Raw genomic sequence first — 72,089 nt, forward strand, 5'->3', positions numbered from 1 at the left:
ACTCTATTTTATTATAGGAAAAAAGAGTGAAAGCCTTAACGACTTATTGGATTTTTCATTTTCGTATATGATTTCTTCACTGTTTCATAAATTAGATTTGGGTTTTGTTGTTTCTGAAATCAGATTTGGGTGAGCTAATTCGAAATTTGTGTTTATTAGGTTTGTTTCAGAAATCTGATTTATTTCTTATTTATTGGATTTTAAATATGATTTCTCCAGTGTTTCTGAAATCAGATTTGGATGATTTCTTTATTGTTTTCTTCAAGTTTAATCTTTGAAATCAGATACTTCTCTACAGTTTCAGCAATCATATTTGTATATGATATTTCAAAAATAAGATTTTAAGATTTTGGTGAGTTAATTTTGAAATTTGTTTGTTCTCAATATTTGTTGTCAAAATATCATGTCTAAACTTGTGTGATATTATTTATGTGATTTGAAGTAGGAGCTTATATTTTTGACTTTGTTGATGGTGTCGGTTATGGTTATTTCCACGGAAAGAAGTATTTTAAAATTGAAGCTTTTGAAATCGTATCTTCGTAATACCTTGATTCAAGAGAGATTGAATAGATTACCAATTTTAAGTATCGAAAATGATTTTTTTACAAAATATTGATTATTGTAAAATAAGAGATGTTTTAGCAAAAAATACATGAAGATATTGTTTTAGGTGATTGTTGTAGGTTTTTGTTTGATCAAAAAGTTTACTGCATTTTTTATTTTATAAATCTTATATATATATATATATATATATATATATATATATATATATATATATATATATATATATATATGTTTTCTCTATCGTACTGGACATATATAAGTTCATAAATTTTTTATCTTGCCCTAGGTAGTAAAAAACAATGGACCAGCCATGCATACGTGAAATGAAAAATATGTCCTTCATTACTTCATTTTTATTTATTTATTTAGATTTGAAAAAATAGATATCATAAATCCACTCTTTCACTCTCTTTAAAAAGAGCATGCATACCTCCCTCCTTTTCTCTCTCTCTCTCTCTCTCTCTCTCTCTCTCTCATACAAAACACATATACAAAACTGCACTCTCTTTAAACGTCGACCAACGAAGAAACCACCACCAATTTCCCTCTCTTTCTCTCCCTCTCTCATACACAGAAACCACCACCACTACCAATAAAAACCTACCCATTTCTCTAATAAATCGACTTCATTCTCTTCCCTATCATTCTTTCTCACACTCTTAAACTTGATGTTTTCTTACCATAAACTATATATCAAAACTAAGGTAAACAAGAAAACAATGTTATCCCCTTGGTTCATCAACATTCGCCGCATACCATGATGATAATCAAAACTATCACCACCCAGTTCCTCATCTCTCATAAGCATAAACACAAACATGTATAGCACATTCTAATTTTTGTGCATATTTTTGTTTTCACAACTTAAAAAATGAAAGATCCAAACCCATTTCATAATCAACGAGAAAGGAGTGGCAGAACGCCAACCTTGTATATCCATTCTAGCCACCATAATCAGTCGCCATCTCCATTCTTCATTAGCCTCTACCCTTGGTTATTTCCATAACATAACGCCACCATAACAACCCCATGTTTTCAAACCGCAACACAAAATAATATGTAAGAAGGGGCTTTGGAAAACCATCGTCATCATACCACCACCACCACCTGTCAGATCTGCATTACCAAAAAATTCCTACCCCAATTGTCAGAGAAGACAACCGGTCAACCTCTTCTCCCCGAATCAAGAACAAACCTGGAACTACAACCAATATCAAAACATGCAAATCTTATCATGATAAAAAACTGTAACGCCTGTGTTTCCGGGCTTGCCATTTTTAGCAATGTAATAGTCTAGGTTAACCTTTGTAACCCGTTTTGAAATAATAAGAGTGTATTATTTGAGTAGTATGTGTTTTGTGCTTAATTGCTTAATTATGTGGTTTGATTAATTAAGAATAAAAATAAGCGTCAAAATTTAAGTGTAAAATAAACTTAATATCTTTGGATAATGTTGTAGTAGTTGAAACGAGGTTTCCGAATATATATAGAACGCCCAAATCTGACTTCGTATGAGAAAGCTATCATTTATCGAAGTTTCGGCTTTACGGTATGCAGCCTGAAATACTCGATTTGAGATCGAGCGGTTTTTAGCCGAAGCGTTCTAAACGAGGATCGAAGGTCTCCTTGTTGGTATCGAGGCGATAAAAAGTTAGGCGAGAACAGACGTCAAACGAAGAAGTTATGAATTTATAACGAAGTTTTCTGTCACGACCTATTAAAAATAAATAATAAAAATAAAGTCGAAATTAGCCGACGGAGTCTAAACGAAAGTCGTAGAGCGTAGTCTCACCTTCGCGTGGATATAAAGAATGTCGAAAACGGAGTTCGTATGAAGAAGATATGAATTTCCGAAGTTTATTAATTAATTTGTATTTATTTTTAATTGGAAAATCCGGCATTATCCGAAGGGGAGTCAGCGGTCCGATCCGAAGTACGCCCCGCGTCTTCCGAGGATGTCGACACTCGCAGCAAGTGGCTTCGGATGACGAACGCAGTGACGATTTCGGACCTGTACGTCCCGCGTATGTGCGAGGGCAGCCGAGAGTTTTGTTCATTTTCTCTCTTCTCTCTCCCGTTTTGCATCATTTTGCGTGCCAGAAATACCCCGAAGCCCCGGTATTATTCTCGATCCCCGAGGCAAGTCCTGAGATCCCGAAGATCCCGAGAAGTGCGGTTCCTGAGCCGAAGCTCTGCCCGCAAGAAGTTTGATTTTTGTAGAGATCTTCCAGATCTGCTGAGGATTACTACTTCTACAAGCCGTAGTGTTGTTTGATGGTCTTCTGATCAAGTGAGTGTATACTACTTTTCATAAACACGATAATAATACAAGTATGGTTCGAGTGTATTAAGTATATTATTGTTTATATGTGTGATTGTGTAGATACTTTCTTCTAACGCATGATTATGAAGTATTTTATACGAAATACGTATTATGTGTAGAATTTGTTATTATGTGTGTGAATGTATGTTCACCCTCTTCCATCTCATAGATCTGAATTGCTTTCTATGAAATACGTGTTACGTGGGTATGCCTCATCTGTTATGTGGAATATATATTGAATGAAAATGATATACAGGTTTCAAACTATGTATGAAAGTATATATTGTATCTACTAATATGTTGGGTAGAACATGGGTAGATAGTTGGTGGGTAATAAACAGATGATAGGCCTCGATGTTGTTGTTGTTGTTGATCTAGTTATTCAGCGGAGTATGAATAACGACCACGGACTCTTTCCAGACAGTCCAGTGGAACACTAGCAGGTTCATAACCTGTAGGTGTTGTGAACGATGTGTTCACCGGTGTACTCTATCCCCCTCATGGTTGCCTTTAGGATATCTATTGCTGAGGAAACCCCTTCGCAGTGATGTCCGTCCCGATGAAAATCCTAGATTAGGTCCCTTAAGATAGATGTTATTTTAGGGACGTAAAGTGAGGATAACGGGAATGGGTAATCGGGATAGTGATTGGTTAGTGAAATTAAATATAATTTATTTATTGTAGGTTGAAAACCCTATATGCTCACCAGGCTCCCAAGCCTGACCCACTCAGTTTTATTTGTATTACAGGTAGTGGCGCAAGGGCATAAGATGGTTGAATCATCAAGTTGTTTTGTTTACAAGTCTGTATATGTATATATTTGTTGAATGACTTGTAATGTTATCGTTTATGCTTTATGGTCTGTATCGGAACATGACATCCCAAGTTTTGATTATATAATGAAAATGCATCTCTTGATGAAATGCTTTGATAAATATTATTTTATCATGTTTTGTTTTGGGAACAAATTCCGCAACTCTTTCAAATCAAAAGGATTTACTCTGAAATTATTTAAAAGCATAAATGAAAATCGGTCTTTTCTAGCCGAGATTTTGGGGATGTCACAGTTGGTATCAGAGCATTAGTTTAAGCGAACTAGGAATTTGTAGGATTTCTAGACTTAAACTTAGAATGCTAAGTGGAATTGTGAGTTGTGTGTCTGTTGAATTTTAGACACGAGCACTAGTTTATTTTAGGAAAGTTGCCTAAAATGCTTTTATGTGCTAAATGTTATATGTTGCCATATATGATATTAATTGTTCGGATCTACGGTCTGTTGCCGACCGGATCTGAAAACCTTATGTGTGTAGGATTCTAAGCGTATGTCTACGGTATTAGAACTAGCATGTGAACGTTTCGGAGAAATAAGGATGATTTGAATATCTATCGTGAATGAGGATCTAATTTCACCTTATTCGGTGTGTAGATCAAAAATGGTGAGAACAAGGAGTGGACTTGGAAACGCGGATGAAAACAGGAATCAACCGCCAGTGATTGAGCAAATACCCGTTGTAGCAGCAACACCATAACCAATAACAATGGCTGCGGTGCAAGCCATGATTCGGGCTATGCTAGCCGAACAAAGGGAGGAGATGCGACAAATATTGCATGATGATAGGGATGAACCTATCATACCTATTGAGGAACCCGAATTGATCCTTGAGCAATCGGAGGAAGGGAACAATAGTCGCATTATGAGTCAAGTTGGGACTCAAGGAGAATGAAAGAACGATCTGGAAAGGAGAAACAACAAGGATGGGCGAATGTACAAGAACTTCTTGGCCGCCAAACCGCCAAGTCTTTCTGGAAGCCCAAAGCCTGTTGAGATAATGGATTGGATCTCCGAAATGGAGATGATATTTGAAAGTTGCGACTGTAGCAACAAACAGAAGACCGTCTTTGTGGTTAGACAACTGAAGACTGGAGTCTTGAGTTGGTGGAAGTTGTTGGCAGATACTATGCCATGAGGAGAAGCCCTGAAAATGTCATGGGAGGAGTTCTTGGAGCAACTAAGGGTGCAGTATTGTTCAGAAATAGATCTGATTGATCTGAACAATGAGTTCCAAAACTTGAAGAAGGGGAAGATGAGCATAGACGACTATGCTACTGCATTTACTGAGAAAATGAAGTTGTTTCCGTACCTAGTGCCAACGGAACTCTCCAAGATAGAGAGGTTTGCTAATGGATTGCCTGCCGACTTTGGTCCGACAGTCAAGATGGCAACTACTCTGAAAACGGCTGTTCGTGCAGTTAAGAATGTGGAGGCCCAGCAGAAGAAAAAGGGTCTGGAAAGGATAGATGTTGGTGAAAAGAGGAAGTTCGATGGAACTTCAGGGTCCAACAAGAAAAACAAGTTCTCGAAGTTTGGTTCGAGGGGAGGTGGAGGCGAAGCGAAATGGTGTGATAAATGTAAGAAGAAGCATCATGGAAGATGTGAGGTGGCGAACACATGCTACAAGTGTGGAAAGCCAGGGCACTATGCCAATGAATGTACCCTCACTAAGAAAGTTTGCTATGGTTGTGGTGAGGAGGGACACATGTCGAGGGACTGCCCGAAGAAGAAGGGGGCAGCTAGACCCAACATTCCACCAAAGCCAAAGGCGAGAGCATTCCAGATGACACTGGAAGCTGCTAAAGATGAAGCTGATGTCGCTTCAGGTACCTTTCTCGTTAACGAATTGCCTGCCCAAATTTTATTTGATTCTAGAGCCAACTACTCCTTTATATCGCATGAATTTGGTAGAAAGCTAGCTTTGCCTGTTGTTAGACTAGATGATGCCTTATTAGTCGAAGTTGCTAGTGGCAAGTTTGTACCTGTTAGCCATTGTATGAAAAACATCTTAATTGATCTGAATGGGAATAAGTTCCACGAGGAATTATTGCCTATAGAACTTAACGGTTTCGACATCGTATTGGGAATGGATTGGCTTAGCGCCAATGACGCCAAAATTTTATGCAAGAAGAAAATAGTCAAAGTAAACCCGCCTGGGAAGGATTCATTTATGGTGTATGGGGACAAACGCAGAGTGAAATCTGGAATCATTTCTCTAATGAAAGCCAGAAAGTGTTTGACCAAGGGATGTACATCATATCTAGCATTCGTGATTGATGCTAAGAAGGAAAAGAAGGTGATGCATAATATTCTAGTTGTGTGTGATTATCCGGAAGTATTTCCTGAAGATCTTCCTGGATTACCGCCTGGTCGACAAGTGGAATTCCGTATTGACTTGTTGCCAGGAACAACGTCAATTGCGAGAGCACCTTATCGATTAGCACCGACGGAGATGAAGGAGCTAATGATGCAACTTCAGGAGTTATTGGACAAAGGTTTCATTAGACCTAGTTCATCACCCTGGGGAGCTCTGGTGTTATTTGTAAAGAAGAAAGATGGAAGTATGAGAATGTGCATCGATTATAGAGAGCTGAACAAGGCAACAATAAAGAATAGATATCCGTTGCCAAGGATTGATGACATGTTTGATCAATTGCAAGGTTCGAGCTATTTCTCGAAGATCGATCTAAGGTCAGGATATCATCAGCTGAAAGTAAGAGAGCAGGATATAGAGAAGACTGCATTCAGAACTAGATATGGACACTACGAGTACTTGGTTATGTCGTTTGGACTAACCAATGCTCCTGCAGCATTCATGGATTTAATGAATAGGGTTTGTAATCCTTTCCTTGATAAATCTGTGATAGTGTTCATAGACGACATTCTGATTTATTCGAAAAGCCAAGAGGAGCATGGCAGACACTTGCGAGAAGTGTTGGAAGTTTTGAAGAAGGAGAAGCTGTATGCTAAGTTCTCCAAATGTGATTTTTGGATTCGTGAAGTCCAATTCTTGGGTCACGTGGTCAACCAAGAAGGGATAATGGTTGATCTAGCAAAGATTGAAGTTGTGACAAAGTGGGAGCAACCGAAGAGTCCCACGGAGATTCGAAGCTTTTTGGGATTAGCTGGATATTACCGAAGGTTTATCCAAGGTTTTTCTTCGATCGCTAGTCCATTGTCAGCTTTGACCCACAAAGGAGCTACTTATGCTTGGAGTGATAAGCATAAAGAAGCGTTCGAGAAGCTAAAGAAGAAGCTATGCGAGGCACCGATACTTTCTCTACCCGATGGATTTGAAGACTTTGCCGTTTATAGCGATGCGTCTGGGGTTGGATTGGGTTGTGTTTTGACCCAAGGAGAAAAGGTGATAGCATATGCGTCTCGACAGCTGAAAGAGCATGAAAAGAATTACCCGAGTCATGATTTGGAGTTGGCAGCGGTAGTTTTCGCTCTGAAAATATGGAGGCATTACCTCTATGGCACGAAGTGCAAACTTTTCACTGATCATAAGAGTCTCCAATATCTCTTTGGTCAGAAGGAATTGAATATGAGGCAACGACGCTGGCTGGAGTTACTTAAGGACTACGACTGCGAGATAATTTACCACCCCGGTAAAGCTACTGTTGTTGCTGATGCTCTCAGTCGGAAAGTCAATCTTGAAAGGAAAAGGCCAAGAGCGTTGAGAATTGAAGTTGTCTCGACTATTGTGGAAAGTATAAAGAAAGCTCAAGAGGAAGCTTCTGAAAAGAATGACCGAAAGGAGGAACGTTTGGGCAAAACGTTGGTGTTCGGTGTAAACAGTCACAGACTGAAGGTGTTCCAAGATCGGATTTGGGTACCTAAGTCCGGAGGAATTAGAGGTCTTTGATGGAAGAAGCTCACAAGACCATGTACTCGATTCATCCGGGTAGCACTAAAATGTATAGGGACCTGAAACCCTACTACTGGTGGCCGATGATGAAGCTTGATGTTGCAAAGTATGTGGCTGAGTGTGTGACTTGCGCGAGAGTAAAGACACAACATCAGAAACCGTACGGGAGTTTAGAACCTTTGCCTGTGCCAATGAGTAAGTGGGAAGACATTGCTATGGATTTTGTCACTAAACTGCCCAGAACAAAGAATGGTCACGACATGATTTGGGTGGTCGTTGATCGATTCACTAAGAGTGCGCATTTCATAGCGGCCAAGGAGAAATGGTCTATGGAAAAGCTTGCAAATTCTTACGTGAAGGAGATTGTGAGGCTTCACGGTGTTCCGTTAACGATTGTATCGGATCGTGATAGCCGTTTCACCTCGAGGTTTTGGAAAAGTCTGCAAGAGGAATTGGGTACCAAGTTATGTTTAAGTACAGCTTACCATCCGCAGACTGATGGTCAGAGCGAACAAACGATACAAACGCTTGAAGATATGCTGAGAGCATGTACTCTAGAATTCCTAGGTAACTGGGATGAACATTTACCTTTGGTAGAATTTTCCTACAATAATAGTTTCCACTCCAGCATTAAGATGGCACCTTACCAAGCTTTGTATGGACAGAAGTGTCATACGCCGTCTTGTTGGCTTGAGGCTGGTGAAAAGCAGTTTATGGGACCGGAGTTGGTTCATCAAACTGCTGAAAAGTTGAAAATAATTAGGGAAAGAATGTTAGCAGCTCAGGATCGTCAAAAGAGCTATGCTGACAATAAGCGAAGACCGATGACTTTTGAGGTTGGGGATTCGGTTTTGCTTAAAGTCTCACCGTGGAAGGGACTTATAAGATTTGGTAAAAGGGGAAAGTTGAGTCCAAGGTTTATTGGACCGTTTAAAGTTCTTCAGAGGATTGGGAACCAAGCTTACAAGCTCGAACTACCAGAAGAACTGAATGGAATTCATAACACTTTTCATGTGTGTTATTTGGGGAAGTTCATGGGAGAAGTTCCCGACATAATTCCAATTTCTGAATTGATAATTGATGAGAACAAAAGGTTGATTGAGGAACCAGAGGCAATTATTGACCGAAAGACTAAGAAATTGCGACGCAAGATGGTTGGGTTAGTGCTTGTCCGATGGAAACACACGAATGGGCCGAATCTCACCTGGGAGACGGAGAGTGACATGATGGGTCGCTATCTGCATTTGTTTGTTGATGTGTGATTCCGGGGACGAAATCATTCTAAGGTGGAGAGAATTGTAACGCCTGTGTTTCCGGGCTTGCCATTTTTAGCAATGTAATAGTCTAGGTTAACCTTTGACACCCGTTTTGAAATAATAAGAGTGTATTATTTGAGTAGTATGTGTTTTGTGCTTAATTTCTTAATTATGTGGTTTGATTAATTAAGAATAAAAATAAGCGTCAAAATTTAAGTGTAAAATAAACTTAATATCTTTGGATAATGTTGTAGTAGTTGAAACGAGGTTTCCGAATATATATAGAACGCCCAAATCTGACTTCGTATGAGAAAGTTATCATTTATCGAAGTTTCGGCTTTGTGGTATGCAGCCTGAAATACTCGATTTGAGATCGAGCGGTTTTTAGCCGAAGCATTCTAAACGAGGATCGAAGGTCTCGTTGTTGGTATCGAGGCGATAAAAAGTTAGGCGAGAACAGACGTCAAACGAAGAAGTTATGAATTTATAACGAAGTTTTCTGTCACGACCTATTAAAAATAAATAATAAAAATAAAGTTGAAATTAGCCGACGGAGTCTAAACGAAAGTTGTAGAGCGTAGTCTCACCTTCGCGTGGATATAAAGAACGTCTAAAACGGAGTTCGTATGAAGAAGATAGGAATTTCCGAAGTTTATTAATTAATTTGCATTTATTTTTAATTGGAAAATCCGACATTATCCGAAGGGGAGTCAGCGGTCCGATCCGAAGTACGCCCCGCGTACTCGTGTACGCCCCGCGTATTCCGAGGATGTCGACACTCGCAGTAAGTGGCTTCGGATGACGAACGCAGTGACGATTTCGGACATGTACGCCCCGTGTACGTGCGAGGCTCAGCCTCTATAAAAGACTTGCGAGGGCAGCCGAGAGTTTTGTTCATTTTCTCGCTTCTCTCTCCCGTTTTGCATCGTTTTGCGTGCCAGAAATACCCTGAAGCCCCGGTATTATTCTCGAGCCCCAAGGCAAGTCCCGAGATCCCGAAGATCCCGAGAAGTGCGGTTCCCGAGCCGAAGCTCTGCCCGCGAGAAGTTTGATTTTTGTAGATATCTTCCAGATCTGCTGAGGATTACTACTTCTACAAGCCGTAGTGTTGTTTGATCGTCTTCTGATCAATTGAGTGTATACTACTTTTCATAAACACGATAATATTACAAGTATGGTTCGAGTGTATTAAGTATATTGTTATTTATATGTGTGATTGTGTAGTTACTTTCTTCTAACACATGATTATGAAGTATTTTATACGAAATACGTGTTATGTGTAGAATTTGTTGTTATGTGTGTGAATGTATGTTCACCCTCTTCCATCTCATAGATCTGAATTGCTTTCTATGAAATACGTGTTACGTGGGTATGCCTCATCTGTTATGTGGAATATATATTGAATGAAAATGATATACAGGTTTCAAACTATGTATGAAAGTATATATTTTATCTACTAATATGTTGGGTAGAACATGGGTAGATAGTTGGTGGGTAATAAATAGATGAGAGGCCTCGATGTTGTTGTTGTTGTTGATCTAGTTATTCAGCGGAGTATGCATAACGACCACGGACTCTTTCTAGACAGTCCAGTGGAACGCTAGCAGGTTCATAACCTGTAGGTGTTGCGAACGATGTGTTCACCGGTGTACTCTATCCCCCTCATGGTTGCCTTTAGGATATCTATTGCTGAGGAAACCCCTTCGCAGTGATGTCCGTCCCGATGAAAATCCTAGATTAGGTCCCTTGAGATAGATGTTATTTTAGGGACGTAAAGTGAGGATAACAGGAATGGGTAATCGGGATAGTGATTGGTTGGTGAAATTAAATATAATTTATTTATTGTGGGTTGAAAACCCTATATGCTCACCAGGCTCCCAAGCCTGACCCACTCAGTTTTATTTGTATTACAGGTAGTGGCGCAAGGGCATAAGATGGTTGAATCATCAAGTTGTTTTGTTTACAAGTCTGTATATGTATATATTTGTTGAATGACTTGGAATGTTATCGTTTATGCTTTATGGTCTGTATCGGAACATGACATCCCAAGTTTTGATTATATAATGAAAATGCATCTCTTGATGAAATGCTTTGATAAATATTATTTTATCATGTCTTGTTTTGGGAACAAATTCCGCAACTCTTTCAAATCAAAAGGATTTACTCTGAAATTATTTAAAAGCGTAAATGAAAATCGGTCTTTTCTGGCCGAGATTTTGGGGATGTCACAAAAACCATCCCTCTCTAGATCAAAAAATCGAAAAAATCGGGCCCCATCAAGAAGGCATGACAAACGCTAGTGGTAGGGGAGATTGTTGACTGTGGTATTCTTGTTTATTGGTGGTGATAAACGTTAGAGTTACTAGAGCTCTTTCTTAGCCGGCGATGGGAAGGAAGGGGGATAAATCTGATGGGATAGAAGAGGCCTCTAGTGTGGGATAAGGGTGGAGATGATGAAGGTGGTTGGCAATGGATGGTGGTGGGGGAGAACGTTGATGGCAGGAGGAGGTGTTCTTATACTTTGTGTTTGTGTGTGTTTTTTAAAGAAGTGTTAGAGAGCGAGGGGGCCCTTATTTTATTTTTAATTAACTAAAAACATTATATATATATATATATATATATATATATATATATATATATATATATATATATATATATATATATATAAGGGGTTTAATAGTCTTTTTAAACTGACAGTGACCAAAAACAATTAAAAGATCAACATTTGGACCATGGATGCACCACCAAAACTATTTGGACTAAAACAAAAATTTTGTCAACCATATAGACAGGTTTTACAATTTTGTCTTTTATCTATCTTGATATTCATATAAAATAATAAAATACGATATATATATATATATATATATATATATATATATATATATATATATATATGAGAGAGAGAGAGAGAGCTAGGTTCAAATGTTTCTAGCAAGTATTGTGTTCCTAAATGTACCAATAACAAATTAGCAAAGAATTAACTACTTAATTAAATAAAAAAAGGTATTTTCGGTTTTTTGCACTTTCAATTAATGGTATCATTTAATAAAATCTCTACACTTAAGGAAACAAAATAAATACGTTTACCTAATATTTCTCTTATATCACATGATTGTTTTTCTTCTTCACCCCATTTTTAACACCCTAATTCTGATCTTGTGAGAAGAAGGAAGGTAGATCAAGAGGAGAAGAAGGAGATCCAAGATCTTTGTGGCATTTCAGAGTATAGTGAGGTATAACTCGACCCTTTTCTGTTTCTATGCTTTAATCCCCTTTGGAAAGCCATTAAAGCTATTCTTGAACCATTTCTTGGCTTGGTAGTAGCATAGAGGACTCATTGAGATGAATAGTCTTCGGATCTAGCTAGGTTTGAGTTCCAGAAGCTTAGATCTAGTACCTTTATGGAGCCATTTAGCATGAAAGCTCTAGATCTACTCTTATAGTGTGCTTTGAGCCTTAAAACCTTCATTTGATGTTATTTACACATAAAGTTGGAAACTTTACGTGTTACTCAAGCCCCAAGAACCCAGATCTATGAATGGAATGAATTGGTTTCAAGTAGAATCGAGTATATAGTGATTGCATGTATACGACTCGGCGAGTCGAGTCGCGAGTCCCCTGTTTTCCCCTTTTCGAGCTATGCCGAGTGGAACTAGTGAGTGAGAGCTGGACTCAGTGAGCTAGAGGTTTAGACTCACTCGTGGAAGAACTCGGCGAGTCAATGCCCTGACCCGGCGAGTCCAAGGCAATCTTCGAGACCCTTAGACAGAGATAGTGCGAGGCACCTAAAAGAAAATAATTATCCCCCAACCCAACTCCACCTCTCTCTCTCTCTCTCTCTCTCTCTCTCTCTCGGAAACGCAAAATGGGAGGGGACATACTTCTTAGTTCTTCATTCATCCTCCGTCTTCTTCTTCAACAAACTCACACTTGTATCTCCATAATTCCTTCTTAACTAACATCCTTTGAAAATTGCTTTCCAAAACCTAATCTTGATATGAATCGATTTCTGATGTGAACCTTAAACCTAAAATCGATTTCTGTATATGTAGGGCTAAGTTGATGAAATCCCTTTCATATCTTCATCTTAAACCAAAATTATATAGATAAATATTGTGATGATGTATTTAAAACCAAATTGTTTTGATATGGAAAAAGAATAAGATGATCGATATGTAGGAACAACAACAAGAATGAAGACGAAAAAAATACATTAAATCCAGAAATCGACATCAATCCACATTCAATGAATCCACACATATATGGGTTGCTCTGAAAAATGCTTTGAGGATACTTTAATGGGTAGTTAATGCTCCTCCACTACCAGAATCACCGAACCTTAGATCGGAAGTTGTTGATGTGTCGCCAGTGGTGCTTGTCGATTCTCAGGAGGTTGGAGATCCAGAGTGTATGTTCGGTAGTAAGAACAACTTGTCCTGGTGCTTTAAATCGCTTGATGGACAGATCTGAAGCAGAAATCCCTAACTGAAGAAAAAAGACGAAAACCCTAACCGAAGAACGAAGCCATCGTCGAGATTTGAAAAAAAAACCTCACTGAACAACATAGGCGATGAAAACACTACTGATGCCAACCTTCTTCCTTCGTTGACATAGCCACTTCCAGTTGGCGGCGTCGGAGGCTAGGGTTTTGCTAAGGGTTTTGTCGGCGATGAGAGAGATGGAGAAGACCCAGTTCATTACATATCTAAGGTTGGTGGTGTCGGATGCTAGTGTTTTTCCTACGAACATTACAGATCTTCACCTACCTTCACCATGAACACAAATTGCAGGCGGAGAAGACCCAATTCATCGGTTCTTCACTTTTTTTGGAGAATAAACTTTGTTATTTGACTTGCGTGAAGGGGAAAAAAGGGGACATATCTTGGTTCTTAAACAACTTCAAATCGATATCAATTTTGAGATTGAAAAACAATCCCATTCAATTTTTCCTTTTTTCTTTTCCTAATTGTCAGGTTGAATTTAGAAAGGGAAAAAGAAGTTGAAGAGAGGAAACGATGAATGACAAAACCATGGTGTGGAGAGAGAGAGAGAGAGAGAGAGAGAGAGAGAATTGGGGGATATTATTATTTTTTTCTTTTTATTTTTAAATTAAAATAGTATTTGAAAATTTTAAAAATATATATAAAAAGAAAGTAAAAGGGTATAACCATCTTTTCAAGTTTTTTTGGACAAAAAACACAGAAAAACCTTGATTTTGGACCTTCTATGTAAGTGAGAAACTTTTTGGACTCAATTCAAAGTTTTTTGAATACCATAGGGATCAATCTTGCAGTTTTATCTTAGAATGTCATATATTGACGGTGGTCTATACTTTTTGATATCTATGAATAGTATTGATTAAATTATAGTTTTTGTCCCTATAGTTAGCATAAATAGGCAATTTTGGCCTTACTTTGCAATTTTGACATTGATGGTCATTGTGTTTAGCAATTCCATCATGTTTAGTTCTTATCCTAGTTATAATCTAACAAAGTTTGTTAAATACAAGTTCTTTCTTTACCTTTTTCTTATTTTTGATAAAAGCATACAAATTATAGGACCATTTTTTATAACTCTTTACAAAACTCAAATAAAACTCTAAAACTATATTAGCAACCACCTTGTTTTTTCTCCGCAACCGCTAGACACTACAAGCTCCAGCCTCTTTAGTCACCATAACTACCTCTACCTTCCTATTGGCTACATCTCCGCCTTGGATCGCTCTAGCAAACACTAGGTGACACTCAACAATGGTCCTTACTTCCACCACCCCTATTTTCATCATTTCTCGCTTAGTCTAAAATCAATGATGTGATGATAGTGATATGGGTGGTGATGGTGATGCTTATTCTCGCTTGACTCTGAAATCACCGGAGAATAGCTGACTCTAAAAAATCCTACATCTAGATTGGAATCAGATCCAAAACCTATTTTTCTCTATCTTTCTTATCCTCCTCCTTCTCTCTTTCTTGTTCTGATTTGTTGGGGTTAGCTTGATACTAGTTAGGGTGGTGGTGGTGGTTTGGTTCCAATACTTTATTAGCCTTATTTTTAAGCATTTTTTCATATACATATTTATGTTGCTTTTCTTAGCGTTGGTATACAATATACTATGGTGGTAGCTTCTTAAATTTGGTATACAAAGTTTTAGTTAATTTTATTGTGGTTGGTTTCATACAATTAGTGGTATATAGTGGTATTTGTTGTTGATGTTCGTGGAAGTATTCAAGAGTGAAGCCATTAATTAATTTTATAATAATTTTCTAAAAAGCTTGTGAAAAAGAGCTATGGTTCCAAAGCTTGCAACCGACGTCATACTATAAAAAACGTTTTCTTAAATCATGTGTATTTATATATAATTATAAGTTATAATAAAAAAATATTAAGTAATAGTAGAAAACATATACACATATTTGCCTTGAGTTTGAGCATCTGCCTTTATAAAATCTTCAGCACCATGTTAGAAATTCAGGGTAATAAAGGCACTTGTGTTATGAACTATGCAGTTATCGCGGTAAAAAATTCAATAGCGGTCACAAGCCGCTATTTGAGATCGCGGTTATCGCGGTGGTATAGCGGTGATATAGCGGTTTTTTAATATTACTTATAATTTATAATTTTATATTATATTTATATAGAATTTATATATTTGAGTATTAATACTATAAGTCTATATAGAATTAATATCAGCAAACCTAAAAATTTATAAAAAAACACAACATAATATTCTATTATAGTAATATAGAAACTAGGTAGTGTCAAAGTGTCAAATAGAGTTTAACTGCATTGCATGGGTTCAATATCATATTACTAGGTCTTGGTTGATTTAAGGAGTTAAGTCCCAAGTCGTAGCATCATAGGTGTGAGTCGATTTACAAAAAACATTAATGAAGTCTGACCATAGCACCTCAAGTCTTCATGAGTACAGAAAAAGATGAGAAAGAGAGTTATTGGTAGACGTGGTTGGTTTGAATGCATTTAATTATGTTAGTTGTTCGGGATTTCTAAAATGAAATTGTAATGAGATCATTGAAACTAGCTTTTCATTTGACAAAGTAACCAAATGGCCCAAAATGTGAACGAAAATGGAATAGCGCCCGTAGCGCCGCTATAGCGGTTATTGAAATTGCGGTAAATAGCGGTGAATAGCGCCGCTAATAGCGGTACCGCGAAATGAAAACGCTAAACTGAAAATAGCGGTTCCCGACCTCCGCAAAACGCTATAGCGCCGCTATAGCACCGCTATAGCGCGCAATTGATAGCTTAGGTTATGAATTATTATTTAGTGTTATTGGATTCTCCATATTCCCCAATTGCTCTCCATAATTAGTGAACATTATAGCAAACATTATTATGAGTTTTATGAATGTAGTTATGCACCACTATAATGAGCATTTATATCATACATCACCTTTCATCTTCTTTGTCTAGTATAAATAGTGAATATTATGTATTGTAAAGTTTGATGATTTTCATCACAAGTATTGGAATAAAAGTTTTCTCTACTCTCATGTCTTTCTTTATTCTATAATCTATCTTGTTATTTGATCATATTTTATAACACGTTATCAGCACGACTCTACCATAGAGCTCTAACTCTTTATCGTTATTATTATTTTCAGGTATGTATTTTTTATAAGTTTACATGTACAATGCTTACAAATTATTTTATGAAATTTATTAACTAACAATTCTTGAACATACAAGTCTTTATTTTGAATAGTATTTTTACTAAGAAAAACTATGTTATGCTAGAGAAAATTTTTCTACTTTCCATGCCACCAACATGCTCCTGCAGCATTCTCTGAAGTGAATGCAATATAAAAAGAATATATTATGAATTAATCTCATTTCTTCTTGTGGCTGAATAAAACTATGTACTATTGATGAAAAATCATCAATCAATCCCAACCGGTTCTAGTGCATTCCCTGAAGTGAATGCAATATCATATAATCATAATAGTCATGGATATAATCGAGGTCGTGGAGGTTATTATATAAAAAATAACAAGATTACAAGCAACCACCAGAAGTTGGAAAATAGCAAAAATCCACATCCTAATGATAAAATTGTTCAAAGAAAAAAAAGAAAGTTGAAAATGTTTGTCACCGATGTGGAATGACCGTTCATTGGTCTTGTACATGCCGCTTACCAAAGCATTTTGTTGATCTTTATCAAACTTATCTAAAATCTAAAGAAAAATAATATATCAAAACAAATTTTATTCAAAGTGATATTCATGAAGATCAACCTGAAATGACACATTTGGATGTTGCCGATTTTCTTGTCTACCCAGAAGGGACAAGTGGTGATATGGATGGTGATTGAAGAATAATGTGTAGTTTTGTTTCATGTCATTTATTATGTTTTTATGTCATATTCATATTGTGAGAAATGATGCCATCACAATCTTATCAATGAAATAAAATATGAATTTATTTCTCTAAGTTGAATGTTTCTTATGTTTTATTTATATATTGAAAAGAACTATGGATATTTGCAAAAGAAATAATGAAGATATATTTCTTGTAGACACTGCAATAACACATAACATTTTTAATAATGAAAAGTATTTTGCTTACTTATCAATTAGAGAAGCAAATGATGCATTATTTTCCTCTAAATCACCAATATTGAAGGCTCCGGAAGAGCGAATATAGTATTACCACAAGTGACAATAATCACAATTGGTGATGCATTATTTTCATTAAAATCATCAAGAAATTTATTAAGTTTTAAGGATATTCGGTCTAACGAATATCATATTGAAACAACTAATGATGGTAATAAAAATTATCTCAACATTACATTGATTCATGCTACTGAAAATATTACAATGATTCATGCTATTGAAAATAAAAAAGGTATGATATTACCTTCATAGTTTGGCATGACCGGTTGGGCCATCTTGGATCAATTATGATATGTAGAATAAATGAAACTTCAAGTGGTCATTCCTTGAAAAACCAGAGGATTTTTCAAGATAATGAATTGTGTTGCATGCTCTCAAGGAAAATTAATTTCCAGTCCATCATTGAACAAAGTTAGGTATGAAAGTCTTAGTTTCTTACAAAGAATTCAAGATGATATATATGGACTAATTCATCCAACACCATGTGGACCATTTAGATATTTTATGGTTTTAATTGATGCGTGGTCACATGTGTGCTTGTTGTCTAGTCTTAATTTGGTTTTTGCAAGATTACTTGCATAAATAATTTGCCTAAGGGCACATTTTCCCGATTACCCAATTATGAAAATTTGACTTGACAATGTTGGAGAATTTACATCATAAGCTTCTAACGATTATTCCATGTCGATTAGGACAATTATTGAGTATCATGTTGCATATGTTCATACACAAAATGGTTTAGTTGAGTCGTTAATCAAACACTTTTAATTAATTGCAAGACCATTACTAATGTATTCTAAACTTACTATATTGACATGGGGCATGCAACTTTACATGCAACATCACTTATATGCATAATGACAACTAGTTATCATGAATTCTCCCCTATTCAACTGATTTGCGGTTCGTAACCAATTATTTACCATCCAAGGATGTTTGGATGTATAATTTATGTACCCATTTCTCCACCTCACTTCACAAAAATGGGTCCTCAAGAAGAATGTGAATTTATGTTGGATATGAATCTCCATCTATAGTAAAACATTTAAAATCATCAATTGGAGATTTATTTATAGCTATATTTGATGATTATTATTTTGATGAATCATATTTTCCAACATTAGGGGGAGAAATAAAGAAGCTGGAAAATAAAATCTCTTGAAAGGAATTGTCACTTTCAGTTTTAGATCCTCGTTCAAGTCAATGTGAACTTGAAACAAAACATATAATTCCTTTACAAAATATAGCAAATCAATTGCTAGAAGCATTTACTGACCCTAAGTGAGTAACAAAGTCTCATATACCAGCTATACTTACTCCAGTTAGAATTGATATCCCAGAAGGAAAAAAAAATACAACTGCAAATGAATCTTAGACACACCTGAAGCGTGGAGGATCAGCCGGTTCCAAAGATAAAAATCCTCGAAAATGAAATGAAGCAAATACAATTGATGGTCCAAAAGAGAAAACATAATCTCTTGAAAAGATTAATGAAGCTCTAGAAGAGCCCAATGACATAACAAAAGAAAATAAGGTACCTGAAAAAATGAAAATGATGAGATCTCAATAAATTATGTCATGACAGGAATAAGATGGAACTGAAATAAGATAGACGTCGACGATAATTTTTCATATCATGTTCTGCGCGTGATTATAAAGAAAATGAGGATCTTGAACCTAAATTTATTGAGAAATGTATGAATAGAAAATATTGGCCAAAATGGAAAGATGAAATAAATAAAAAGCTTAATTCTATTTCTCAACGAAAAGTTTTTGGACCTATAGTCCGTACACTAAATAGAGTAAGAATAGTGGGACACGAATCGGTATTTGTGCGCAAAAGAAACGAGAAAAATGAAGTTGTGAGATATAAAGCAATACTTGTTGCACAAGGTTTTACCCAAAGACCCGAAATCGATTATGAAGAAACGTATTCTCCGGTAGTTGATGCAATTACATTCAGTTATTTTATAAGTTTAACAACATATACAAAACTGGAGATGTGTCTAATGGATGTATTTACCACCTATTTATATGGTTCACTTGAAAATGATATTTATATGAAAATCCCAGAAGGGTTTAAGGTGCCAGAAGCACAAACTTCTAATTCCCGTGAAGTATATTTGGTAAAATTAAATAAATCTTTGTGTAGATTGAAATAATCTGGCCGTATGTGCTTCAATTGTTTTAGTACATTTCTATTGAAAGAGTGCTATAAAAATGATCCATTAAGCCCACGTGTATTCATAAAAAGATCCCGATAAGAATTTATCATAATTGATATTATTGTAGATGATTTGAACATAATTGGAACTCCTAGAGAATTGGAAAAGGTCACTTCTTGTTTGAAAGAAATTTTTTAAATGAATGATCTTGGTAAGATGAAATTCTATTTGGGTCTTCAAATTAAGTACACAAAAATGGAGTTTTTGTACATTAATATCTAGAAAAGGTGCTAACAAGATTTTATATGAATAACTCACATCCATGAGTAACCCGAAGGTGGTAAGGCACTTAGATGCCAAAAAGGACCAATTTTAGCATCATAAAAAACATGAAAATCTTCTTGTTCCCGAAGAACTATATATTAGTGTTATTGGTGCACTAATATATATTACTATTAATACAAAACCTGATAAATCTTTTGTCGTAAACTTATTTGCAAGATATAGTTCTTGTCCAACAAGAAGATACTGGAATACATTCAAACACATTCTTTGATATCTTCGAGGTACATTGGATATGAATTTATACTATTCAAATTCATAAAATGCGAAGTGCATTAGTTATGCAGATGATGGATATTTATCTGATCCACACAAAGCTCGATCCTAAAAGGGTTATTTATTCACTTGTGGAGGTAACTTAATTTCTTGTCATTTTGTTAAACAAACTTTGGTTGCTACATATTCTAACCATGCAGAGATTATATCAATTTATAAGGCAAGTCATGAATGTATTTGGTTAAGAAATTTAACTCAATACATTTGCAAGATATGTGGTCTAACTTCTAACAGGGATGTTCCAACCATACTATATAAAGATAATACAACTTGTATAGCTCCTTTCAAGGAATGATTTATCAAAGGAGACAGACCCAAACATATATCACCAAAGTTTTTTTTTTTTTTTTCAATCATGATCTTCAAAAAGAGTGTGGCATCAACATCTAGAAAATTCAATCCAGTAACAACTTTCTTGATTGGTTTACTAAAGCACTTCCTACATCGAGAATTGAAAAGATGGTACGAAACAATGCTACGCGGTGCTTCAAGAAAATCAAGTGATGTGCTAATCAGGGGAAGTTAGAAACATATTGTACTCTTTTCCTTAGCTATATTTTTCCCACTGGGTTTTCTTAGCAAGGTTTTTAACGAGGCAATTATTTCCAATATCTATTATTAATCATGTACTCTTTTTACTTAATAAAGGGTTTTTCCCATGAGGTTTTACCGATTAAGGTTTTAATGAGGCATGATACAATCGTCATTCAAGGGGGAGTGTTATGAATTATTATTTAGTGAATGACTATTGGATTCTCCATATTCCCCCATTACTCTCCATAATTAGTGAACATTATAGCAAACATTATTATGAGTTTTATGAGTGTAGTTATGCACCACTATAATGAGCATTCATATCATACATCACCTTTCATCTTCTTTGTCTAATATAAATAGTGAATACTATGTATTGTAAAGTTTGATGATTTTCATCACAAGTATTGACATAAAAGTTTTCTCTACTCTCATGTCGTTCTTTATTCTATAGTTTATCTTGTTATTTGATCATATTTTATAACAACTTGGATATTTTGAGAATTGTGATTTCACTATCAAATCAAAGTATTCGGTGGTACTCCTTAATCTTTGATTGGATAAGACTCATAAGAGAAAGAACAAAGAACGAGATCTATGAATTTCGTAAGTACCAGAAAAACTGACCAAAATTGGTTAAATGTCTCCTTTGTCTGAAAACTGTCATAAAACAGTTTGACAACAGTTAAAAAACTGTCATAAATCTGAGTTTTCTATAAGGATGAATACCAAGCCAAAAAAATGGGTCAAATATTCTAAATTTGGATTTTTGATGCATTTTCAATACAACAATATAATCCAAATAAAAAAATTGCGCGCTGACCTGGCAGCTCGATCCCAGCCCGGGACTCTGTCCTTGGACCCCGCTACCAAGGGCACTGCCCCTGGACCCCCGTTCGTTCAGGGGCTTCGCCCATAAATAACAGTCTACTTTTAATCTTGAATAAACTTAAATAAGTGTGCACTCCATACCTTTCTTACTTGTTTAATATTTATCAAGATCACTTTTGGTCAACAAAGTAATCCCATTACACTTAAATCACATTAGTGAAATAAATCACCAACACACCATTTGTTTACTTATCATTGTCATTGAACTTGTATCAAAACTGATGAAACAACAACAAATCATAAGAAATAAATTAGCACCATCAAACAATAAGCAATAAGTCGATTCCAATAACTAAAAAAATCATGATTAGTGATTTGCAATAATAACCAACAAGCAATACAAATGGATTTAGTGATTCATATCCGACATTTTTAATAAAAATGTTTATTGGTACGGGTTATTAACAAGTAAATGAATCACAAAGTATCAATCTATATAGTTTTAAGGGATTCACATCGAATTATGGTCAAAACTCAATCTATTGCAAGAGTTACATGTATTGTGATGGTGGTTTCTTAAAATCGGTATATAGATTTTAGTTAAACTATTAAGGCTTGTTTCTCACAATCGGTGGTAGGGGTGGTGTTGTTGTTGTAGGTGGTGGTGGTATTCAAGAGTGGTGTCATTATTTTTTTTAATGATAATGTTCTAAATTTTTTTTATGGCTGTAAGGCTTGTATCCAATGTCGTTTTAAATCATTTATATTTTTACATAATTATAAATTATAATAAAATTTTGATAATAATAGAAAATATAATACATATGTATATATAAAATGAAAAAGTATATATAGAAATTACCGTCTTAAAGAAAAACCATTGGTTTTGGGTCACGCTTCAAGTTACTTAACACCTTGATAATTAATCTAAAAACAAAAGAAAACAAGATCTAAAGAAGACAAAAATAAAAGTGTTTTCGTCGTTTCATATATACATTAAATAATGACCAATTTTGATTAAGACGCCAACCAAAAGAACTATTGGTTTCAAAATTGCATAACGAGGACCAAAACTGCATACTTTTGCAATTACAAAGACCAAAACTGTAACTTACTAAGGGACGAAGGAGTGGTTCTCTCCCAACCCACCGAACCCACTCTCACATCAATTTTTGTTTCTTTTTTTTCTTTATCTTTCCCAACCCACAACACACGGAAATCCTATCTTTTTGAACCCACTCAACCCATTCAATTAAAAAAAAAATACAAAACAACTAAGATACAAGTTTTAAAACACATGGTACAAGAGAAAATAAGAAAGAGAAAGTAGAGAGAGATGATGATGTCGGTTAGTGAAACCAATCAACCCACTCGTTGAAGCGGGAATGGTACCGCCAATAGCTCTATTGCTAATTAAGATTTTACATTTGATTGTTTTGTATTTTATTTTAATTGAGTGGGTTGAGTGAGTTCAAAAAGATAGAGTTTCCGTGTGTTGTAGGTTCGGAAAGATGAAAAAAAAATAAAAGAGAAAAAATGATGTGACAGTGGGTTCAGTGGGTTCGGAGGGAATGACTCCCTCCTCCCTAATAGATTTTCAAATACAATATTGTGAGAGATGAAGATAAAATAAATATAATAAATAATAAACCTAAATCGCTATTTTTTATTTTTTGAATCTAACATTATTTGTTTTCGGGACAACTTTAAAAATATTTTGTTGTATGTAATATTTGACCAAATAAGAAATTTTTGACCACTAATTAAATATGATTTTAAGAAGAAATCATAAGAGAAACTTGTATGGTAAGTTAAGTGTCATTAATGTCTCGGTCATACTTTTGTTGTAAGATAATATCACCGATTGACTAAACATGTATTTTAACAATATCTTTTGACCATTGATTTTAAACTATTCCTATAAAAGCAATATCAAAATTATCAATATCATCTTACAAGGACACATAGACAAATAGGATGACGGTACCAGCGATACAGAGGAGAGCACTATCCCGAGAATGAGCGGCTTGAGGGTTTGGCTTCACATGCGGGTTGAATAAACCGATTTCATCTCTCTCTTTATCCCTCTTTTCCTTTATACCAATTGCTTAAGGACTTGTATCATATATTCTTTTGTTTCTTTTAATCGAGTGTGTTTAGAAATATGTTTTTCCACCTGTTTTGGCACAACAATTCTTATGTAATATTTTCTTACACAAATGGTATGTGGTCCGTATGACAGTAGTGGCGGAGCCAGGATCAAAGTAAAGGGGTATCCCAATTTTTTTCCCGGGGTACTTGGGTTTCCCCGGTTCGGTTTTAAACCCAAATCTTAATCTAATCCTTAGCTAACCTCAAGTCTTGTTATATAAACATGAAGTTGAAGTCTATTTTCATACTTGAATCGATTTGGGACACAAAGTAGATATCAAATAAAGAATGAGGATAGCAGATTATATAATTGAGAAAAATGGCTGAGTTTATATGTGTTTAACAATGTGAGATAGAATAGCTGGGAAAATAAAATAAAAGTAAACAAAGAATATGAAAGTAGCAAGAATTGATCTTGAGACCTTTGCTTTAATAAACCAACGACTTAACCAGCAAATCATCTATTTGTTTGTGTTTATAAGTGGAGGGATACGTATATATACACTATACCGAATTTTTTTTGAGGGATACGTAAACAAAAATCACACTACCGAAAAAAATTTGAGGGGTATCCCAGGCTACCCCGGGATCCCCTTGGATCCGCCCCTATATGACAGTCACCGTTAGAGGCATGCAAATGACCGGTAAACTTCTAATATTTTTTTGTTATGTATAATATTCTAAAATCTATTAGTTATTTTAAGTACTAAAGATCCCAACACCAATCTCCATCTCATCCCACACCCATCTACGACCATCCCCTTCCATTTGTCATTTGTATTCTCTAGTTCCTTTCCAACCACCATCTCCGGTCTTTTTCTGTTTTTCTTCACGCCGTGTAAGGGATATAATAAATGATACCATTTTCCACAATTTTGTCTAAGTGAGGACGATGTTTACGATTTTTTGCAAAATGAAAGAATCGTAAACATCGTCCTCACTTAGAGGGTAGTGGAGGAGAAACATGGGCGAATGGATGTGGGGCACTAGTGTATAGTGGTGCAGCTAAGCTGACTGATGTCAGCGGTGATAGAGTTAGAGAGATGGGAAATTAAAAATACGACCATTGAGATGCGTTTGATGGTGGTGGGTGTGACTGAGATGGCATATAGGCCTTGTAACATGCATATTTCCATGTATTCTTCTTTGAAGCTCTCTTGTGTTAAGATTTGGGTTTTTGGAATTTGCCTCCCCATGACATGGTGTTTCGTTTGTCACAGTGTGGTCGTGCTTCATCACCATGTTGTGGTGATTAAATGAGACCACGCCGTGGTGATTAAATGAGACCACGACATGGCACCATTATTTGCACAAAACTCTACGTTTCAGGATTTAAACTCTATATAAAGGATATGAGGGTTAGGGTTTTGACCACCCTTAGCCTCCATCACTTCAAAAACACTCCCATCCTAACCCTAATGCATCTCTCTCCATTTTGAGTTTCATTTGGTGGTTTTTGATCCTTGAAGGAAGAAGGAAGGAATTGTTGAGCTAGAGATCAATAAGCATGCACCATCCCAACTGCTTTGAGCATTTCTTATTACAGAAGGAGCAAAAGATATTTAAATCATAGTTTGACTTTCTTCTGTGTATTGTACAACTATGTACAACTACTATCGTTTCCTTATTTATCTTCCTTTTCTTTCTCCTTTCATGTTGTACACCACTGATATATATTACATATCAATGAAAGGTAAAAATCATTCTTCTCCAAAATATCACTGTATACTTGATATGGTATCAGAGCCCTAATCAAGGCTCCATCAAGTTTATCGACCCTTCTTTTATCATCTTGTTTGTATCATCATAGTTGCTTCCATGGCAACAATTATCCCCTTAACAACTAATACCCCCTTCCCCATAAAACTAACCCCCATAAATTCTCCAGTTTGGAGGAAGCAAATTCTGTCAACACTCATTGGTCTCGATCGTGATCGATTAATCATAGATTTCACAAAACCACCAACCAAATATCTCAACAAAGAGTACACCAAACCAAACCCATACATTATCGTCTGGTACAGGCAAGATCAAATAATCATCGACGCCATCTTAGGCAGTTGCTCAGAAACTATACAAGCCACAATTTCTTCTGCAAAAACTGCCCTTAAAGCTTGGAATCAACTCAGTGTGAGCTATGCCAATGTCTCAAGAAGCCGTATTATATCTATAAAAACCAAACTCACCAAGAAGCCTAAAGGGGCTAGATCGATCACTGAATACCTTCATGAAATGAAAATCATTGCAGATGCATTAGCCCTAGCTCAAAGCTCGATTGACGATGAAGACCTTATCGTGAACATCCTGGCACAACTTCGCGATGAGTTCAATAGCATCACTGCTACAATCAAAGTCCGAGATAAGCCGATTTTGATACCCGAAACTATTCAACAAACTTGTCGATTTTGAACGAATGCTTAAAGAAACCAAAGCCATAACATCACCAGTTATATCAACAACCAACTTCCCTCAAAGGCATCCAAAAAAATTCTCAAATCAATCAAGTTCGAACCCCAAATCATATTGCCCCTCTCCTGGACATCAACAAAAGAAATCATTGAAAATTGAGCTATTCTCCCACTGGGAACATTCGACTTGGCAAATACAATCTATTTTGCAACTACTGTCACATACTAGGGCATGATACTAAGAGTGCAGGAAACTAGCTCGACTTCTCAGGGAAAGCAACATCACGGTTACATCCCCACTAGCTGCAGTAACCACAATTAATGCTACCACCTATCAACCTACATCTTCTTCGAACCCATGATGTTGATAGGGGCCTATAAACACATTACCTCAGATCACTCCTCACTACAGTCCTTTACAAAATATGGAGGACCGGATGAAATAGTCCTCTGTGATGGTAAGCGTCTCCCTATATCTCACACATGCGACACCAGATTACACACCCCCTCTCGCTCTCTTTCCTTACCTAACATTTTATATGTTCCTAAATTGCATAATAAACTAATTTATGTGGCCAAATTATGCAAAACCAACAAAGTATCGGTTGATTTTTTTCCTTCTCATTTTTTTGTTAAGGATCTACGCATGGGGGCACACCTCATGCAGGGTGAGAATGTTGACGATGTCTATTACGCACATCTAAAATCACCATCACAACTCAATTTCACCACCATTTTTTTTGCTCTTCACTGGCACCACAAGCTTAGCCATCCTTCAATAAAAGTCTTCAAATATCTAGCTCAAGGCGTATGCATTAGTTCAAAAGAATTATCTAGCTTTCATTTGCATTGTGATTCTTGTTCTATTAATAAGAGCCACAAATTACCCTTTGGTACTATTTCCTTTCATGCCACAAAACCATTAAAACCTGTTTATTTCGATTTATGGGGACCTGTTGCAAAAACTGTGGATGGTTATACATACTATGTTACTTGTGTTGATTATTACTAAAAATACGTATGGCTCTACCCTATGAAACACAAATCAGATGTATCCTAACTGTTTCCGCAATTTAAAACACTTGTTGAGAAATACTTTCACACCACCTTGATCTCCCTCTTTACCGACAATGGTGGAGAATGTCACACCCCAAAACCGGAACAGCGGAAACGTTTCGGGATGGAGGACGTCATGTCAAGTATCACAACATATGTAGTATAGTAATCAAAGTACAACAACCATTTCATTAATAGTAATAGTTTTACATGGTTTACATTACATAGAAACATCAAAGTAATACAAGAAATAATGTAAGTGCAGCTCGGTACTAAACGGTCTTCACCAAAAGCGCCTGAGATGTACTTGTCTATTGCTGACCTAAGAATACAAGTTGTTTTGAAAGCGAAAAATGCTGGTGAGTTCATAAGTCTTTAGTGTCATTTGTGTAAGTTCAAAATAACTTTATAAAAGTGGTATTTTAGAGTCTACAGTGGATTAGAGTCCTTTCCAGAAAATCCTATATTTTCTTAATTAAAAGTAGTCTTATACCAAGACCCGACTGAGTTATGTTGTGAAAAGAGATTTTCCCTTAAACACTATCATTACCAAAATACGGTGTTTGATTTTAAAGAAAGTAGGAGAATATCAGGGAAAATAACGTATGCCTCAGCAGTGAAGACTGCTGACTAAGGCAAAGAGATCATAGACTCCAGGAAAGTATCGAATGAACGACACGCCTCGCTCAGTCTAACAAAAGAGATACAAACCCCAGACGGTATCGAATGAATGATACTTCTAGCAAGATATAAAATAGAGAGACACAGACCCCAAACAAGATCAAATGAATGATACGTCTAGCAAGGTCTAAAAACAGTGGATACAGACCCCAGACAGTATCAACTGAATGATACGTCTAGCAAGGTCTAAAAACAAAGAGATACAGACCCCAGACAGTATCAATTGAATGATACGTCTAGCAAGGTCTAAAAACAAAGAGATACAGACTCCAGACAGGATCAAATGAATGATACGTCTAGTAAGGTCTAAAACAGTGGATACAGACCCCAGCCAATATCAATTGAATGATACGTCTAGCAAGGTCTAAAAACAGTGTAATTCCAGGTGTGTATATTCGAGGTGTGTATTTCCTAGGTGTGTAGTTCCAGCATACAATGTTAAGCATCGTTACCTTAAGGCCATGAATTATAAGGTAACCCCGAGATACTTGTAACCATACTGATAGACACTAGAGAACTCGACGCCCTGCAAGCGTCAAAATAAAGATGTGACATTTGTCACCCCTTGGCTTGGTAGGCCGTGGAATGTAGCTAGCAGTCAGGGTGCGGGGGTGTCAATCCCGTATAGATCTATACACACAATGTCCGCTCTCCCTACAAGAGACTCTGGTTACCAACTAGACAACGGAGAAGGCCGTGTCCTGAAGATGTATCCCGGATAGTGGATTCTGGTGTAAGTGTTGGACTAGCAGTAGAGACTCATAACTGAACTGATCGATGTAAACCCATATGTCTATACATGTATACATGATATATAATTAATGATCAAACGACCTTCAGATGGATATCCGATCCCACCAGACCACATCTCAATGAAGAAAAGGAAATAGGGCGAACTAGCCTTCCTAAGTCCTTTAATCATTATTTATATAACTATACATGTACATGCATACATTTAACTAAGTGGAAACGTATCGTGAAGTAGAAGTGTATCATGAAGTAGAAGTGTATCGTGAAGTAGAAGCGTATCGTGAAGTAGAAGCGTATCATGAAGTAGAAGCGTTAATAAGTGTAAGTGAAGTAGAAGCGTTATCAAGTATAAGTGAAGTAGAAGCATTGTCAAGTATAAGTGAAGTAGAAGCGTTATCAAGTATAAGTGTATCACGAAGTGGAAGTATAACGAAGCAGTAGTATCTAACCAAGTAGGAGTATGAAAACATGGAAGAAAACTTTGGGAAAACCTTTATACTTATAAAAATCATGACTTGGTATTCTTTTGTAAAACAAGTTTGAAAACCTTTAGAAATCCTTTGAAAGCCTTTCATAAACACATTTTGGTTATAACTTTGATAAAACAATATAAGTAAAGATTTGAACAAGTAAAGACATTTTTGAAAACCATTTATAGTATCATACTTGGTAAAACAGTTGACAGTGTAGTAAATCCTTGTGCATGCGTGTAACATCCCGAAACATCAAGAGTAGAGTTGAAGGGATAAAAGAGTAAGTTGTGAAAGAGTGACTCGGCGAGTCCATGGATGGACTCCGCGAGTACAGTCGCAACTGGGTCGCGTGCTAAGTAGCCGACTCGGCGAGTCAGTGAGGAGGACTCGGCGAGTAGGCGCTGATTGGAGAAAACCCTAATTCTCGGGGTTGAGCCCTATATAAAGAACATTATGTTTTCCTCCCAGCCTCTTTATCACCCCTAAAGCCCCAGAAAACCCTAAATCGCGGTGAAGCACCATTGTTGAGTGGATTGGAGCTTGGAGAAGTAATTGTTGAAGGAATTTTGGGAGATTGAAGGCTTGGAGCAAGGGGATTTGCTTGGATCCGAATTGCATTGCAGTTGGGGCATCTCTTGGAGGTAATATCTCGTTCTTGGGCTGTTGTTATGTTGTTTCTTCATTTTGGGGTTTGTGGGAACTTGTCTATGGATGAAATGGGAAGTCTAGAGGTTAGATCTGAGGTTGCTACCTCAGATCTGGAAGGGAGAAGAATCAAAGAGCATGAAAGTCCCTTTGTTGGAGTGTTTAGTGAAGCTTTCATGTCCCAAACCCTAGCCCAATGTGCAAATGGCCTAGATCTCTTTGGATTCACGTAAAGTTTGCCACTTTACGTGATTGATGAGTGGTAGGAGGCTAGATCTATGTTTTGGAGCAATTGCATGGCCTGGAATGCTTCTGAATGGATTCAGACCGGTGGTACTCGGCTAGTCACATGGGTGTACTCGACGAGTTGGATGAAGATGGCCTGGAACTCGGCGAGTTGTATGAACAACTCAGCGAGTAGGTTGATGATAGTCTTGGACTCGGCGAGTCTGTTATTGGACTCGGCGAGTCTTGTCGAAGAGTCCCGATATTCCCTAGTGAAGTCGAGAATCGGTGAGTCAAGGGATGACTCGGTGAGTTGTGTGCGAGTGGACTCAGAGTTGTTGGAATCGGCGAGTCTCGGAGTGACTCGGCGAGTTAGGTCGCGGATTGAGTGAAGTTCTGATTATAGAAACTCGGCGAGTCATAGAGTTGACTCGGCGAGTAGGGTCAGTCAGGGGTTGACTTTGACTGAGGACTTTGATTTTGACCAAGGGTTGACCGTTGACTTTTAGGGTTTGGTCAGCGATGTGGCCTTTGGGCCAAGATAGGGGTAAAATAGTCTTTTACCCTTAAGAGGGTGCATTGAGAGGATTGATTCTAGTCTCGAGAGTTATAGTCATGAGAGTTTTGCCTTACGTGTTAGGCGGTGGCGAGTTCGAGATCCGAGTATGGAGATATCTGCTTTTTGCTTGACAGGTGAGTCTTCTCGCTATACTTTACCTTGAGTAGGTAACCAGAGTTATGTGACAGAGTATTTGTATGCTATGTATGTTATGTGTTGTACTGCTTTATTTCTATGTGATTTATGCTGTGCATGTTTGCAGAGTTGGAACCGAAGGGTTCCTAGAGTTAGAACCGAAAGGTTCACAGAGTTAGAACCTGAGGGTTCACAGAGTTGCGGTGCACGGACCCATAGAGTTATAGCCTCGAGTGGCTTATATGTGTTATGTGTGTGGTATTTTGGGGAACTCACTAAGCTTCGTGCTTACAGTGTTTTGTGTTATGTTGTTTTCAGGTTTCTTTCAGTATCACGGTACGGCACTGGCTTGATTGTACACACCAGAGCAAGAGTCATATTTTGGAGGATCTTGGTTTTCTATGCAAGTGAAAATGGAGCTATGTTTTGTAATTTGATTATGAATGAGATTTTTAACAAGTGTTCTAAGAATAAAATGATTATTTAAAATGAAAATTTTGTCTTGAAATTTACGGTGTTACAAGTTGGTATCAGAGCCTTGGTTTGAGGGATTCGGATGCGCCTTTGGGTAATTCTGGACTCAAACTGAGGAAGTAAGAAAAGTTTTCAAAGAAATAATTTTCTAAAGCGAATAAGAGTTCAAAGAGAAAACGAGAAAGAGCAGTTTGTACAATCAGCCAGAGCCCGAACGGTGATTTCCCAAAATACCCTTACTTTTGTGTTATGAGATATTTATGATGCACTTTATGAGATATTATTGCATGCTAGAGACAGGCTAGGTATTCCATATATTAGGACTAGAGTGGCCTGATTTGTGATGCCTTAGCCTAGGAATTTCTGTGATATGAGATGTGCTTTTGAGTATGTGATGAGAGAGAATATTTGATTGGAATCCTTTAAGGGATTTGAGTAGAGGAGTAATATAGGGGAGATACCTAGATGAGTACTGTGGTACTTGGAGAAGGAATAGTTAGAGCCCGCGAGGGGAAGAGTTGTAGAGTTCGGTGGTACTTCCGAGGATGAGCAGAGCAAGCGGAGTTATCACCCAGAGTGAGTCATATATATTCTTCGATGCTCGAATGCTGCTTGCTTCGTGCTTTGTGGAACTCTCGATGATGGGAGTCAGCTACCAAGCGAATATGACGATATTCAGGAGGTAGATGGCTGGCATCATTAGGAGCTCTTCAGCAGCTGATGGCAGAGAAGTGTGGGAATCTGAGAAGAGCCTAGGGAGTAACCTTAGCCAGATGAGTGCACTGGCAGGGTAGAGAATTTCGCTGGGGAGCGAGCGCGCGATGGAATTGGTGAACAAGAAGGTCGAGCAGCTACTTAGGAGCCCCGGGATAGTCCGTGTGGAAAGTATGGGTAGATGTGGCAGGTAGTATGGGCCCGTACTAATGAAAGCAGAGGACCCATACTTGATACAAGGAGTATTCTGAAGATTCTAATGAGCGTATTAAGGAGTGATGTATGGTTCGAGTACCATACATCAGAGCAGATTGAGGAGTGATGTTATGGTTCGAGTACCATACATTGGAGCGGATTGAAGAGTGATGTTATGGTTGAGTACCATACATCGGACCAGATTGAGGAGTGATGATATGGTTGAGTACCATACATCGGAGCAGATTGAGGAGTGATGTTATGGTTCGAGTATCATACATCGGAGCAGATGGAGGAGTGATGCTATGGTTCGGGTACCATACACTGGAGCATATTGAGAAGAGATGTCATGGGATGAGTACCATGGTTCGTAGTGAATGATGCTTGTGATTCTCTGGTTATCCGGTCACGATTGATGAGGTAGAGATTGGACACTATGGGTTTTAGGCCTGTAGGCCATGATTGAGTTTGGAGAGGCGTCCCTCGAGAGGGAAGTCGAGAGCCTATCCGAGTATTTTGGTAAGGAGTTAGAGAGAGAGGAGAATTTCGGTCTGAGTTGAGAAATCAGTCGATAGAGGAGAGGTCACCTTCTATGTGAGTGGTGCTATTTATGTTCGTGTGCGAAACATGAGAGGCCTGATGTTTTAGTTTTGGGTTTGGGGGTAAACCCTGCAGGTCGTTATTGGTGATGATTTCTCCCAGAATATCAGGTAGCATGTGTGCCGCGAGGCAGTGATTTATCATGAGCAGATAGTCAGTTGGGACTGAGATAGTCAAGGACCACACTACACCTATTTGAGTATAGTAGGATGTATTATAGTGGTATCAGTGGGGAGTTCAGTCGAGTTTAGCAGTGCAGAGAGTTTTCTATCTATGTTGGGTGTTGAATATTGGAGTGGGTCCCTGTTCTTGGGATGATCCCGGTGTTGGAGCGATGTTTGATGAGTTGAGGTGAGGGGTACGATGATTTTGTGGTTCGGTCTATGAGCCAGGGATGTTATTGAGCAGTTGAGTTGTTTGGTGCTAGATTGGTACGAGATTTGGAACGACTAGAGACAGTCGTGGCGAGAAGTTCTTGAAGAGTTCATCTGAGGATCAAAGTTATGAGGTCGAATAATTTCCTTAAAGGGGATTATCGGGTGTTGTGTAGCACTTTCCAGGGGCAGGTGCGTTATTGCTGGTGGAAATAGTTCGTGAGGTTGTTGATGTGTCAGATAGTGATGGTTCGAACCCTAAGTGGGGGAGAACCGGGTGGTTTATTGAGAGAACCAGAGATTTGTGCAAGAGCGGTTAAGAGTTGGATGCAGAACCTGCGGCTTGAATTCATGAGATCAGGGTCATTGGTGATTAAGGAAAGGTACAGGGCGAGATAATGCATGTGATATATGCCTAAGAGAAGGATGGGTGTCTCCACGGCGGGTGGTCAATGATCAGGAATCTGATGGTGGTCAGAGTCGTCTCGAGTGGAAGGCTGGTAATGATGGTATGGGCAGTTGAGAACTTCTGGGTTGAGATATGGGTAGCCGATTATCGAGTAGCCAATTCCCGGGCTAGGATGTGTATTCTTGCTTGAATTTTGGAGTAGTAGTGGAAAGGGTTTCGAAGGATCATCAGTGTGTTCTCAAATATTAGCGCCTTCCTTGTATTCCAATTGAGTGTTTGGATGCATTGAAGTTGCGCATCGTGTGATATCAGAAATTAGTATGGGATTCAGAGGAAATGTATTGTCGTGAGTGTATGGTATTGGGAGTAAGGGAATCAGTGGTTGTGGCAGGATCTTGTGATGTTCTGTTGGGATATTCTGAGGTATCCAGGTATGATACCTTTATTTTAGAGTTACTCGTAAATCTTGAGTTGAAACGATTTGTGGTGTATCAGGTATCTACGGATCTAGTGGGAGCCCTTCGAGTATGGGCATCCAGGGAGATTATTAAGAGAATGGAACTTCGCAAGGGTGGGCATTTTGATATGTCGATTGCTTCCAGAGTCTGGAATGTGTATTCGAGCCGAGTATGGGTAGCTGCCTGTGATAGTCTGCGGAGCATGAGCTAGTGGAGTCAGAGGGTGTTGTGATACTGCGGGGAGCCGTAGTACTCACTAGTCAGAGAGTGTTGTGATACTGCGGGGAGCCGTAGTACTCACTAGTTAGAGAGTGTTGTGATACTGCGGGGAGCCGTAGTACTCACTAGTCAGAGAGTGTTGTGATACTGCGGGGAGCCGTAGTACTCACTAGTCAGAGGGTGTTGTGATACTGCGGGGAGCCATAGTACTCACTATTCAGAGGGTGTTGTGATACTGCGGGGAGACGTAGTACTCACTAGATGGCAAGAGAATGTGATGATGGAATGATCTCCGATCAGTGTATGATGTGGAAGAGTTTTGGGCTTGAGTATCCCTAGTATTGAGTTCTGGAGCCTGGGTGTTGAACCGGGGGCGAGACTGGGGTCACCGTCTCTGTCGGGAGATGCGGTAAGATGCGCAAGGGATATGCACAACAAAAACCAGAGACTAGAGTTTAGGCGATCCTCGGTTGGATTGTATTTTCTCGCATGAGGAAAAGAGAATTTTGTGACTTGCACGTCCCTGGGCCGGGATAGTGGTCACGGGGAGGAAGTTAGTGGGTTATTTGGATCATGATGATGTCTGAGGACACTTCAGAGCGAACGAGCGATTCAGACGCTCGAAGACATGCTTCAGGCATGTGTATTAGATCTCGGAGGGAGTTGCGGCACATATTTATCTTTGGTTGAGTTATCCTATATCAACAGCCATCATTAGTGCATTTGTATGCCACCCTTTGAGCTGTTGTATGGGAGGAGGTGTCGGTCCCTCATTTGTTGGGGAGAGGTAGCGCATGGACCCGAGGGCCCTTGCGAGCAGATCCAGAGCATGTGTGATACATGGAGTAGTGGCAAGGTTGGCTAGTGGTTTCCCTGGGTAAGGGAAGAGAAAGGTATGTAACCCTCGGGGGGGGGGGGGGGGGGGGGGAGTGTTGGTTCACAGAAGTGAAAGTAGTAGTGAGAGTGGATGATTTGGAGTATGGTGGTTGAACATTGTGTCTGTGACAGTGGTATGGAATGACATCATGTTGGGATGTCTGCTGAGGACGCGGAAGGGGTTCCGCGAGAGTAGGGCCAAGAGTCTCAGGATGAATGCAGGGAGGGAGTCGGGGACTCCCAGCTTGATTCTGATCAGGGTATTGGATATGTACTAGTGGTTCATCCTTGGGGGATGTTGGAGGATATCATCAGTGCATCGGGTTTTTCCCAACCCGAGGGTACTGGGCAAGTTCAACATGCGTATGTGATTGCAAGAGGAGAACTCATGGGAGTTGCTCTGAGATTGAAGAGTGGGTCTTTCTGTCAGCACGGAATGGATAAAGTGGAATTAGGATTGGGGATCCGATGGTTCATGGCTTTCTAGCCCTTATGGGTCGAGCGATTGTTGAGATTTGGAGTAGTGATACATCTCGGGTAATCCTCGATTGTTGAGTTTGATTATTAGAGGGTACAGCCGGTGCCCGGTTTGAGACGGTGGTCAGGACACCGCAAGGAAAGGGGAAGTGAGTTCGAGTTTGATGGTTATGCTTGGAGGAACCTGGTCCAGTTAGGGCCAGGTGGTGCGTCATGGGAATATTTTGGAGTCGAGTTGCCATAGGCTTCGAGGACGAAGCCTAATTTAAGTGGGGGAGAATTGTAACATCCCGAAACATCAAGAGTAGAGTTGAAGGGCTAAAAGAGTAAGTTGTGAAAGAGTGACTCGGCGAGTCCATGGATGGACTCGGCGAGTACAGTCGCGACTGGGTCGCGTGCTAAGTAGCCGAATCGGCGAGTCAGTGAGGAGGACTCGGCGAGTAGGCGCGGATTGGAGAAAACCCTAATTCTCGGGGTTGAGCCCTATATAAAGAACATTATGTTTTCCTCCCAGCCTCTTTATCACCCCTAAAGCCCTAGAAAACCCTAAATCGCGGTGAAGCACCATTGTTGAGTGGATTGGAGCTTGGAGAAGTAATTGTTGAAGGAATTTTGGGAGATTGAAGGCTTGGAGCAAGGGGATCTGCTTGGATCCGAATTGCATTGCAGTTGGGGCATCTCTTGGAGGTAATATCTCGTTCTTGGGCTGTTGTTATGTTGTTTCTTCATTTTGGGGTTTGTGGGAACTTGTCTATGGATGAAATGGGAAGTATAGAGGTTAGATCTGAGGTTGCTACCTCAGATCTGGAAGGGAGAAGAATCAGAGAGCATGAAAGTCCATGTGTTGGAGTGTTTAGTGAAGCTTTCATGTCCCAAACCCTAGCCCAGTGTGCAAATGGCCTAGATCTCTTTGGATTCACTTAAAGTTTGCCACTTTACGTGATTGATGAGTGGTAGGAGGCTAGATCTATGTTTTGGAGCAATTGCATGGCCTGGAATGCTTCGGAATGGATTCAGACCGGTGGTACTCGGCGAGTCACATGGGTGTACTCGACGAGTTGGATGAAGATGGCCTGGAACTCGGCGAGTTGTATGAACAACTCGGCGAGTAGGTTGATGATAGTCTTGGACTCGGTGAGTCTGTTCTTGGACTCGGCGAGTCTTGTCGAAGAGTCCCGATATTCCCTACTGAAGTCGAGAATCGGTGAGTTGTGTGCGAGTGGACTCAGAGTTGTTGGACTCGACGAGTCTCGGAGTGACTCGGCGAGTTAGGTCGCGGATTGAGTGAAGTTCTGATTATAGAAACTCGGCGAGTCATAGAGTTGACTCGGCGAGTAGGGTCAGTCAGGGGTTGACTTTGACTGAGGACTTTGATTTTGACCAAGGGTTGACCGTTGACTTTTAGGGTTTGGTCAGCGATGTGGCCTTTGGGCCAAGATAGGGGTAAAATAGTCTTTTACCCTTAAGAGGGTGCATTGAGAGGATTGATTCTAGTCTCGAGAGTTATAGTCATGAGAGTTTTGCCTTACGTGTTAGGCGGTGGCGAGTTCGAGATCCGAGTATGGAGATATCTGCTTTTTGCTTGACAGGTGAGTCTTCTCGCTATACTTTACCTTGAGTAGGTAACCAGAGTTATGTGACAGAGTATTTGTATGCTATGTATGTTATGTGTTGTACTGCTTTATTTCTATGTGATTTATGCTGTGCATGTTTGCAGAGTTGGAACCGAAGGGTTCCTAGAGTTAGAACCGAAAGGTTCACAGAGTTAGAACCTGAGGGTTCACAGAGTTGCGGTGCACGGACCCATAGAGTTATAGCCTCGAGTGGCTTATATGTGTTATGTGTGTGGTATTTTGGGGAACTCACTAAGCTTCGTGCTTACAGTGTTTTGTGTTATGTTGTTTTCAGGTTTCTTTCAGTATCACGGTACGGCACTGGCTTGATTGTACACACCAGAGCAAGAGTCATATTTTGGAGGATCTTGGTTTTCTATGCAAGTGAAAATGGAGCTATGTTTTGTAATTTGATTATGAATGAGATTTTTAACAAGTGTTCTAAGAATAAAATGATTATTTAAAATGAAAATTTTGTCTTGAAATTTACGGTGTTACAAGTTGGTATCAGAGCCTTGGTTTGAGGGATTCGGATGCGCCTTTGGGTAATTCTGGACTCAAACTGAGGAAGTAAGAAAAGTTTTCAAAGAAATAATTTTCTAAAGCGAATAAGAGTTCAAAGAGAAAACGAGAAAGAGCAGTGTGTACAATCAGCCAGAGCCCGAACGGTGATTTCCCAAAATACCCTTACTTTTGTGTTATGAGATATTTATGATGCACGTTATGAGATATTATTGCATGCTAGAGACAGGCTAGGTATTCCATATATTAGGACTAGAGTGGCCTGATTTGTGATGCCTTAGCCTAGGAATTTCTGTGATATGAGATGTGCTTTTGAGTATGTGATGAGAGAGAATATTTGATTGGAATCCTTTAAGGGATTTGAGTAGAGGAGTAATATAGGGGAGATACCTAGATGAGTACTGTGGTACTTGGAGAAGGAATAGTTAGAGCCCGCGAGGGGAAGAGTTGTAGAGTTCGGTGGTACTTCCGAGGATGAGCAGAGCAAGCGGAGTTATCACCCAGAGTGAGTCATATATATTCTTCGATGCTCGAATGCTGCTTGCTTCGTGCTTTGTGGAACTCTCGATGATGGGAGTCAGCTACCAAGCGAATATGACGATATTCAGGAGGTAGATGGCTGGCATCATTAGGAGCTCTTCAGCAGCTGATGGCAGAGAAGTGTGGGAATCTGAGAAGAGCCTAGGGAGTAACCTTAGCCAGATGAGTGCACTGGCAGGGTAGAGAATTTCGCTGGGGAGCGAGCGCGCGATGGAATTGGTGAACAAGAAGGTCGAGCAGCTACTTAGGAGCCCCGGGATAGTCCGTGTGGAAAGTATGGGTAGATGTGGCAGGTAGTATGGGCCCGTACTAATGAAAGCAGAGGACCCATACTTGATACAAGGAGTATTCTGAAGATTCTAATGAGCGTATTAAGGAGTGATGTATGGTTCGAGTACCATACATCAGAGCAGATTGAGGAGTGATGTTATGGTTCGAGTACCATACATTGGAGCGGATTGAAGAGTGATGTTATGGTTGAGTACCATACATCGGACCAGATTGAGGAGTGATGATATGGTTGAGTACCATACATCGGAGCAGATTGAGGAGTGATGTTATGGTTCGAGTATCATACATCGGAGCAGATGGAGGAGTGATGCTATGGTTCGGGTACCATACACTGGAGCATATTGAGAAGAGATGTCATGGGATGAGTACCATGGTTCGTAGTGAATGATGCTTGTGATTCTCTGGTTATCCGGTCACGATTGATGAGGTAGAGATTGGACACTATGGGTTTTAGGCCTGTAGGCCATGATTGAGTTTGGAGAGGCGTCCCTCGAGAGGGAAGTCGAGAGCCTATCCGAGTATTTTGGTAAGGAGTTAGAGAGAGAGGAGAATTTCGGTCTGAGTTGAGCAATCAGTCGATAGAGGAGAGGTCACCTTCTATGTGAGTGGTGCTATTTATGTTCGTGTGCGAAACATGAGAGGCCTGATGTTTTAGTTTTGGGTTTGGGGGTAAACCCTGCAGGTCGTTATTGGTGATGATTTCTCCCAGAATATCAGGTAGCATGTGTGCCGCGAGGCAGTGATTTATCATGAGCAGATAGTCAGTTGGGACTGAGATAGTCAAGGACCACACTACACCTATTTGAGTATAGTAGGATGTATTATAGTGGTATCAGTGGGGAGTTCAGTCGAGTTTAGCAGTGCAGAGAGTTTTCTATCTATGTTGGGTGTTGAATATTGGAGTGGGTCCCTGTTCTTGGGATGATCCCGGTGTTGGAGCGATGTTTGATGAGTTGAGGTGAGGGGTACGATGATTTTGTGGTTCGGTCTATGAGCCAGGGATGTTATTGAGCAGTTGAGTTGTTTGGTGCTAGATTGGTACGAGATTTGGAACGACTAGAGACAGTCGTGGCGAGAAGTTCTTGAAGAGTTCATCTGAGGATCAAAGTTATGAGGTCGAATAATTTCCTTAAAGGGGATTATCGGGTGTTGTGTAGCACTTTCCAGGGGCAGGTGCGTTATTGCTGGTGGAAATAGTTCGTGAGGTTGTTGATGTGTCAGATAGTGATGGTTCGAACCCTAAGTGGGGGAGAACCGGGTGGTTTATTGAGAGAACCAGAGATTTGTGCAAGAGCGGTTAAGAGTTGGATGCAGAACCTGCGGCTTGAATTCATGAGATCAGGGTCATTGGTGATTAAGGAAAGGTACAGGGCGAGATAATGCATGTGATATATGCCTAAGAGAAGGATGGGTGTCTCCACGGCGGGTGGTCAATGATCAGGAATCTGATGGTGGTCAGAGTCGTCTCGAGTGGAAGGCTGGTAATGATGGTATGGGCAGTTGAGAACTTCTGGGTTGAGATATGGGTAGCCGATTATCGAGTAGCCAATTCCCGGGCTAGGATGTGTATTCTTGCTTGAATTTTGGAGTAGTAGTGGAAAGGGTTTCGAAGGATCATCAGTGTGTTCTCAAATATTAGCGCCTTCCTTGTATTCCAATTGAGTGTTTGGATGCATTGAAGTTGCGCATCGTGTGATATCAGAAATTAGTATGGGATTCAGAGGAAATGTATTGTCGTGAGTGTATGGTATTGGGAGTAAGGGAATCAGTGGTTGTGGCAGGATCTTGTGATGTTCTGTTGGGATATTCTGAGGTATCCAGGTATGATACCTTTATTTTAGAGTTACTCGTAAATCTTGAGTTGAAACGATTTGTGGTGTATCAGGTATCTACGGATCTAGTGGGAGCCCTTCGAGTATGGGCATCCAGGGAGATTATTAAGAGAATGGAACTTCGCAAGGGTGGGCATTTTGATATGTCGATTGCTTCCAGAGTCTGGAATGTGTATTCGAGCCGAGTATGGGTAGCTGCCTGTGATAGTCTGCGGAGCATGAGCTAGTGGAGTCAGAGGGTGTTGTGATACTGCGGGGAGCCGTAGTACTCACTAGTCAGAGAGTGTTGTGATACTGCGGGGAGCCGTAGTACTCACTAGTTAGAGAGTGTTGTGATACTGCGGGGAGCCGTAGTACTCACTAGTCAGAGAGTGTTGTGATACTGCGGGGAGCCGTAGTACTCACTAGTCAGAGGGTGTTGTGATACTGCGGGGAGCCATAGTACTCACTATTCAGAGGGTGTTGTGATACTGCGGGGAGACGTAGTACTCACTAGATTGCAAGAGAATGTGATGATGGAATGATCTCCGATCAGTGTATGATGTGGAAGAGTTTTGGGCTTGAGTATCCCTAGTATTGAGTTCTGGAGCCTGGGTGTTGAACCGGGGGCGAGACTGGGGTCACCGTCTCTGTCGGGAGATGCGGTAAGATGCGCAAGGGATATGCACAACAAAAACCAGAGACTAGAGTTTAGGCGATCCTCGGTTGGATTGTATTTTCTCGCATGAGGAAAAGAGAATTTTGTGACTTGCACGTCCCTGGGCCGGGATAGTGGTCACGGGGAGGAAGTTAGTGGGTTATTTGGATCATGATGATGTCTGAGGACACTTCAGAGCGAACGAGCGATTCAGACGCTCGAAGACATGCTTCAGGCATGTGTATTAGATCTCGGAGGGAGTTGCGGCACATATTTATCTTTGGTTGAGTTATCCTATATCAACAGCCATCATTAGTGCATTTGTATGCCACCCTTTGAGCTGTTGTATGGGAGGAGGTGTCGGTCCCTCATTTGTTGGGGAGAGGTAGCGCATGGACCCGAGGGCCCTTGCGAGCAGATCCAGAGCATGTGTGATACATGGAGTAGTGGCAAGGTTGGCTAGTGGTTTCCCTGGGTAAGGGAAGAGAAAGGTATGTAACCCTCGGGGGGGGGGGGAGTGTTGGTTCACAGAAGTGAAAGTAGTAGTGAGAGTGGATGATTTGGAGTATGGTGGTTGAACATTGTGTCTGTGACAGTGGTATGGAATGACATCATGTTGGGATGTCTGCTGAGGACGCGGAAGGGGTTCCGCGAGAGTAGGGCCAAGAGTCTCAGGATGAATGCAGGGAGGGAGTCGGGGACTCCCAGCTTGATTCTGATCAGGGTATTGGATATGTACTAGTGGTTCATCCTTGGGGGATGTTGGAGGATATCATCAGTGCATCGGGTTTTTCCCAACCCGAGGGTACTGGGCAAGTTCAACATGCGTATGTGATTGCAAGAGGAGAACTCATGGGAGTTGCTCTGAGATTGAAGAGTGGGTCTTTCTGTCAGCACGGAATGGATAAAGTGGAATTAGGATTGGGGATCCGATGGTTCATGGCTTTCTAGCCCTTATGGGTCGAGCGATTGTTGAGATTTGGAGTAGTGATACATCTCGGGTAATCCTCGATTGTTGAGTTTGATTATTAGAGGGTACAGCCGGTGCCCGGTTTGAGACGGTGGTCAGGACACCGCAAGGAAAGGGGAAGTGAGTTCGAGTTTGATGGTTATGCTTGGAGGAACCTGGTCCAGTTAGGGCCAGGTGGTGCGTCATGGGAATATTTTGGAGTCGAGTTGCCATAGGCTTCGAGGACGAAGCCTAATTTAAGTGGGGGAGAATTGTAACATCCCGAAACATCAAGAGTAGAGTTGAAGGGCTAAAAGAGTAAGTTGTGAAAGAGTGACTCGGCGAGTCCATGGATGGACTCGGCGAGTACAGTCGCGACTGGGTCGCGTGCTAAGTAGCCGAATCGGCGAGTCAGTGAGGAGGACTCGGCGAGTAGGCGCGGATTGGAGAAAACCCTAATTCTCGGGGTTGAGCCCTATATAAAGAACATTATGTTTTCCTCCCAGCCTCTTTATCACCCCTAAAGCCCTAGAAAACCCTAAATCGCGGTGAAGCACCATTGTTGAGTGGATTGGAGCTTGGAGAAGTAATTGTTGAAGGAATTTTGGGAGATTGAAGGCTTGGAGCAAGGGGATCTGCTTGGATCCGAATTGCATTGCAGTTGGGGCATCTCTTGGAGGTAATATCTCGTTCTTGGGCTGTTGTTATGTTGTTTCTTCATTTTGGGGTTTGTGGGAACTTGTCTATGGATGAAATGGGAAGTATAGAGGTTAGATCTGAGGTTGCTACCTCAGATCTGGAAGGGAGAAGAATCAGAGAGCATGAAAGTCCATGTGTTGGAGTGTTTAGTGAAGCTTTCATGTCCCAAACCCTAGCCCAGTGTGCAAATGGCCTAGATCTCTTTGGATTCACGTAAAGTTTGCCACTTTACGTGATTGATGAGTGGTAGGAGGCTAGATCTATGTTTTGGAGCAATTGCATGGCCTGGAATGCTTCGGAATGGATTCAGACCGGTGGTACTCGGCGAGTCACATGGGTGTACTCGACGAGTTGGATGAAGATGGCCTGGAACTCGGCGAGTTGTATGAACAACTCGGCGAGTAGGTTGATGATAGTCTTGGACTCGGTGAGTCTGTTCTTGGACTCGGCGAGTCTTGTCGAAGAGTCCCGATATTCCCTACTGAAGTCGAGAATCGGTGAGTTGTGTGCGAGTGGACTCAGAGTTGTTGGACTCGACGAGTCTCGGAGTGACTCGGCGAGTTAGGTCGCGGATTGAGTGAAGTTCTGATTATAGAAACTCGGCGAGTCATAGAGTTGACTCGGCGAGTAGGGTCAGTCAGGGGTTGACTTTGACTGAGGACTTTGATTTTGACCAAGGGTTGACCGTTGACTTTTAGGGTTTGGTCAGCGATGTGGCCTTTGGGCCAAGATAGGGGTAAAATAGTCTTTTACCCTTAAGAGGGTGCATTGAGAGGATTGATTCTAGTCTCGAGAGTTATAGTCATGAGAGTTTTGCCTTACGTGTTAGGCGGTGGCGAGTTCGAGATCCGAGTATGGAGATATCTGCTTTTTGCTTGACAGGTGAGTCTTCTCGCTATACTTTACCTTGAGTAGGTAACCAGAGTTATGTGACAGAGTATTTGTATGCTATGTATGTTATGTGTTGTACTGCTTTATTTCTATGTGATTTATGCTGTGCATGTTTGCAGAGTTGGAACCGAAGGGTTCCTAGAGTTAGAACCGAAAGGTTCACAGAGTTAGAACCTGAGGGTTCACAGAGTTGCGGTGCACGGACCCATAGAGTTATAGCCTCGAGTGGCTTATATGTGTTATGTGTGTGGTATTTTGGGGAACTCACTAAGCTTCGTGCTTACAGTGTTTTGTGTTATGTTGTTTTCAGGTTTCTTTCAGTATCACGGTACGGCACTGGCTTGATTGTACACACCAGAGCAAGAGTCATATTTTGGAGGATCTTGGTTTTCTATGCAAGTGAAAATGGAGCTATGTTTTGTAATTTGATTATGAATGAGATTTTTAACAAGTGTTCTAAGAATAAAATGATTATTTAAAATGAAAATTTTGTCTTGAAATTTACGGTGTTACAAGTTGGTATCAGAGCCTTGGTTTGAGGGATTCGGATGCGCCTTTGGGTAATTCTGGACTCAAACTGAGGAAGTAAGAAAAGTTTTCAAAGAAATAATTTTCTAAAGCGAATAAGAGTTCAAAGAGAAAACGAGAAAGAGCAGTTTGTACAATCAGCCAGAGCCCGAACGGTGATTTCCCAAAATACCCTTACTTTTGTGTTATGAGATATTTATGATGCACTTTATGAGATATTATTGCATGCTAGAGACAGGCTAGGTATTCCATATATTAGGACTAGAGTGGCCTGATTTGTGATGCCTTAGCCTAGGAATTTCTGTGATATGAGATGTGCTTTTGAGTATGTGATGAGAGAGAATATTTGATTGGAATCCTTTAAGGGATTTGAGTAGAGGAGTAATATAGGGGAGATACCTAGATGAGTACTGTGGTACTTGGAGAAGGAATAGTTAGAGCCCGCGAGGGGAAGAGTTGTAGAGTTCGGTGGTACTTCCGAGGATGAGCAGAGCAAGCGGAGTTATCACCCAGAGTGAGTCATATATATTCTTCGATGCTCGAATGCTGCTTGCTTCGTGCTTTGTGGAACTCTCGATGATGGGAGTCAGCTACCAAGCGAATATGACGATATTCAGGAGGTAGATGGCTGGCATCATTAGGAGCTCTTCAGCAGCTGATGGCAGAGAAGTGTGGGAATCTGAGAAGAGCCTAGGGAGTAACCTTAGCCAGATGAGTGCACTGGCAGGGTAGAGAATTTCGCTGGGGAGCGAGCGCGCGATGGAATTGGTGAACAAGAAGGTCGAGCAGCTACTTAGGAGCCCCGGGATAGTCCGTGTGGAAAGTATGGGTAGATGTGGCAGGTAGTATGGGCCCGTACTAATGAAAGCAGAGGACCCATACTTGATACAAGGAGTATTCTGAAGATTCTAATGAGCGTATTAAGGAGTGATGTATGGTTCGAGTACCATACATCAGAGCAGATTGAGGAGTGATGTTATGGTTCGAGTACCATACATTGGAGCGGATTGAAGAGTGATGTTATGGTTGAGTACCATACATCGGACCAGATTGAGGAGTGATGATATGGTTGAGTACCATACATCGGAGCAGATTGAGGAGTGATGTTATGGTTCGAGTATCATACATCGGAGCAGATGGAGGAGTGATGCTATGGTTCGGGTACCATACACTGGAGCATATTGAGAAGAGATGTCATGGGATGAGTACCATGGTTCGTAGTGAATGATGCTTGTGATTCTCTGGTTATCCGGTCACGATTGATGAGGTAGAGATTGGACACTATGGGTTTTAGGCCTGTAGGCCATGATTGAGTTTGGAGAGGCGTCCCTCGAGAGGGAAGTCGAGAGCCTATCCGAGTATTTTGGTAAGGAGTTAGAGAGAGAGGAGAATTTCGGTCTGAGTTGAGCAATCAGTCGATAGAGGAGAGGTCACCTTCTATGTGAGTGGTGCTATTTATGTTCGTGTGCGAAACATGAGAGGCCTGATGTTTTAGTTTTGGGTTTGGGGGTAAACCCTGCAGGTCGTTATTGGTGATGATTTCTCCCAGAATATCAGGTAGCATGTGTGCCGCGAGGCAGTGATTTATCATGAGCAGATAGTCAGTTGGGACTGAGATAGTCAAGGACCACACTACACCTATTTGAGTATAGTAGGATGTATTATAGTGGTATCAGTGGGGAGTTCAGTCGAGTTTAGCAGTGCAGAGAGTTTTCTATCTATGTTGGGTGTTGAATATTGGAGTGGGTCCCTGTTCTTAGGATGATCCCGGTGTTGGAGCGATGTATGATGAGTTGAGGTGAGGGGTACGATGATTTTGTGGTTCGGTCTATGAGCCAGGGATGTTATTGAGCAGTTGAGTTGTTTGGTGGTAGATTGGTACGAGATTTGGAACGACTAGAGACAGTCGTGGCGAGAAGTTCTTGAAGAGTTCATCTGAGGATCAAAGTTATGAGGTCGAATAATTTCCATAAAGGGGATTATTGGGTGTTGTGTAGCACTTTCCAGAGGCAGGTGCGTTATTGCTGGTGGAAATAGTTCGTGAGGTTGTTGATGTGTCAGATAGTGATGGTTCGAACCCTAAGTGGGGGAGAACCGGGTGGTTTATTGAGAGAACCAGAGATTTGTGCAAGAGCGGTTAAGAGTTGGATGCAGAACCTGCGGCTTGAATTCATGAGATCAGGGTCATTGGTGATTAAGGAAAGGTACAGGGCGAGATAATGCATGTGATATATGCCTAAGAGAAGGATGGGTGTCTCCACGGCGGGTGGTCAATGATCAGGAATCTGATGGTGGTCAGAGTCGTCTCGAGTGGAAGGCTCGTAATGATGGTATGGGCAGTTGAGAACTTCTGGGTTGAGATATGGGTAGCCGATTATTGAGTAGCCAATTCCCGGGATAGGATGTGTATTCTTGCTTGAATTTTGGAGTAGTAGTGGAAAGGGTTTCGGAGGATCATCAGTGTGTTCTGAAAGGTTAGCGCCTTCCTTGTATTCCAATTGAGTGTTTGGATGCACTGAAGTTGCGCATCGTGTGATATCAGAAATTAGTATGGGATTCAGAGGAAATGTATTGTCGTGAGTGTATGGTATCGGGAGTAAGGGAATCAGTGGTTGTGGCAGGATCTTGTGATGTTCTGTTGGGATATTCTGAGGTATCCAGGTATGATACCTTTATTTCGGAGTTACTCATAAATCTTGAGTTGAAACGATTTGTGGTGTATCAGGTATCTACGGATCTAGTGGGAGCCCTTCGAGTATGGGCATCCAGGGAGATTATTAAGAGAATGGAACTTCGCAAGGGTGGGCATTTTGATATGTCGATTGCTTCCAGAGTCTGGAATGTGTATTCGAGCCGAGTATGGGTAGCTGCCTGTGATAGTCTGCGGAGCATGAGCTAGTGGAGTCAGAGGGTGTTGTGATACTGCGGGGAGCCGTAGTACTCACTAGTCAGAGAGTGTTGTGATACTGTGGGGAGCCGTAGTACTCACTATTCAGAGAGTGTTGTGATACTGCGGGGAGCCGTAGTACTCACTAGTCAGAGAGTGTTGTGATACTGCGGGGAGCCGTAGTGCTCACTAGTCAGAGGGTGTTGTGATACTGCGGGGAGCCGTAGTACTCACTATTCAGATGGTGTTGTGATACTGCGGGGAGCCGTTGTACTCACTAGATGGCAAGAGAATGTGATGATGGAATGATCTTCGATCAGTGTATGATGTGGAAGAGTTTTGGGCTTGAGTATCCCTAGTATTGAGTTCTGGAGCCTGGGTGTTGAACCGGGGGCGAGACTGGGGTCACCGTCTCTGTCGGGATATGCGGTAAGATGCGCAAGGGATATGCACAATAGAAACCAGAGATTAGAGTTTAGGCGATCCTCGGTTGGATTGTATTTTCTCGCATGAGGAAAAGAGAATTTTGTGACTTGCGCGTCCCTGGGCCGGGATAGTGGTCACGGGGAGGAAGTTAGTGGGTTATTTGGATCATGATGATGTCTGAGGACACTTCAGAGCGAACGAGCGATTCAGACGCTCGAAGACATGCTTCGGGCATGTGTATTAGATCTCGGAGGGAGTTGTGGCACGTATTTATCTTTGGTTGAGTTATCCTATATCAACAGCCATCATTAGTTCATTTGTATGCCACCCTTTGAGCTGTTGTATGGGAGGAGGTGTCGGACCCTCATTTGTTGGGGAGAGGTAGCGCATGGACCCGAGGGCCCTTGCGAGTAGATCCAGAGCATGTGTGATACATGGAGTAGTGGCAAGGTTGGCTAGTGGTTTCCCTGGGTAAGGGAAGAGAAAGGTATGTACCCCTCGAGGGGGAGTGTTGGTTCACGGAAGTGAAAGTAGTAGTGAGAGTGGATGATTTGGAGTATGGTGGTTGAACATTGTGTCTGTGACAGTGGTATGGAATGACATCATGTTGGGATGTCTGTTGAGGACGCGGAAGGGGTTCCGCGAGAGTAGGGCCAAGAGTCTCAAGATGAATGCAGGGAGGGAGTCGGGGACTCCCAGCTTGATTCTGATCAGGGTATTGGATATGTACTAGTGGTTCATCCTGGGGGGATGTTGGAGGATATCATCAGTGCATCGGGTTTTTCCCAACCCGAGGGTACTGGGAAAGTTCAGCATGCGTATTTGATTGCAAGAGGAGAACTCATGGGAGTTGCTCTGAGATTGAAGAGTGGGTCTTTCTGTCAGCACGAAATGGATAAAGTGGGATTAGGATTGGGGATCCCATGGTTCATGGCTTTCTAGCCCTTATGGGTCGAGCGATTGTTGAGATTTGGAGTAGTGATACATCTCGGGTAATCCTCGATTGTTGAGTGTGATTATTAGAGGGTACAGCCGGTGCCCGGTTTGAGACGGTGGTCAGGACACCGCAAGGAAAGGGGAAGTGAATTCGAGTTCGATGGTTATGCTTGGAGGAACCTGGTCCGGTTAGGGCCAGGTGGCGCGTCATGGGAATATTTTGGAGTCGAGTTGCCATAGGCTTCGAGGACGAAGCCTAATTTAAGTGGGGGAGAATTGTAACATCCCGAAACATCAAGAGTAGAGTTGAAGGGCTAAAAGAGTAAGTTGTGAAAGAGTGACTCGGCGAGTCCATGGATGGACTCGGCGAGTACAGTCGCGACTGGGTCGCGTGCTAAGTAGCCGACTCGGCGAGTCAGTGAGGAGGACTCGGCGAGTAGGCGCTGATTGGAGAAAACCCTAATTCTCGGGGTTGAGCCCTATATAAAGAACATTATGTTTTCCTCCCAGCCTCTTTATCACCCCTAAAGCCCCAGAAAACCCTAAATCGCGGTGAAGCACCATTGTTGAGTGGATTGGAGCTTGGAGAAGTAATTGTTAAAGGAATTTTGGGAGATTGAAGGCTTGGAGCAAGGGGCTTTTCTTGGATCCGAATTGCATTGCAGTTGGGGCATCTCTTGGAGGTAATATCTCGTTCTTGGGCTGTTGTTATGTTGTTTCTTCATTTTGGGGTTTGTGGGAACTTGTCTATGGATGAAATGGGAAGTCTAGAGGTTAGATCTGAGGTTGCTACCTCAGATCTGGAAGGGAGAAGAATCAGAGAGCATGAAAGTCCCTGTGTTGGAGTGTTTAGTGAAGCTTTCATGTCCCAAACCCTAGCCCAATGTGCAAATGGCCTAGATCTCTTTGGATTCACGTAAAGTTTGCCACTTTACGTGATGGATGAGTGGTAGGAGGCTAGATCTATGTTTTGGAGCAATTGCATGGCCTGGAATGCTTCTGAATGGATTCAGACCGGTGGTACTCGGCGAGTCACATGGGTGTACTCGACGAGTTGGATGAAGATGGCCTGGAACTCGGCGAGTTGTATGGACAACTCGGCGAGTAGGTTGATGATAGTCTTGGACTCGGCGAGTCTGTTCTTGGACTCGGCGAGTCTTGTCGAAGAGTCCCGATATTCCCTAGTGAAGTCGAGAATCGGTGAGTCAAGGGATGACTCGGTGAGTTGTGTGTGAGTGGACTCAGAGTTGTTGGACTCGGCGAGTCTCGGAGTGACTCAGCGAGTTAGGTCGCGGATTGAGTGAAGTTCTGATTATAGAAACTCGGCGAGTCATAGAGTTGACTCGGCGAGTAGGGTCAGTCAGGGGTTGACTTTGACTGAGGACTTTGATTTTGACCAAGGGTTGACCGTTGACTTTTAGGGTTTGGTCAGCGATGTGGCCTTTGGGCCATGATAGGGGTAAAATAGTCTTTTACCCTTAAGAGGGTGCATTGAGAGGATTGATTCTAGTCTCGAGAGTTATAGTCATGAGAGTTTTGCCTTACATGTTAGGCGGTGGCGAGTTCGAGATCCGAGTATGGAGATATCTGCTTTTTGCTTGACAGGTGAGTCTTCTCACTATACTTTACCTTGAGTAGGTAACCAGAGTTATGTGATAGAGTATATGTATGCTATGTATGTTATGTGTTGTACTGCATTATTTCTATGTGATTTATGCTGTGCATGTTTGCAGAGTTGGAACCGAAGGGTTCCTAGAGTTAGAACCGGAAGGTTCACAGAGTTAGAACCTGAGGGTTCATAGAGTTTGGGTGCACGGACCCATAGAGTTATAGCCTCGAGTGGCTTATATGTGTTATGTGTGTGGTATTTTGGGGAACTCACTAAGCTTCGTGCTTACAGTGTTTTGTGTTATGTTGTTTTCAGGTTCTTTCAGTATCATGGTACGGCACCGGCTTGATTGTACACACCAGAGCAAGAGTCATATTTTGGAGGATCCTGGTTTTCTATCCAAGTGAAAATGGAGCTATGTTTTGTAATTTGATTATGAATGAGATTTTTAACAAGTGTTCTAAGAATAAAATGATTATTTAAAATGAAAATTTTGTCTTGAAATTTACGGTGTTACAATGCGGGTTATCAATCACATGTGATTGATATGATAACTGGCATGTTTAACTTGTATCCTCCCGTAAAAACATGTAAAAACATTTAAAAGGTTAATTCGGGGGTATGAACTCACCTGATGTAAGTGGATCCGGCGAACGTGCCGGTTGGGTGCTCGGTGTCAAGTAAAGACTTGAACACACTTAGTGACCTATTAACATATGATGACATATGTTTACAAGTAATTAGTGACTTAAACTCTTATTTAAACATATAGACATTCTATTGTGATTAAAGGTCTTATGGTTGAGTGCTAGAAGGTTAATGAGTTGTATGGAAGGAGTGTATGACCTCACTTTGGAGTTTACTCTCCTAAAACTCACTTTAAGTGAGTTCACGGTTGGGAGGCCACATCCCCCATGAGTTTACGACCGTAAACTCATGGGAGGAGTGTTTTTGATTGCTTTCAAGTCTCATGTGGATTTAGAAGTAGTTCTAGGGAATTATGCAAGGCTATGGGGGTGTTTAAGGGTCCAAGAGTATACTCCCTTGGAGTTTACGGCCCGAAGGCCACTCCTTGGGAGTTTATGGCCGTAAACCCTAGGGTTTATGGTAGTAAACTCTTGTACACCCCATTCCTTGATTTCTAGGCCTTTGGTTTAATTCTAACGAATTCTAGTAACGGTTATAAGGCTTTTAGGGGGCTTAAACTATCATTTGGCATGATTTAGGGGAGTTTACGGTCTAAGCATATGCTTGGGCCATAAACTCTATTTTACCCCTCAAATGTTTGTGTTTAATTGATCCAAACCCGAAATGGCAAGTCCCTAATCCATATCTTAAGCCTAGGGGTGGTTTGGAAGTGTTTTTGGACATGTTTTGCATGGTTAGAGGGTGTTTACGGCCTAAGCATGTGCTTGGGCCGTAAACCCTCTTTTATGCCCTAAAAATTGTTTTTTTTGAGGTTCAAACACTTCTAGGTTAATTCCACAACTAGTTTCTAAGCTCAAATGAAGGAAAAGTGGGACTTTTGGCAACATTTTAGGTGTTTACGGCCTAAGGAGGTTCTTAGGCCGTGAACTCCTTTTTGATGGCCATTTTGTGTGATTTTGAGCTATTGCAACAAGAAATGATGTTTAGAACAAGTTAGGGTAGAAGATCTTACGTTTTGGAGGCGGAAACTTGCGGTTTTGAGTCGAAAACGAGCTAGAGAGAGAGAGAGAGAGTAGAGAGAGGAAATGGGTTTAGGGTGGTAAAAGAGTTCTAGGGAGTGTTCAACTCCCTATATATAAGTCTTGGGTGTTGCACCCGGCATACGACTACCCGATACTAAAGCTTAACGAGGTTTAAACTTTTTACCCGGGTTAAATGGTCGTACTAAAAATAACATTTTCCAAATAAATGGAAATGAAATTTACTAGTTTTATTTATTTTGATACGACCATAACAACTTAAAATATAATTGAATAAATTAACATTTATTTATTTGACGGCCCCAAATTAACAGAACTTTTATAAAATGACATATTCCGTTAGCGGAAACGGGTTAATATAACGGAATAAACTTTGGGTTGTCACATCATCCCCCCGTTAAGGGAATTTTGTCCCGAAATTCAGGTTTAGGCAAGGAAGTAGGTATGAATGACCGAGTAATGAGATGAGGGTACTTCCTATTCGGTTTGCCTTGCACCCCCAAGTGGTCTCTGGCCTATGTCTGTCATCCAAACAAACCTTCACCTATGGGATGCGGATTCCGTCTCGTGTAGTTAACGCCTTCCTACAGGTATGTTTACGAAGTTAGGGTTCTCAATGGTTTCTATCAAGATGAGTGGGATACAAAGTGTGACATCGGGCAAGCACTTGTTAAGTATAAGAAGTGGATCGACCTGGGGTGAAGCTTGTGGAATATCCGAAAGTAGTAGTGGTCTGACGAAGGTTGGATCAATCTCCGTAAGGAGTCTCGAATGGTCCTAAGCTCTCGGACGGGTAGAGCTTTTCAGTACATAGAACATAGTGTACTTCTATGGCGAGATCATCACTGGCGTGATTCGCCATTCCGAAGTTCCAAACGTTCTCTCTCATACTGGAAGTGTAGTCCTTCAGATTGGTTCTTAAAAGTTCAGGTTGTCCTTGGATTCATGTTCCTATTGTTTGGCTTTCAAAGGTTTTCTGGATCATCGGATGGATTGTGTGTCTACGGGTATATGTTTGCTGTAGAGTGTCTATCTCAATATTGTGCAAAATGAACTTGCACTTCTAATTCTTGAGATATTTTTAACGGAAACCCTCAGGGTCGGGGAGATAGGGTTTCACCAGACGAGTGTTGGACTATCTCGGGAGGTGGTTCTACTATTTCTATGCGAGATAGTATTCGTGGAACACCTAATAGTCCAGTGAATCTCTAAGACGTTGGTTGATTTCAGTGCGGAAAGCGTGTGCCTTTGTATAACCTGTCACACCCCCGAACCAGACGGCGGAAACGTCCGACGGCTGTTGTGACTCAATTGAATACCATCACAGTGAATATACATGAAACATAACATCATTCATCACCATGCATTGAAATAGTACAACCGGTAGTGTTTACATTTAGTACATTGTTTCATAACATTACATTCCCAAAAAGTAGATTGTTCGATACTAGTTAAGCAAACAACAAGACATCACTGAGTACATTTTCCCTTCGATTTACCTGTTAGCTGAGAATACAAGTATTTTGAAAAACGTCAACATATGAAATGTTGGTGAGTTCATAAGTAATGTTTGAAACATAATGTTTTGTATTGTTTTGAAAACCACCAGAAAATCCGATATTTTCTGAAAAGAGTATCGTGTAAAAAGTGTGAAGATCCGTAAGTATGCTTGTTTGTTTCTATAATTGTAAAAAAAAATTGTTAGACTTGGTATGCATCTTGTAGGTGTATGAATTGAAAACCCTAGGAAAACCCGATGTTTTCCTAATACTTTGAATTACGCGTTTTGTATTTTATTATACCGTTGTGCCGTGTGTATTCGATAATTCCAGGTGACATTGGATTAATTATGGATTGTGAATTGTTATAAACACGCATTAATGAAAACGACTAGTTTACAACTATACAAACGATCCCTTAGGCGTCGTCCGTACTATTCACTTAATCCAACCACCCTGACTTCCCATAGCCCCACAACCGAGGAGAAAAGAGGAAACGTACCGGTAACGACTGCGAGATCCTGAATTGCTTCCCACTGACCCATGGACAGCACCCTTCTCGTTCCTCCATTCCCGGGATTGTTTTTGTTAGGGCAATCTCGGCGGAAATGCCCAATCCTCCCACACCTATAGCAGGTGTGGCTAGGCCCTGCATTGTTGCCGCCGGTGTAATGTTGTTGTTGTTGCGAGTGTTGTTGTTGTTGTTGTTGTTGTTGTTGTTGTTGTTGGTTCTGAGGAGGGTAAGTCCTGCAGTATCTCACCGTGTGTCCCCTCCGATTGCAACTGGTGCACTGCAACTCCTTGCATTCTCCATTATGATGGAAACCGCACTTGTAGCACTTGGGAAGATTACCAGAATAAGGTCTAGGAGCATTTGGGGCAGCTAAGGCTAGACATTTGATGTAGCTGGAACCTACGCGGTGGCAGCATTAACCGCCACTGTCTGCTGCTTCTTGGAAGTCTGGGGGCCTTGGCGCCCCTTCCTTTTGTTGTTCTTCCCTTTCTTGCCATCACTTTCCTTCTTGGTCTTAGTCTCCATTGGCTTCTCACCCTTCTTGTTGTTGTGGTCATACAACTTCTTCGCCAATCTTTTAGCACTGTCGAAGGTTTCGGGATTTGCAGCTATCACATTTCCCTGGATAGGAGAGGTTAGTCCCCAGATGAATCGCTCAATCTTCTTTCCTTCCGAGGTGATCATGCCCAGACATAACAGAGATAGTTCACTAAATCTCGATATGTAGGCGTCGATATCCGCATTCCGCACAGTGAGGTTCCACAGCTCTTGCTCCATTTTCTGAATCTCACCTCGTGAGCAGTATTTAGCCATCAACATTTCTTTCACTTCCGACCACGGCATGGAGTTGGCTACAGGGAGTGTCATGGCTTCCACGTGTCCGTTCCACCAAGTGAGCGCTTGGTCGACAAAAGTGCATGCAACAAACTTTACTTTCATCTCTTCAGGACAATCGCATATCTCGAATACCGATTCCACCTTCTCGATCCATCGCTTTAGAGTGATCACCCCTCCAGTGCCGTTAAAGGTTCGTGGTTTGGCGTTTGTGAAGTCCTTGTAGGTACATGTTTTGGTGGGTCCTTGATTCATTCCGTTGTTCGAACTCTCGGCCTCTTGCCCGTTGACTCCTCCATTGTTCCCTTGGTGAATCTGTGCCATAGCTGCGGTGACCGCAACAGATACGACTGCTTGGAATGCAGTGGAGTCAACTTCGGGTGGGGTTGGTCCAGGGTTTCCGCGAGTAGGTCGGCGAGGCATCTTTCTGTCATGAAACAGAAAGATGTTGAGTGTACGTGGCTTCCGTGTGGTTGTGATCCTACTGACTAGGTGTATGGCACGAACTTAAACACTTCTACCATTTAGCATACAATCATAGATTCTCAACACATAGCAATTTGTAATGTCATAATAAAATACGCAAAAGTTCACTAATATTATCCGCATTTGGTACATGAAAATTTTGCTCGTAGGAGCATACATGAGTGACACTAGTTCGATAGCATAACGGCTCTATGAGTAGTGTAGTCACTTAAACATAGAGTCGGGGTACATAGCATAGTTCCTAATGACCTAGTAAGATAAGTCTATCCCTAACCGCGATGAGCTGTGTCCGGGGGTGGTGCTGAGGATGTGGATGCTCCCTGAAGACGAGCCACCTGTCGTTCTGCGTCCTGGAGTCGAGACTCCCACCTCACATGCCTCATATGGAACTCTCGAAGGACGTCTCGTGTCTCCTGCTCTGCACGCTCGACCCTAGTCCACAGTTGGCGTACCTGGTCGGCGGTGCTCTGAGCAAGGTCGCCAGTGTTCCGTAACCGTCTCACCATGACCGGGAGGGCTCGATCGGCCGGTCCTCTGTCCCTAAGGTCAAAGAACTTGCGTGACATGCCAAACGGGGGTCGCTGTCCCTGCTGTCTGCTCCATCTCCAAAGATCAATACCCCAGGGAGGTGTAGGACCAGTAGGGCCCACACGGTAAGCAGGCACCCTGATCGGGTAAGGGGGGTTGATGACTTCGGACTCCGCGTCCGAATCACCCCTTCACTGTCCTCGGGTTCCTCTTCGAAGCTTCCTTCATCTTCTTCTGGTTCGGCAGGCTCGCCCTCGATTCCTGTCTCCGGTTCCCCGTCAGATTCCTCTTCGGGGTCTTCCTCGGGGTCTTCCTCAGGCTCTTCCTCAAGCTCCTCGTCTAACCATCCGTTATTCCCCTGATTAGGGAAATAAGGATCTCCGGGGTGATGAAAACCAGCCATGCTGTCTGCGAGAGTGTGTAAGTATGATAACATTATTCCTAGGATGCTACAACTATTGTATAGACTATGCAGGCGTTCTCCTCTTTTGGTGATATAGGGGTTTGTTTTTAGGTTCCCTAGCTCGCGATCTCATCAGAACATGTGTTAGTTATACCTTGGAGGGAATGTAGTTGATCAGGCTACATTCACTTCTTGATATCACTAAAACAGTGCTAAATTAACCGGGATACTAGTGTTATCTTGTTTGGTTCGGTGTTATCTTCTTACTCCTAATACAAGCAGGGGTGTTTTATTGTTATGTTTTACTTGTTTTGTTCAGAGTTGGGTTAGTCCCTCTTTTCGTTTATAGTTGCATATCAATGTGTGGTTAGACATGCTAATTCACTATAAATAGAGCTCTGATACCAACCTGTCACACCCCCGAACCAGACGGCGGAAACGTCCGAGGGCTGTTGTGACTCAATTGAATACCATCACAGTAAATATACATGAAACATAACATCATTCATCACCATGCATTGAAATAGTACAACAGGTAGTGTTTACATTTAGTACATTGTTTCATAACATTACATTCCCAAAAAGTAGATTGTTCGATACTAGTTAAACAAACAACAAGACATCACTGAGTACATTTTCCCTTCGATTTACCTGTTACCTGAGAATAAAAGTATTTTGAAAAACATCAACATATGAAATGTTGGTGAGTTCATAAGTAATGTTTGAAACATAATGTTTTGTATTGTTTTGAAAACCACCAGAAAATCCGATATTTTCTGAAAAGAGTATCGTGTAAAAAGTGTGAAGATCCGTAAGTATGCTTGTTTGTTTCTATAATTGTAAAAAAAAATTGTTAGACTTGGTATGCATCTTGTAGGTGTATGAATTGAAAACCCTAGGAAAACCTGATGTTTCCTAATACTTTGAATTACGCGTTTTGTATTTTATTATACCGTTGTGCCGTGTGTATTCGATAATTCCAGGTGACATTGGATTAATTATGGATTGTGAATTGTTATAAACACGCATTAATGAAAACGACTAGTTTACAACTATACAAACGATCCCTTAGGCGTCGTCCGTACTATTCACTTAATCCAACCACCCTGACTTCCCATAGCCCCACAACCGAGGAGAAAAGAGGGTGCGAAGCCCCCGCTATTTCCATAAGTCGTTCAAGGCTATCGTGAATGCGAAAGGCCCTTGGCCCGACTCGCATTGGTGAATTCTCGACTTTGCTAGCAGTACCAAAAGAACCTTGGGGCCCAACAGCACAAAAGCCAGTGAAAGTCCTTTTACATGGAATTAGGTCATATAAGACCCAACAACATGTAAGCGAGTTTCCTTCGGGCCTAAAGATCATGTCATTGGGATAGCTAGGCCCAACAAACACGATTTGAAACTTTCGGGCCCAAAGATGGTGTATCGACGTCTGGTGAATTCCCGCGTGTGTATTGACTTCCGGTAATTTTCAGCGTGTGTATTGTAGTATCGTCGTGTATAGATTTTTGATTCATTATTGATTCGAGACCGAATCAATTCGTTTGGTAACGATTTTTGGTGTTGAAGGTGTATTATGTTTCGTCGGTAGTCGTGGTACTAGTATTTCATCATAACGGATTTGTTGTTTAAAACATTAGAATTTTACTTTCTGCAGCCTCTTTCTTTTGGATAAATTTACACTTTTGACCCTTTGTATAAAAGAATTTCCATTTTAGTCCTTAAACCATTTTTCTTGACACTTTAGTATCAAAACTTGTTGAAAAGGTATTTTTCAGCTCAAATTTGTTTGAAAAACAGTTTTAGTCCCTAAGAATGAAGTTTTCTCGGCTGGAACCTCTATTTTCGCAATTTTTACACTTTTGGCCCAAAATAGAAATTTTTTGCATCTTTGGTCCCTTTTAAATATGAAAGGTATTTTTAACCCTTGAAATGGACTTGCGGCACTATTAGTCCCCTGTTTTACAGAAAAGTACAGTTTCAGCCCTTCAAATTTGAAAATCTCGCATATTGGGCTTTATTGGGCCGAAAAGTTCATTTTTGGCCCATTATGCTTAAAAATTTACATTTTAATTCTTCAAAAGAGTAAATTTTCTAGAAAATACATTCTTGAAACTGTTTTGACTCATCTCCACCATCAGAATTTGCATTTTGTCATTTTGGGCCCCTTGAATTTATATTTTCAACATTTTGAGCCCAAAAATGTTCATATTAACCAACTTGGTTATTTTTCTAGAAATAATTTGTGTGTAATAATATGATTTATACTTGTTTCATACAACCTAATGGAAATCTCGGTTTTAAGGACTTTTTGACTAGATCCAACACCACAATCACATAAGAACACATATATACACATCGAAATCACACAAGGCATACATATACTCATAGATCTACACATTTGCTTGTATTCCCCCCCCCCCAAAAAAAAATTATAAAAACCGAAAAATAGGGGGTATGAAGCTCACCTTTGCTTGTTGTTTTCGGTTTAGAAGGAAGAAATGAAGAAAACTTGATCCTAGCAAGCCTCCTTGGAAGATCTCGAACTTAAGGAGTTTTCTAGGAGTATGATCACCAAAAACTTGTTTAGAATAAGTGATCTTACATGAGAGAGGAGTTTTGTAACTTAGACATTTGAAAACTTACCAAAGGATGATGATTATCTTGTGAAATCCTCTTGAAACACAAGCAAAATTTCGAGATTTTTGGATGAAGAAGAAGGGATGAGTCTTGAGTGATTTCGAGAGAGTTTTGTTGTGAAGTGTGTGTGTTTGGGAGACTCTCGGCCAAAGGAAAAAGAGAGAGAGAGAAGAGAAGTGAGTGAAGTGATGTGTGTATGGGAACATGAGTTAGTGCATGGAGATCCAAGAGGTAATAAAGAGGTGGCAATTAAAAGTCAACCCTCTTCCATGTTGGGTTGTTGGGCCGAGAAGAGGAGAAAGGAAAGGAAGGATATTGGGCTTCTTGTGTTTAAGCCCATATTATGACTTAATTATGTAATTTTCGGCCCAAATAAATTAAGGAATCACTACAAGAAAAAAGGCCTTTTACGACGCGCAAAACACGACGCTCTTTGATTTATGTTACGCATTAGAGAGCGACATTAAAAAACTGTCATCTCTTCAAAAAATTTAAGGATTTAGGTCACGCATTATTGCGCGCCCTTAAATTAGTGTTATAAGAAAAAAAATTAAAAACACGGAGGGCACTGTATGTTAAATGCGCGTCCTTTATAAATGTCGCTTTATAATTTTAATGAAACGCGCCTTTTAGTAGATACCGGGAAACGAAATCCCCAAAATTTTGAAAACCCGCTTTTCTACCTTCTTTCTATCTTTCATCTTAGCAATCGATTATCCCCCTCCCTCCTTCTCCCTCTTCTCCGATCCGCTTCTCCCCTCTCCACCATGCTATGATGAATGAGATCTCTTCGTCAATCAGAGCTATTAGCCGACAAAGACCTTCATTTTCTCCCTACCTTCTCTCTACAAACCCTAGAAACCGCAACCACCGTCAATAGATCCAGAAGCATCTTCCCTGTTTGCTTGCGTTTGAAGGAATCATCGGCTTGTGGTGGCGTCTCCGGTGGAAATAAAAGGTTAAATTGAAAACTGCCTCTCGGTAAGAGAGAGAGAGAGGGAGAGAGAGAGAGAGAGAGAGAGAGAGAATAAACAAAAATAAGAATCAAAGTCGGGGAATCCTCCGATGCCTAACATCCCGAGATGAGAAGGTAGAGAAGATGTCGATCCAGCTACCACCCCAACCAGTACCTCTAACTCTGTACGCCGACGGTTCTCACTGGCGGCTCAGCCGGAGGTAATGAGAGCGGCCAGAACGATGACTCTATTAAAGTGTAACTGGATAATATTTATCGAACTTTCAGGAATTGGTTAACGACTCTATTTCTCACTCCTGCAGATTCGCCAATTTCATCCTGCGGATTCACCAATTGCATCTTGTTTGCTTAAGATCAGCGATGAGTTTGAACCTAACTGCGTAAGTTCACAAAAATTGACTTTGTAAGTCAAATATCAAATTAATTGTTATCTATCATGGATCAAGATGGTCATATACCAAATATCCCAGATGTTCCTATATTGGATATCACAGAAGACATGGTGGCTGGAGAGGAGTTTATAGACAAAAAAGTCCCACGATACAAAAGAAACAATTTAGTGGCATGCCTGAACATTCCTAACGGTAATTAAGAGAGGCATGGGAAGAACTGGTGAAATTCATTATAGGATAGGACACCCTCCGTCTACTGCATTCATTGAAGGTACACGTGTCATCCCTCAAGTTCTGCTAGAATTTTGGTACACGTGTAGAGTAGAGGGTAGTGCAGGGGACATTATGAATGATAGGGAAAACACGGTTAGAATTACTCTCAATCATCTCAGAAAAATTCTTAGGCTATCTGTCCTACCAAAATATGATCTAGAAGTCTCAAAATCTCAAGCAAGCTCAGTCCTGCTTGAGACAGCAGGAATTTCAAGGTTGAAATCAGTCCAAGAATCACTCCAGAAAGTACAAGATCACATTATGAGTTAGGCAAGTCAAAGGATGATGGTAATGACAAAAAGGGGGAGAGCACAAAGAGAAGAAGAGAATCAGATGATGATCCTGAAGAAGGAGAAACTTGTTATAAAAGGTACAAGAGAAGAAAGAGGAAGATTATAGATGATGGAGCAAACTTACAACTTGTTCATATTCAACCACCAGATCCTACAAAAAAAACCATTTCACTTGAAACACCCCAAATTGGTAAGAATCAGGTCCTACAACATTCTATGAAAGATAATCTTTCTGAGATGTGGGTCTCTTCCCCAAAACCGGATGCTGGATCTTCTCCCCCAACTTGGATTAGATGTACTAAGCAGTGGATTTTAATAAATTGCTTCTTTAATTGCTTTAACATATGCAGTGGTGAATCAAGATAACGAAAATAAAGCTATCAAGAATAAATATCCGTTGGTAATTACTCTTTTTTTTGTTATGATTTATGAGAATCAAGACCGAATGAAAAAGGATGATATCCTAATAACATGAATGTTTTCCATTTGTGGTTTTCTCCAGGATCCCCATAAATGTCACCAATGTGAGACAATTGATAGAACTATTGTTCATTGCACCAAGTGTAAAATTACATTATATTGTACCCTGTGCCTCAAGTAATGGTAAATCTTATGTCTATTCTACCCCTGTGTCACCACCACAAATGTTTGTTTGTTACACAAATTCTCATCACTAACCTAAAATAGTTTTTGAATATTCAGGTATCCTCACTTGTCGGAAGAAAAAAAATATTAGACGCTTGCCCATTTTATTGTGGAAATTGCAATTGCAACTCGTGTTTACAGAAAAACATTGAGGTTTATAATGAGACCTACAGACAAGAAAATGCATTATAACATGATGTGCTAATGCTAAATTTTCATGCTTTTGTAACACAGATGCCAAACATAGACTCGAAGGGTGATGTGAAGTTGCAACATCTTCACTATCTCATCAACTTACTACTTCCGTTTGTAAAAAATATCCGTGAAGAACAAGAGATGGAGATAGTCGTGGAAGCAGGTGCCTGTGAAGGTAATCAACTTACTGCTTCCATTAAAAAAATCATTTCAACTGGGTTATGTTTTGTTTTAATGGCATTCTTATTAAAGTGTTTTTATTTTCATAACTCACAAAGTGTGCACTTCTGCAGTTCTGCACCTTCTAATGTGTAATTTAGTGCAACTAACATTGGTACTCGTGTACCCTCTAATTACTAACACTAAAATAACCAAAAAAATATATTTTATAAGAAATTTATCATTTAATGACTCATTTGACATGATCTGATTTTGCAAAGACATGTAGATATAAGATAGTTATGTTGCTTTTTCTGGATTTAATTGTAAAAATTTATGTGAGTTTATTTATTTATTTATCAGGTGTAGAGGCATGGTCATTTGATCAACATTTACGAGTTGCTGTATTTATCCCAGCTGGATGTCCTTTTCAAATGAGGAATCTTCAGGTGAGTTGAGAGTCCTTTTCTCAGACAAATACTAAAATATAAAAACTATTTTGTTTTAACAAATAAAATTATAAAAATTGATAATTGAGTTGTGTTGGCTTTTTGCAGTCAACGGTTGAGTTAGGGCTTGATTTCTTCTTCCCTAAAAGTCTAGCAGAAGCTGTATGATTAGGTGCAGAGATTCGTGAACTTGCTAATTACCATGATGCAAAGCTTCAAATTTTAGAGGTCAAACATCTTTTTTCCCATTATACCCTTGTGATTTCACTATTTACCTTTTTTTAATTGTAATTTTGAATGATTATAGGTTGGAAAGGTTTCACTTTATGCAGCAAGTTCATCAATTAAGGAAGTTCAAAAACTGGTGTTGGATCCAAAGTAAGACACTCATATGAGAATCTCTTTTATTTATTTATTTATTTTAATTAATGTTTCTACTTTTTTATCTTTCTTTTTTCTTTTTCATTCTTTACAGCATAATTCCATATTATCTAATAATCAGAAAATCAGGGCTTTATTAGTTTTACAGTTTACTTTAGTATTATATTATACCCCTCACATTTTCCCAAATTACCCCTTCCTCTACAATGTTTTTTTTATAAGGTGTAAGTTAATTATCGTTCGATATAATCGACTTTGATCGATAAAAGTTGAAATGCAATAAATATGATCAAGGTTTTCTAGAGATAATGCATAATTAAAAGGTTCCCTAAATAATGTACTGATGAAACGTGGCTTTCGCATGTCGGCATACTTTTTTGTTTGACTTGATGGGCTTTCTTGGTTAACCACTTAATCTGGACAGCTTAGTGTATCAAAACACCAACCCTTCCCCTACTTGCCCTTAATATTTTTTCCACCAACTTCTTTCCTGTTAAAATTGATGATGATTATGAAATCTGTTTGTTGGGATGTAAGGGTAAAATGGTCATTTGGTCTTAGGGGCTGTTTTATAGTTGCTAACCATTCAGCCACTTTACCATACAAGACTTGCTGATACCCCTCTTCTTACTGGACAGGTAAGTTTCAAATCTTTTTGTTGTGGATTTCTTATAGTTTCTTTTTGTTGTGGATTTCTTATAGTTTACTTAGCTTCTTAAATCAAAGAGTATAAAGTTTTCCTAATGTGTTCTAATAATTAAGAAAATGGTGTTTTTTTGAAAAATGCTTCTCAATTTATCTTATTAGGAAGAATGGAGAACAGGCCTCAAATCATATGTTTTTTTTTTCCAGTAACTTCCACTTCCTTCATGGGTTTGTAACAATACTGATGGACTTTGCTATTTTGTTGTATGGTGTATTACCTTGGATATAATTTGTTTTACAGTTTTCTCTTTTTATTTAATTTAAATTTGGATATAAGTTTGTAACACATGGGATTTATGATTGCAGCAAACAATATTTCTTTTCTTTCCAGACATGATTAAAGGCATGTTTTTGGCTGTAGTTATTGGACCACCTGTTGTGGTTGCCATCGTTTTAATAGTACAGGTATTATTCTATCTCTGAGAAATTTCATTTGCCATGTCATCAAAAGTTGCCAGATGGACTATTATCTTTCATGTTTGAGTTGGTTCTCAACTTGTAGAAGAATAACATAAAATATTTTGGCATCTGAGTGTAAAAAATAATATTTGAACTCATAAGTTCCTTAATAATACTTTATTGTGTTACATGTACTTTATTACTTACTCATAATATATAATTCAATCTGATTATTGATTATGTTTGGTGAGATCATGTTCTCTGTTCTTGATGCTGCATCTGATAGGGAACCAAAAGTGAGGACTTTTTTTCCCCCTGACACTTGAAATAACAAGGTAAGGAGAGCATTCTAAACATTCTGGAAACTTTAAAAGAAGAGGGAAATAGGGTCTTGTTCAATGCTTTAGCTGTGTTTGCTCTAAGGGAGATCAACTTATCAAAAGTAAGTTACTATTTCACCCTTTTATTTAATATTTTTGTGATTGAATGAAAGTCTTAATGAAAGTAATTGACAACCCTTTCTCTGTAAATGATGTTGTGATTGTGGGAGAGGTGTTGTGTTTTTCTCTGTTGCTAGGTAACCTTCTCAACAACAACATTCTAATTAAGCAGGTGAGTACTCAAGATTAAGGGAGACTTGTAATCATGTTTGACATTCCTTTCTAGTAAGAAACAGAGTTGTATGATTATTTGTTAGTTTTATAGGAATGTATAACCCATGTTAGCAATGTATTATTTTTGTTTAACATTTGAATGATTCTTTGTATGACATTACAATTTGTGTAATTTATTTTATTTTTTGAGTATGAAATTTTATTTTATATTATGCAATGGATTGTATTTTTTGTATATGGTATTTTATTTCTATTATGAGAAATTAAATGCAAATTTAATTTAAAAATTAATAAATATATAAATTTATTTTTTTTAAACATTTAAATTTACGATACGCAAAAATGTGTGTCATCTTCATTTATGACATGGCCTTTCTTGACAGGGGCTTTCTTGATACGCATTGCGTGTCATTAACACGCGCGTCGTAAGGTTACGACACGCGAATGCGTGTCATCTTCCTTTATGACATGGCCTTCCTTGATACGCATTGCGTGTCGTAAACGCGCGTCGTAATTGCGCGTCGTAAATGAGCGTCGTAAATGCGCGTCGTCTATAGACGACGCGCAAAAGCGCGTCGTCTCTCTTTATGACAGGGCCTTCCTTGACACGCATTTGCGCGTCGTCTGAGCCTTTTACGACGCGCAATGAGCGTCGTAAAAGGCCTTTTTTCTAGTAGTGAATGATTTTTTTTATGATCCATTAGGGCTATATAAATTTGTTGTGACCCAATAAGGTCCGTTAGGGTATTTTATTTCATTCTAGGCCCAATATGGCCCAAAATATTGAATTAAATGGAAATGGGTCCAGTTAGAGCCCATTTAAGAGTTCTAAACCCAAGATGGTCAAATTGGAAGCTTATTGGTCCATTGGGCCCAATAAGGAAGTCCTAGTCCAAAATGGACCTAAGCAAGAACTTTTAGGGTTTCCAATTGCTTGTTGACCATTTGTAATGCTTGTATGGTGTATTTGATTGCAAATTTTGATGTCATAAAGTAAGCATCATAAATGCTCTTAAGTTTTTGATTCAAAATTTTACTTATTTGTTGTAGTTACAAGGCGCAAAATTTCTAGTTGTGACATAACCCATCGAGTAACACCTAGAGTGGTGTCAAGTCTATAATCTCTTCAGGATCTGGGTTATAAGGCTTAACGCAACTACTTCCACATTTTGACCAAGTATTCCTGGCTGTGGAGGTTATCCTGTGGTTCTCGGTATTCTAGTGTTCACTTCGGAGAATGGTGACTATCGTCTACAAGGCGACGGTGACTTCCTCCATGTGACGTGGCGGAGGATCCTAGGCACTACTCGTCTGTAACGGGGTGGACGAAGTGCTTGAGTAGTGCGAACATCTTCGGCAACTACTCTTCCGAAGGTTCCGAGTTTTCCCGGTCTAGTTCAAATCTAGTGAGTATTGGGTTCCATTACTCGGAACTTTAATTTCCTCATCCACTCTTCTCAGAGTTTAATATCATCGCAACTTTCGGATTTGTGGGATATCCGCTGAGATGCTTAATTCGGGGGATTACGTGTGACTGGATGGTCGTAGTCAATGTCCTTTACTCTTACGACTCAAATCACTTTACTAACTGAGGGTGTCAGCTACTATGTTGGCTTACCGGGATGACAACAAATTTCGGATTTGTGGTCATTATAGTAGCTCAACCCGCAGTGATTCTCTTGACTCTAGCTCCTATTCTATGGAATAGGATGAAGAGCTTTACTATGAGGTTCGTGGTAGAGCTCATACTTGGCTTAACCACTAATACTTGGTGTATGCAAGCCATATATAATTGAGGTTGGCAGGATGTTCAGTTGTGTGACTCCACCCTAGACCCACTACCCAACGAGGAACAGGGAGCAGGGAGGAAGCACACATCTTAAATCTTTTTGATCTCAATTATATACCACCTTTATGCATATACCCAGTTATAGTGGTCAGTCCCATGAGTTCTATCCTTTGGGTTCACGAACCTGATTCATGAGGTGCGAAGGGTCTTTCTGGGTTTCTACAGGGTATGCTTCGGGTGGTTATCATCTTCCAGAATACCTACAATGTCTTTCACTTTGGTTTCTTTCTGTCTAGGAAGGTTGGTTAACGGCGTGCGGTACCTTTCTCCTGGGTACTTCGGAAGGTCCGAGGTAAGAGGGACGACTGACGGATCGCATTAGGTTTGATTATCTGTATTATGTTTAGGTTCGGAAGAACCTTTAATTGCTGAAGTGGCTATGGAGAAAGTTCTTTTTACACAGCACTAGGGATTTACACATGGTTGCACGTAGTCGAACCATGATTGATAGAGTCGTCGAAGTTGGCACACTTCGACATGATATAGAATGAGGGTCGATAGAGTCATGTGCCGAACGGGCACACCAGTTTTAGGCGTCTCGAGTTTCGTCCCGTGTATTACTGTCGTGGATACTTGGACCGATAGAGTCGACGCGGAACTATAGAGAGTCCTGAGTGTTTCTGAGTAGAGTACCTTTTCATGAATGGATTCTCACGAGGCATTTCTATAATTGCCTAACATATACTAGTCATGTATAATCAAGGTGGGGAGGACTGTTGATTGAGCGACTCCGCCTTAAATCCACAACCAAATGAGGAACAGGAAATTAGGCAGCATTCACTCACTCTAGGTCTATCCATCTCAATTATACATGGCCGTAACGTATATATCTAGCCATTATAGTTTTACCTGATGAAATTTTTAAATTTTATGACAGTGCTGCGACTTTCGTCTTAATGGGGAAAAATTTACATTTAGAGTTAGTCTTTTAATGTTTTCGGTTAGTTATCTGAGATTGAGAGACGTACCAAAATCTATCGGGTTCCTCGATGCTTCTCACTAAGCATTAGGGTTAGACTCCTCCTGAGTCTTTGTTGTTTCCTTCGGTTGGGCAGTCCCTTCTGAAGTGTCTAATCTCACCACACAGACGGCAAACTGGGTTGGTCGTCACATTGGTGGTTGATGTAATATCCTCAACCGGGGTTCTGCGGACGCGAGCAGTATACCCCTACATGTTGCACCTAGCTCAGAAGAGTTCCTGGCACATACCATGATGATGGTAGCTACACTTTCCGCAATGGGAAAGGCTTCCTAGGTATGGTCTTCTTGAAGTAGGGATGGAAAGGCTGGCAAGGGTATTGACTGTCTCAGCTCGTAGCCCTTCAGAAGGTCCCTGAGCCGAGGTACTTCCTTCCTCATTCTGGAACTTTCTCTTTAGTGGAGTTGACTTAGGTTCTTAGGTGGCTGGGTACACAGAGGTTGGCTGCTGCTGTCCACTACTAGGATCGGAATTCCCGATAGGGCTCTTGCTAACATTGGCATTGTTAGCATTCAACTGAGCCATGACATCCGCAACGGCTGCCGAGACTGCAGCCTGGAACGTAGCTTCATCGAGTAGGAGAGTCGGTTTGTTGTCAGTGGATGGGTTACGCTTCTTCGGAGGCATGGTTTTTCTATAGGGAAGAGAACTCAAGCAGACGAGAGACGATTGTTAACCCTGGACCTATCTGTCCATACTGTATTAGGCAAAAAAATTTCCCATGCTTCGGATAATGGTTGCCTGAGTGTCGACCTACATCCCTATGATGTAGTCCTGGTATGCAGGGTAAGAGTATGAGTGTCGGAAAAAGGCCATAAGATGGGAGTCGTTCCTACTAAGTTACCTTTATACTGGGAAAGGTTCACTCTCCAGCTTGGAGAGATCTGAGAACAGTTCGGAACGAAGACCGCGGGAAGAAAGGCTCATGAAGACTTATGGCTAGATACTCTCAATAGGGGTGCGGGGATCCGCTCTAATCGAATTACTTGCAACGGGAAAAAGGCGTTTCACCTAACACATAACGTGAGTAGTGTAATCACTAACTCACTAAACTGTATTATTTTATGGGTGTATTAGCATGACGAACACGAGGAAAAGACACTTCTCGGGTTCCATGTACTGGCTCCCTCTGTCTGCCTCGTATCTCTGACTAGAATCGGCGTTGGTTTCCTTCAGGTAGTTACCTAGGGTTCTCTTCTCGTATAGACGTACTGAATCTCTACTCCGTCTTACTTTCGATTCCGACTCTGGGTGTCATCGCTTCATGATGGATGACTGGAAATCGCGGAAGTTTAGGTGAATTTCCCACCAATGTCCCTAAAAAGATATAGGCACTTGGTGGTTTCAATAGTCTCGACCTGGTTCATTTATTTCCGAACTGGAAATCTTCTCAATGAACCTCTTCTGGGTCTGAATCAATTCTTCTGCCGAGTACTGAAGTGGATATGGTTTTCTACAGGGTTCGTGCGAGAATGGAAATGTCTAAATAATCCTAAGAGATTATTAACATTTCACTGGGTGATCCATATCGAGTCTTGCTACAATTACATAGGGTATACAAATCATATATAGCGTAGATCCGATAGGCCTTCGAATATGTGATACTACTCGATATCCACATCCAAACAGGGAAAAGGAAGTAGAGCGAAACCACACATTCTTAGCCTATGGGATCCTTATTATATATAACTTGGGGAGTATACTCTCTGTAATTGTAGGTATATCGATAAGGATCTTTTTAGTTCTTCACACAAGGTTGTTTATGAATCCTAAAATACCCCTATGGTATTTTAATTTCTTGCTTGTTTCTTATCTTCTGAATATGATTCTGGGATTAATGTGAGTCTTTTAGTATTCCAAAATACTCCCATAGTATTTTAAACTTTATGTTTGGCTCTAGCTTTTCTAGGTTGTAAGTTTCAGACCTGTTGCAACACCACTTTCACTCCCAAGCACACGTTCATCGCATCTCGAATAAATTTAGTTGATCAGGTTACATTTATTCTAGCTTACGATTACATAACTGCCCAGGTTTGACGGTAATGCTCAACATCTAAAGACTTTTATTCTTGTTCTTCTTGCGATACTTGTGTTCGAGTGTTTAGATTCTGGATGTTCTTATACTTTGGTAAAATATGGTTATATTTTAAAGTATAATTCTTGGTCAGAGTGTTTTATCCCTATGTATTTATAGGCTGTATATCTTTTATGAATTGATATACTTAGCTCACTATAAACAATGCTCTGATACCAATTTGTCACACCCCAAAACCGGAACGGCGGAAACGTTTCGGGGTAGAGGACGTCATGTCAAGTATCACAACATATGTAGTATAGTAATCAAAGTACAACAACCATTTCATTAATAGTAATAGTTTTACATGGTTTACATTACATAGAAACATCAAAGTAATACAAGTAATAATGTAAGTGCAGCTCGGTACTAAACGGTCTTCACCAAAAGCGCCTGCGATGTACCTATCTATTGCTGACCTGAGAATACAAGTTATTTTGAAAGCGAGTATCAGCATTTTTATAAATGCTGGTGAGTTCATAAGTCTTTAGTGTCATTTGTGTAAGTTCAAAATAACTTTATAAAAGTGGTATTTTAGAGTCTACAGTGGATTAGAATCCTTTCCAGAAAATCCTATATTTTCTTAATTAAAAGTAGTCTTATACCAAGACCCGATTGATTTATGTTGTGAAAAGAGATTTTCCCTTAAACACTATCATTACCAAAATACGGTGTTTGATTTTAAAGAAAGTAGGAGAATATCAGGGAAAATAACGTATGCCTCAGCAGTGAAGACTGCTGACTAAGGCAAAGAGATCATAGACTCCAGGAAAGTATCGAATGAACGACACGCCTGGCTCAGTCTAACAAAAGAGATACAAACCCCAGACGGTATCGAATGAATGATACGTCTAGAAAGATCTAAAATAGAGAGACACAAACCCCAGACAAGATCAAATGAATGATACGTCTAGCAAGGTCTAAAAACACTGGAGACAGACCCCAGACAATATCAATTGAATGATACGTCTAGCAAGGTCTAAAAACAAAGAGATACAGACCCCAAACATGATCAAATGAATGATACGTCTAGTAAGGTCTAAAACAGTGGATACAGACCCCAGACAATATCAATTGAATGATACGTCTAGCAAGGTCTAAAAATAGTGTAATTCCAGGTGTGTATATTCGAGGTGTGTATTTCCTAGGTGTGTATTTCCAGCATATAGTGTTAAGCGTCGTTACCTTAAGGCCATGAATTATAAGGTAACCCCGAGATACTCGTAACCATACTGATAGACACTAGAGAACTCGACGCCCTGCAAGCGTCAAAATAAAGATGTGACATTTGTCACCCCTTGGCTTGGTAGGCCGTGGACTGTAGCTAGCAGTCAGGGTGCGGGGGTGTCAATCCCGTATAGATGTATACACACAATGTCCGCTCTCCCTACAAGAGACTCTGGCTACCAACTAGACAACGGAGAAGGCCATGTCCTGAAGATGTATCCCGGATAGTGGATTCTGGTGTAAGTGTTGGACTAGCAGTAGAGACTCATAACTGAACCGATCGATGTAAACCCATATGTCTATACTTGTATACATGATATATAATTAATGATCAAACGACCTTTGGATGGATATCCGATCCCACCAGACCACATCTCAACGAAGAAAAGGAAATAGGGCGAACTAGCCTTCCTAAGTCCTTTAATCATTATTTATATAACTATACATGTACAGGCATACATTTAACTAAGTGGATATGTATCGTGAAGTAGAAGCGTATCGTGAAGTAGAAGTGTATCGTGAAGTAGAAGTGTATCGTGAAGTAGAAGCGTATCGTGAAGTAGAAGCGTATTGTGAAGTAGAAGCGTTAATAACTATAAGTGAAGTAGAAGCGTTATCAAGTATAATTGAAGTAGAAGCGTTGTCAAGTATAAGTGAAGTAGAAGCGTTATCAAGTATAAGTGTATCACGAAGTGGAAGTATAACGAAGCAGTAGTATCTAACCAAATAGGAGTATGAAAACATGGAAGAAAACTTTGGGAAAACCTTTATACTTAAGAAAATCACGACTTGGTATTCTTTTGTAAAACAAGTTTGAAAACCTTTAGAAATCCTTTGAAAGCCTTTCATAAACACATATTGGTTATAACTTTGATAAAACAATATAAGTAAACATTTGAACAAGTAAAGACATTTTTGAAAACCTATTTATAGTATCATACTTGGTAAAACAGTTGACAGTGTAGTAAATCCTTGTGCATGCGGGTTATCAATCACATGTGATTGATATGATAACTGGCATGTTTAACTTGTATTCCCCCTCCTCATAAAAACATGTAAAAATATTTAAAAGGTTAATTCGGGGGTATGAACTCACCTGATGTAAGTGGATCCGACGAAGGTGCCGGTTGGGTGCTCGGTGTCATGTAAAGACTTGAACACACTTAGTGACCTATTAACATATGATGGCATATGTTTACAAGTAATTAGTTACTTAAACTCTTATTTAAACATATAGACATTCTATTGTGATTAAAGGTCTTATGATTGAGTGCTAGAAGGTTAATGAGTTGTATGGAAGGAGTGTATGACCTCAATTTGGAGTTTACTCTCCTAAAACTCACTTTAAGTGAGTTCACGGTTGGGAGGCCACATCCCCCATGATTTTACGGTCGTAAACTTATGGGAGGAGTGTTTTTGATTGCTTTCAAGTCTCATGTGGATTTAGAATCGTTCTAGGGAATTATGCAAGGATATGGGAGTGTTTAAGGGTCCAAGAGTATACTCCCTTGGAGTTTACGGCCCAAAGGCCACTCCTTGGGAGTTTACGGCCGTAAACCCTAGGGTTTATGGTAGTAAACTCTTGTACACCCCATTCCTTGATTTCTAGGCCTTTGGTTTAATTCTAACAAATTCTAGTAAAGGTTATAAGGCTTTTAGGGGCTTAAACTATCATTTGGCATGATTTAGGGGAGTTTACGGTCTAAGCATATGCTTGGGCCGTAAACTCTATTTTACCCCTCAAATGTTTGTGTTTAATTTTTCCAAACCCGAAATAGAAAGTCCCTAATCCATATCTTAAGCATAGGGGTGGTTTGGAAGTGTTTTTGGACATGTTTTGCATGGTTAGAGGGTGTTTACGGCCTAAGCATGTGCTTGGGCCGTAAACCCTCTTTTATGCCCTAAAAATTGTTGTTTTGAGGTTCAAACACTTCTAGGTTAATTCCACAACTAGTTTCTAAGCTCAAATGAAGGAAAAGTGGGATTTTTGGCACCATTGTAGGTGTTTACGGCCTAAG

General features: G+C 40.1%; 1 protein-coding gene across 1 annotated transcript; it reads left to right on the forward strand.

The window, feature by feature from the left end:
* Positions 1–25,599: 25,599 nt before the first annotated feature.
* LOC111883721 (uncharacterized) lies at positions 25,600–26,190 on the forward strand. The gene has a single exon (XM_023880043.1). The coding sequence runs from the start codon at positions 25,600–25,602 to the stop codon at positions 26,188–26,190; it is 591 nt and encodes a 196-aa protein (XP_023735811.1).
* Positions 26,191–72,089: the final 45,899 nt, after the last annotated feature.

This window comes from Lactuca sativa, chromosome 7 (genome assembly GCF_002870075.4).
Source record: "Lactuca sativa cultivar Salinas chromosome 7, Lsat_Salinas_v11, whole genome shotgun sequence".
Classification (NCBI taxonomy): domain Eukaryota; kingdom Viridiplantae; phylum Streptophyta; class Magnoliopsida; order Asterales; family Asteraceae; genus Lactuca; species Lactuca sativa.

What these genes read in the sequence shown, in the direction of transcription:
- LOC111883721 (XM_023880043.1), top strand. Translation starts at nt 25,600, where the DNA reads ATGGCAACAATTATCCCCTTAACAACTAATACCCCCTTCCCCATAAAA.